The sequence below is a fragment of the Scophthalmus maximus genome, chromosome 6, assembly GCF_022379125.1.
Source record: "Scophthalmus maximus strain ysfricsl-2021 chromosome 6, ASM2237912v1, whole genome shotgun sequence".
Taxonomy (NCBI): domain Eukaryota; kingdom Metazoa; phylum Chordata; class Actinopteri; order Pleuronectiformes; family Scophthalmidae; genus Scophthalmus; species Scophthalmus maximus.
In genome coordinates, this window is record NC_061520.1 from 11,558,634 (window position 1) to 11,616,822 (window position 58,189).

The 58,189-nt window shown below is 41.4% G+C and overlaps 3 protein-coding genes across 10 annotated transcripts; all 3 read right to left on the reverse strand.

Annotated features, from left to right (window-relative positions):
• Positions 1-7,389: 7,389 nt before the first annotated feature.
• Positions 7,390-20,116, reverse strand: LOC118309410 (RNA-binding protein 6). Of its 4 annotated transcripts, XM_035631511.2 has the most exons (24): positions 19,982-20,116; positions 19,294-19,366; positions 18,380-18,561; positions 17,034-18,256; positions 16,834-16,923; positions 16,641-16,710; positions 15,683-15,756; positions 12,621-12,701; positions 11,785-12,076; positions 11,541-11,698; positions 11,349-11,449; positions 11,182-11,251; positions 11,002-11,080; positions 10,842-10,891; positions 10,632-10,752; positions 10,125-10,222; positions 9,329-9,676; positions 9,088-9,237; positions 8,926-8,991; positions 8,545-8,772; positions 8,381-8,455; positions 8,196-8,290; positions 8,036-8,087; positions 7,390-7,955 (listed from the first exon to the last, which is right to left on the reverse strand). In XM_035631511.2, exons 2-24 carry the CDS (start codon positions 19,344-19,346, stop codon positions 7,860-7,862), a joined length of 3,852 nt encoding a protein of 1,283 aa, XP_035487404.2. In that variant the 5' UTR covers positions 19,347-19,366; positions 19,982-20,116; the 3' UTR covers positions 7,390-7,859. The 4 variants fall into 4 exon arrangements, with proteins under 4 accessions (XP_035487404.2, XP_035487401.2, XP_035487402.2 ...); XM_035631508.2 differs by having other exon boundaries at positions 11,002-11,077; positions 17,034-18,561; XM_035631509.2 differs by having other exon boundaries at positions 7,390-7,952; positions 17,034-18,561.
• A 1,356-nt stretch (positions 20,117-21,472) lies between these two features.
• LOC118310024 (caM kinase-like vesicle-associated protein) lies at positions 21,473-34,366 on the reverse strand. 3 transcript variants are annotated; one of them, XM_035632764.2, is made up of 12 exons: positions 33,292-33,504; positions 29,649-29,739; positions 26,166-26,301; positions 25,927-26,058; positions 24,792-24,866; positions 24,502-24,640; positions 24,246-24,366; positions 24,047-24,122; positions 23,805-23,941; positions 23,596-23,674; positions 23,377-23,464; positions 21,473-23,026 (listed from the first exon to the last, which is right to left on the reverse strand). In XM_035632764.2, exons 3-12 carry the CDS (start codon positions 26,258-26,260, stop codon positions 22,715-22,717), a joined length of 1,254 nt encoding a protein of 417 aa, XP_035488657.2. In that variant the 5' UTR covers positions 26,261-26,301; positions 29,649-29,739; positions 33,292-33,504; the 3' UTR covers positions 21,473-22,714. The 3 variants fall into 3 exon arrangements, with proteins under 3 accessions (XP_035488657.2, XP_047188911.1, XP_047188909.1); XM_047332955.1 differs by lacking the exons at positions 29,649-29,739; positions 33,292-33,504 and adding an exon at positions 34,266-34,366; XM_047332953.1 differs by lacking the exon at positions 29,649-29,739 and having other exon boundaries at positions 33,292-33,503.
• Positions 34,367-43,159: 8,793 nt separating this feature from the next.
• On the reverse strand, positions 43,160-56,176 carry LOC118309549 (macrophage-stimulating protein receptor). 3 transcript variants are annotated; one of them, XM_035631804.2, is made up of 21 exons: positions 56,113-56,176; positions 53,931-55,220; positions 52,044-52,220; positions 51,737-51,856; positions 51,466-51,636; positions 50,529-50,689; positions 49,860-49,989; positions 49,611-49,747; positions 49,296-49,475; positions 49,059-49,158; positions 48,695-48,925; positions 48,410-48,556; positions 48,152-48,308; positions 47,941-48,030; positions 47,347-47,556; positions 47,196-47,276; positions 46,926-47,107; positions 46,667-46,776; positions 46,106-46,271; positions 45,635-45,771; positions 43,160-45,488 (listed from the first exon to the last, which is right to left on the reverse strand). In XM_035631804.2, the coding sequence occupies exons 2-21, from the start codon at positions 55,134-55,136 to the stop codon at positions 45,257-45,259; spliced, it is 4,125 nt and encodes a 1,374-aa protein (XP_035487697.1). In that variant the 5' UTR covers positions 55,137-55,220; positions 56,113-56,176; the 3' UTR covers positions 43,160-45,256. The 3 variants fall into 3 exon arrangements, with proteins under 3 accessions (XP_035487697.1, XP_035487698.1, XP_035487696.1); XM_035631805.2 differs by having other exon boundaries at positions 47,347-47,553; positions 55,989-56,143; XM_035631803.2 differs by having other exon boundaries at positions 55,989-56,143.
• Between the last annotated feature and the right edge of the window lie 2,013 nt (positions 56,177-58,189).

Here is a 58,189-nt window from a genome sequence, read left to right on the forward strand (position 1 = left end):
TTATATTTGTGCTCCTGGATCCTGAGCACCATGACGATCGGAAGCTTTTGATGAATGTGAGAGAAACACGAAAATAAATAAAAATCCCTGCTGACATAGTACACCCTGGACAGGTCGCCAGCCCATCACAAGGGCGAAAGAAAATCATAGACAAACTGATTTTGAAATATATTGCATGTGTCAGTGAATCAGAGTACCACTGATACATAATTAAAAGAAGAAAAAACTCATACTCAAATACAGTTTCATGTAATTGAACCAGCCCATTGTACCATATACCGACCATTTGACGTTACACAGACCTGGAGCAACACTACAATCTATCACGGTACAGGCAACGTGCAACCAATACCGGGGCAACGCCAGATGTGGAATATCGAGGGTTCTACAGTGACACAGGCCTTCTGTTAAACAAATGCAAGCTTATAAATCTTTCAGCGTCCCGACATGTGCATAGACGAAGAGTAATCCTGCGTCTAAATCTAACCATAATGCATTATCCAGGCCGTCCAGATTGGAACTTTCATAACAGATTCTCATGCATGGTATGATGGATGCCGCTAGACAGTTTGCTGGCATCTTATTCTCTGAAATCGACATGAAGGCGGTTACATGAGATCAGGCTGAGATGCACCGTGTAGTGCTTTGTACTGCATCAACAGTTTTTACACCTGAAAATCATAAAGTGAAGCAACGCTGATCCTTTCGTAACCCCGTCGTTCTTGACTGAAACACGAGCCTGGACATTAGATCTGTAGTGCAGAAAGAGAGCTGATATGAAAATTTGTCAAACCAACATGACATAATCTTTTAACTAGCCAACCCACATCTGCAACAGCCATCTCTGTCCTCCGGTCATGCTTCCTACAGAGGCCAGAGCAGGAGACAAGGGGATAAAACCACATTAAATAACTAGGTGTCCTGCTTCCGTAATAGTTCAGAGCTGCAGAGGCTCTTTGGCAGAGGCAGAGTTGCCAGGTCTGCGTGACAAAACCTGTACAATGGCCGATGGAAACTCAAAATATACCGCTGCCATACATTGCCATTTACTATGCTTTTAAAGACGAACAACAATCCTGAATTCATGTCTAGAGTAAAGGCACCAGCATCAGTAGAAAAGCCATTAGATGCACAATGAACATGACCCATTCCCCATGAGACAGAGAGAGTAACTGCGGGAGCAGTCAGACACTGCTGTTGGATTCTCTGTGTACAAGGTCAGACACAAACTTACAAATAATGGACAAATGTATAATTCAGGTCTAACTCAAATTGCCTTTAACCCACATAATATTTTGTGTAAAATTACTGATTCGTGACAATCTCGCGGTAGATGAATTCAAAAAAAACCGAAATCATATTTTCAAAAAAAGCCTTTGTGGGAATTTCTTTCTATCACAAACCAAAGCAATTCCCAGGAAACCGGACCTCTGCTTATACGTGCAGATGAGCTGCCACACTTGAGGTGTAACAGGCTCCCATTAAGACGCACATGAAAGCACTTCTCTCTTTGCTCTCAAACCGGCGCAGCATCCAGGCACCGACTCCCCGAAAATGACTGCGTTGTTGTCAGTGCTCTCTCCTGGGAGGCGTTAATGTCTCCAGCGATCGCTTGACGCGCGAGGCACTAACCCCTTGAGGAACAAAGAGAGATGGGAAATAAATAGGATGCAGATCAAGTTGTTCTAAATGTAAAGCTCTTTAGATTTCGTTTAAATGTACTGTACTGTTTAAATGTAAATGACGCAGGCACTGTATCTGATATGATTTGACACTTTACATCCTTGGTATGATGTGCAGTTTATGGTCCATTTCTCTGACAGAGGCAAGTGGTTCATTGCCTCCGTTTGTCACCGACAGGGCCTCGAGCACTTGCTCGAGCTTTTGATGAAGCTGAAGACGAATTCAGGAACTGAAGAAATCAACAGAAAACACAACGACTTCTGTTTCTTTCCTATGCACAATCTGATTTGGGTATAAAAATATTTTTCTTTCAATATTTTCTCATATATTTCACGATAACATTGCAGCCGGCGGCTCCTCAATTCTAATGGTGCAAATTATAGTCCTGATATTTTCATTCAAGCACAGACATAAACATTTAACACGATTTGGTTCTCAAACCAAATTACTCGCAGCAGCTACGCACAAATGGAGACTCAGCCTTTCCCTGTGAAAACCAAGCAGAGTGACTAAAATATCTGCGCTCAGATTGCTTGACACTTATATTTCCCACCAGCTCCATCCATTTTTTACTTGTGTATAAGTGCAGGCAACGTCACAGACAAACTATAATCCCTCACTGCTGACAATTGTGATACGGCTGGTAATGCTAGTCCCTGGTTTGTGCCTTCAGGACAATGAATAATTTGTTCAGTCTTTTTCACTCCGGGAGTTGGCTACGATGCAGACGATTGTGTTACAACAATGCCGTCAAATGAATGTTGCACGGCCAAGAGCTGTAATGAAAATATCCTGCAGCCAGCTCCGAGTGGATCGAGTTGTAATGTCGGGGAGAATGAGGAGAGGCAGCGACACTGTGTCTTCATCTGTTTCCCGACACTGTGCTGATAGGTTTATCAGCTGAGGAAAACGAATGTAAACCTACTGCTGATGAGACTATCCATGTGTTCTCCGGTTCCCTCCACGCACAGGGCAGACGGAGCAGAGAGGAGCTTTTTGTACTGGGTTTAGAAAATGCTGGTGTTGCGAGCACTTTTCAGCACCTCCTGATTCGGTGCACATTTACAGGGCCCCACTGCACAGGAATTGCCCCGTGAGAAGGTTGCAAAGCAGAGCCGCGTTTCTGTCGTCATGGGGTCTCTAACCGGGATCTGTGTTCCAGCTGTTACAATGCATACTTGTGTGTAAAACATTTATGATATCCTGAGAAGTTCAGGTGCAGCAGCAGCAGCAGCAGTGCGTCGGCTGCCAAGATGCAGGTTGGAATGATTGTACAATAGATTGACGCAACTGCTGGAACAAACCCATGAAAAGGAAACGACAGATAGGAAGCAGCTATCACGGGATCAAAATGGACTATTGGAGTTATCATGCACAACATACCGCGGCAGTAATGGCTGATTGCAAGGATGTTTATTTCCACTTCATGTGACTTGCAATAATAAACTGAGGAAAAGGGGAATTGACCTGAAGCAATGTTGCATCCATATGGCCGCATGCATATGTGAAAGTCGTCAAACATATTGTCATGGGTTATCATTACTACTGCAAAACCTTAACAACAATACCGCCAGGTATTTTTCCAACAAAATCATTAAAAATAAAAGCCATATTCTCCGCAACCGAACACACGCTACGTGAGCGTGTTACTGCTGCAGACTGCAGGTCCAACATGCCCTCGTGCTGATTATTGAATCCTTGCTTTATTGTCGTTCCCTCCCTCCACCTTATGGTCCCTCGACCATTTGCTCACTGAACCCCCTATATTACATTAAAAATTAAAAGAGCCATTAATAATATACAAGGGTGAAAATCTTAATATCTGAGTGATTGAACTCCATGACCATGAGCAAACTTTCCACCAGACAGTGGAAAACGTGAACACCTTCTCCAGAATTTCTTTTGTTTTTAATGGGGGTGGAGGTGGGGGTAGTTTTGACAAGCGTTGAATTGAATTGAGAATTCCTTACTTAGATAATTACATTTTAATCAAATACAATTTACATCGGCGACGGGATGTAAAGCTGCCTTCGGGGCGGGCAAATAAGATGCTTCCTTATTGTGCACATGCGACTCCGGCGAAAGAATCTTTCTGGTGCCCAACCCCAAACACAATTAACATTTATACTCTGTGTGTAAAGTATATTTGTGTGCGGTGGGAGGTTCAATATCACAATGACACGTAGCACAACACAGTATAGGTGGACTACGCAGTCCGCACCCATCAACCCCACCATGTTGCATAATAACTATGTTCATAATTATTACTTGAGTATTTTTAAGATTTCACAAATTCCATTGCAGAAATGATGAATGTTTTGTTTATAGATTTGCATGTGGCTTGAGCAGAACATCACTGATTGTCACATTGCAGTAATGTAACTTTTTTTTTTTTACTTCAATAGAACTGTATGCTTCATAAATCTCAGTCAGCTCTCACAGGGAAAGATTTGTTCACAGTGGGTTTACAAGGCGGTGCACGGTCGTAGCAATGTACAAGAGGTCCGTTTAGCTGTGAATCACAATTACACCAAAATCGTCTAATCGAAACCATCTGATGATTGAGCTGTGAATGGATTTTTTTTTCTGTCTCAATCAGAAAAAAGACAGAGGGCATAAAGGGCAAGATTCCAACTCTTTCCTGAATAAATTGAGCGCGATGGCTCCTGCCGTTTCTCCGTCAGTGCTGGAGAGCAGGGCCATGATATCATTTCCAAATGTTTGCAGTGTCTATAATGTTCTCAATGACAGGTCTGCCCACGGAATTGGTTCTGCTACATGTGAGCAACGGTCCAAAAATGTCCTCAACATAAGCTGTGCTCTGAAGTATGTCCTACGCCTGACAATCACGAGGACATTTTCAAGATGATGTTTGCAGATTAGCAATCAATAACAGACATCATTTTTCAACTTACACTCGAAAGTTATGAGCCAGATGGTGAGACTGCACAGGCGAGCATGGTTTCCCTCCGAGCCCGTGATGTTACAGTCCCTCTGTTTGCATGGGGGCGACCACAAACACATGCTACTCCTTAACATGAGTCATCCGACATGGGATGTGTTTTTTGATCATTTGTCACAATGGACAACGGAGAGATTCGGGATAACCACACAATCATCTTGTTGTGTAAGCGTATAGTAAAGTAATCCATTTGATCTTTAATACGACATGGTTTTTATTTCATGCAGAAAGCAGCTTTCTCAGAGGCTTTATAAGAAAAAAAAAGGATACAAATAAACTGGAAAAAACTAGATGGTGTGCCTGTCAATTGAAGTTGATATGGATGTTAAAAAAAGAAGAAAAAAAAATCCAAAATACATAAGCGTGATAAGATTTTGAAATGCGCTTCTTTGTCTGTCTGCAGCAGCTTGGTGTCAAACCTCCATTAGAAGCAATCAAACGATGTTTCTCCCTCCTCTCCTCCTCTGTGGACTGACAGCACATCTCAACATCTGAGCGTCCTGCTGACTGTGTTCGTCCTCTGTCTCGTCCCCAGACTGTTGCACCAGCGTGGTGCATTCGCCTGCTGCTGGGTAATTGCCCCCCGCCCCCGTCCACCATTGCTGCCATCCACTCTGCCTGAAAACTATCCCTCACACATGCAAGGGGAAAGGAACATGGCAGTTCTCTGTTTGACCTCTCATCCTCATGACTGTTACGACTACGCGGTTAACGACGACATCCATCACTGGGAGCTGTCGGTGTCTTTGTGGCAGACTTGAGAAAGAGAAATAATAACAATTTCCTGTCATTCAGGGAAATGCCAGTGAATATATTTAAGATGTCTGCACAAATCAAAATGATAAAGATTCACTCATACTGTTGGCAAACGGTTAGGATGTGGACGATACGGTAATCTCATCACCTACAAAGACTTGTGCCTCACCCAAGACCGCAATCCAATGTCAGTGTACATCAAACCTAAGTCCATGTGAACATCGGTTCTAAATATTCTATTTATATGCAAATACACAGATCCTGGGCCTAAATCTGTTGTGGGGAAAATGTAATCATGTATTGGATGTCATAGGACATACTGACCTACAATGAAATGGGAATTTGTGATCATGTCAACCGACTAGCAGGATAGAGGGAGAGAGAGAAAAAAGGATCGCTGCAGATGCAAAAGTAATTACAAGATCTTTCAATATCTATAGATATGATTAGACCTTGATTTTTCAGACATGCAAGCAGCACATTGTTCTAAGGACACATGGGAATACAGTGACCACTGAAATATGTAAATAGGTTTCCTGTTTTCAGGGCAGTTAAGCTGCTTGATCCTTTCATTGAACTGTAGCAACACATTGTAAGGTTTGGGTTATTGTGTAGACATAGCAACAATTTTACTTTCTTTGTGTTTGGCTCATTTGATATTTACCTGTGAGATGACTGATGACTGAGATTTTGATGACTACTGTTAAAACAGATACCACACAGGCTTGTAATCAGAAGAACAGAACAGAACAAGTTAATCTCAATACAAACACGTTTTCTCCCCCTGAGGGGAAGGGCATCGTGCCGAGTCTGAAAATGTGCTGGTAATCATAAAGAATGTAATACAGGTACAAGTTGAAATAAAGATGGTACGGTTTCTGAATCCTGACAACAGCAAAAGGCCGAGGGTTTCACTTAGTTCGTCTGCTCATCCCTGCTGGCTTTCTAGTTTAGAAACGGTGTTGTAACTTCAGCTACTCCCCGTCGCGTCAGCATTAAAAAACAAAACAATAAAATGTGTTTGTAATACAAATTGGTGTTTCTGAAGTGCAAGTCCTACAACTGGGCAAAATTTATGTTGTCAGGATTTACTGCAGAAACGTCTGAACCTGAGATAATCACCGCGGTTTTGTTTGTTGTGCGTTCCCGTTTTTATTGCCAAACCACAAAATAAGGGCTCCACTGAATTGTGAAGCTTTGTTACCATCTCCTCAGACAGAGAGACTCCATGTGCTGCCAGTCACTCCAAAAAGAAATGATGTTCACCTTTGGCATTTTACCCACTGCTGTTTGGAGAGGGGCCAGGCCACGGGAGGCACGACATGCACGCTACCTGTTTCCTTGTCAACTGTGCAAAAGTAAACAGCAAAGTAGGAAACACGGTTGCCGTTGCTCGTGTTTGTTGGCACCCCTCCACACTGTCTCTGCTGTTTGTCATTGACTGCAGCTCCTCCGGCTCCCCAGTGTTCTTGTTACCGCTCTCTGAGGAGCTAGTGTGTCAGTGCACTAAACCCATGCAATCCCCTACATTCGCCGAGCCACAGGCAAGGGGAGGGTGAGGGATGGTTTTCTTCACATCAGTAAAGGTCAGAGGGAGGCTTCATGTTCTCACTCCTGCAGTGCACGTGTGGGGAACATCGAAGCTGCATCGACTACGAGCTGAAATCACAGCCAAATGTAGAAAATGCATAAAGAAAGTTTAAAAAAGGCCATTTTACTGGTATCTGTGGGACCAAACTCTAATTAACAGCATACATCCACTTCACTTCAACTCAGTTTTTTTCATTGAATTGGTAAATAAATCAAACTGGTACTGATAGTTCCATTCAGCAATCTAACTTGGATATGTCACATCAACTAAGAAGAGGGGGTGAAAAAAAAAAAAGGCATTTTCCTGCCATCTAGTGGTCAAGAGATGGGACGCACTGTAGAATTCAACTGGCACCAAACTAGTAAAACATGGGAAAAAAGACATAACACTTGCAACATAAAGGTGATCCATATTTTTTTTATATACTTAAAAATATGCACATATAAGAGCAACTACGACCCACGGAAATGAAAATGTAAAAATCGCTCAGTTTTTAAAACAAAATGTGACTGTGGCCAGTGTGACGGCTTTGTTAAAAAAAAAAAAACTAGATTCAGGACACATTTCACAAACAGGCCACGGATGACAAATGGGAATAATACTCAAATTAACAACAGGGATCAACAATTTCTGTACAACATCCAACCATCGCCGATGATGTCAAATAGTTCTGGTCTTTCGTGTCATAGTCACTGCACCCGTGTGATGTGGTCGGTCACATCAGTCGTCACTTGGTCTCAGTGTAGGAAACTGTGGCTCTTCCAGCAGGTAAACAGTTGACAGTCGAGGGGGGTTTTCACATGCTGAGGCGGGAGAAGCACGTCATCAACATTTCACACATCAAAGTGAGGAGTTCTACTGGTGAAGTCACTCGAGTTCCTTGAACCGCGCAAACATGGCCTTGCGTACTGCTTGTTTGTAGGTGGCATGGTCCCAAACAACCGGCTCTTTCTTTTTCCTCTGCTGAAAACAGAAGTGCAATTTAATAAACAAACAAGAGACACCACATGTTACTTAGCACTGAAATAAAGATAGACACCTACCGGGACAGGCTCGGCCCCTAAACCAGGCCTCTCGCTGACTTTATTCGTCTCCCTAAGCGGAGAGGAAAAACATGTATTATCCAGGGTAAAATATCTTAATTAGAAAACCACTTTAAAGTTTTTCTAACGTCAATAACACGGTTTGTTAAAGCTCGCCCACCTGGAGCTTCCAGCCCAGGTGTTATGATGCTGCGGCTGTTGGTGGTGTTTTCTTCTCTTCTGCTCCGGTGATCTGGGTACGTCTCTGGCATTCAACTGTGGGGACACATTCTACGTTTAGCGATCAACTGACAACAAGACTTAACCCAGCGTATTTCTTAAACACCCTAATCATTTTTCACTTACTTCTTTCTCCTGGTTTTCTAGTGCCTCCAATTCCTTCTTTGACCTCTTGATCTTCAGGTGGATCTCCATGTTTTGCTGTGGAGACAATGCATCGGGTATTAAAGAGGTTGTTTTTAGCGGGTCACTGTCAGCTGTAGTATATAAAGAGGCAGGTGGGTCAGTACTTTGTGCAGGTCAGAAAGCTGCTGATGGCGGAGCAGAGCATCCTTGTTGGGGAACTGTCTCCTGCACAGCAGGCAGGCCATCTTCTTCCAGTCCGTCAGTTTGTCGTCCTTGTCGTCAGACTGGATGCCTTGACTGCCTTTAGCGAAATCGTCCTTATCCTCTTCTACTTCTTCATCACTTCCAGCTCCATAGTCTGATGCCAGCAAACCCAGGGAGCCCATTGGACGCTGAGAAGTAAACAACCAGACAAATGTTTGGTACAGATTTTGTTTTTGATCGAAATCTATGTTTAGAAGTGCACGCAAAGTGAGCCGAGTATGGTTAAAGGCACGATGTCATCCAGATGGTGTGCAAACTGGATCGCACTGGAGGACTAGTACCTTTGACTTTTCATCTTTCTTAGGGGGAGCGAGGGGCTTTTTAAAAAGATCATCTCCACCAGAGATCTGAGGATGAAGACAAGGAAAATTAAAATAAGCTGGCAGAATACTTCTTGTGTTGTAGTTATACACATGGATGAATATTCAAAGTGGGTCACAAACCTTTCTCTCAAAGACAGCGAAACCAGCATCAGCCGACTTAGACTGCCTCCTATCATCGTCCAGTCCAGTCCTCAACAATGGCGACGGGGCACGCACACTGTCCTTTTGACGATTCTGGATCTTTGCCCAGCGCTCCATATCTTTCATGATCTGCAAACAGCAACCCACTTAAATCAACTTTCTGCCCGTTTAACATTTGTGTGTCACACTTTGTGCCCTGGTGTTATAGATGAAGTGCTACCTTGACAGCGGCGAGGCTCTTCGGCTTCTCGTCTTTGTTATCCTTCTCTTTGTCCTTTTTAGCAGCGTCGTCGTCTTCTTTCTTCTCGGGAGTAGTTGCTGCAGAAGCGAGGACAGACTCCGGAGCGGACAGATGAGCGGCTGCCGGGGCTTCCTCAGTGAGGGGAGTCTCTGATGGCTTCTTCATTTCCAGAGGAGCGTCTGCTGCTGGGTTGGAGAGAATAGCCTGGTCTTCAGCAGTCATGGCCACAGGTTGGGTCTCAGCTGTGTGGCCTCCTGGAACTGGGACGTAGGTCTTTGAAGCTGCATCCCAGTACATGTACTCCTGCGTCTGAGCATTGTAGAAATACTATATGCAAAAAAGTGGTGAAAAGGGAGAAATGACAAACTAATTTACGGTTGCTATAGGACGACTTCTGAGTGCTTTTGTGAGCTTAAACTTATTTGGAAATCATTCAAAAAATCTTGTCTATCATTATCATGTAGCGATTTATTTGGTTATTTGTAAATCTTCACATCACACAACCGACACAGCTGGAAGAAAAACCTTTTAGTACCTTTGTCACTAAAATAAAACTTGGAAAGTTTGTCTCGATTGTGGGAAGAAACTAAAACGGTTTTGCACATCTTTAAATCAACTATCATTAAACATAAACATAAACATATTAAACATAAAATGTTCAATAAATGTGCCTGGAAATAAAGCTCTACAGGAGGTTAATCTACTCCTGGGTAGATGTGTATTAGGTACGTTACTGGCTGCGATGCACAACCACATGTTGTCTTTGTGTTCTCACCCTGGAGTTGGGATCATAATACAGCGTTGTCTCGGGGTCGTAGAAGAAGCCTGACGTGGCATCGTACAAGTAATTGGACACGTCTGGAACCTCAGAGCCTGGACGGAATAGAACAAACAGATATGACAAATAAATAAATAGGAGATATTTAGAGCACTGATCTTTCAAAGTAGATGATGTAAAGGTGTAAACACACATGTTTATGATAGTTGCTTTAGTTTGGTCCGTATGTGGCTTAAAATATTTTATTGTGTGACTATTTATGATTTCAGTTGACATTCCCCTTTTTTTATAAAGGAAAATTCAGAGATCAAACATGACAAACTCCCTTAGACTAGGTTAGAACTAGGATTATACATTCAAGACCTTTCTCTCTCAAAGTTGGCCAAAATGTTTTATGAACCTAAATGCAAGTAAAAATGTCATGTAAACAATGTACTAACAACACTGACAGGTGAAAGGTGATCTAACTCTGTTCAGGATTTAAACGCTTCATTTGTTTCTCACCACAGATATAGGCCTGTGATCCATCGTCGATAGAACTCATACCAGCTGATTCTGGGGGCACAAGCAGTCCAACAGCGTGTAATGAAGGATCCACAGATTGGGTCTCACAGTAGCCAACTCCCTGTGAGGTGTTCAAAAAACAGATCCCCAGTTAAATACCTAACATTGAGACAGGACGTCAATATTTTGGCTTTTTGCGTCACAATTTACCTGACTTATGCTGGGATCTGTCGACAGACTAGTGCCATTCAACAAATCACCTGGTGAGAAGATAGTGAAACCAGGTGAGAACAATTAATGCAGTTCAATAATAACAATAAAGAGTGAATGGGGACTAATAGACGACACGGTGTGTTTGGTGAAGTCTCACCCTGCATTCCAGCGGGGTGAGCAGCAGCAGGCGGCTGCAGAGGTTGCAAGAACGGTGGAGGTTGCGTGAACTGCAGCTGCTGAAAAAAAACAACAACAAAACAACCACGTCATGTTAGAGCTCTGCCCATTGTCTTTGCAGTCATTTTGAAACAGCAATATGATGAAATCCACAACTTACCGCCATCATGCCAGCCTCAGGCGCATACCCAAGGATAGAAGTGTTTGGTTTATCAAAATCTCTTCTAATACTGAAACAACAAGAAAATAATCAGGAGCAAATGAGATGGGTTCTTCTTGACTAGACTAGAAATAACAATAGTAGAACTGTGCAACTTGGTGACTTACTTTTGGTTCTTCAGGGGTTTTGCAACCTCAGCATAAACTCTGACTCCATCAACATAAAGGGGTCTGGGTTTAGTGAGAAGCTCAACCAGACGTGTCACTTGCTGCAAAACAAGACACTTTGATAAGTGAAAACACTTTGGCAAAACTAGACAAAGATAGTCATCACAAACTCTCAGAAACATGTATATATACCTCATGGGAATCCATGTCGACAAAGCAGAAGCACTTTGCTCCAGGTGACTTGGCTTTGACTAGGCGGACATTTCTCTCATCCAGATAAGCAAAGGGATCCAAGGCTTTCAGGATAGCTTCTACTGTGGTGGTGGGCTTCACATTCTTAATTATCATGGCTGCACAGTGACAAAAGAAAAAAAATGCATTAACACAAGTTGAGCAAATGTGTCCAACAAAGACCAGGAGTTTTAAGCAAACATACTTTTACTGTCTTTGAAGACTGATTCAGGTCGCTGTGAACTGTTCTTGGGGAGGGCGCGATTGGCCCACGACTCGGACTGCTGCTCTGTCTCTTGCTGTTGGAGCTGTTGGTCCACCTGCTGCTGCCACGCCTCGGGAGTCAAGTCAGAGTTGCGCTGAAACAGGATGTTGGGCAGCGGTTCCATAGGACCTTTGAGTTTGGTCCCATTCAGGTTTGTCTCCAAATCTTGTGAAGTTTTATCTGGTCTGGGCAACTGGGGCTCCTGGAGTTGAGGAACTTTGTGATCTGATTCCTAATTGACAGAAACAGGAAGGAGGGGACACTCTTTTACTTTTTAACTATGTTGGTGTAAAAGATATTGTACATGGTGACTGTACACCAACACTTCTCAAACAGTGGAAGGTCCCTTTATTTACCTCAGCTCAAGTTTTATAGGTGCAGTCTTCTGTATTTCATTCTATTGAGATGCTTTCCTGCTTCCTGCTCAGCTCCGATTTGATACTACTACTGATTGAAGTTAATAAATTATTACATCAGTGGTTGTAATCCAAGGAATTCAGAATGAATGATCAGATTAACTTGTTCTGTTTGTTCCTTAAAAATCAATGAGAATTAAATCAGTCGTCCACTAATATTTAAGTGGGAATCTCAGAGCAACAGAGTGGTCTGCAGAAATTATGATAAAATCTACTATGAGATCTGTTATAATACAGGTAATTTTGTTTATATAGTGCCCCAACAATTATTTAAATGCTGATTCTTCTTTGGGAATCTCTTGTAAGACATCAAACAAAACAATGAATTATTATTATTATTATTATATTTTTGTCTCTCACTTGGCTCACATGGACTCCTCTTTGCTCATCTGGCTGGAGGAATTTCATGGTAGCTGTTCTAGTGCCAACCTTCAGGGACCCCTGAAAGAAGAACAGAAAAGATCAAATCAGCTTTATATGACACTGGTGACTCATACCTAAACTTGTATCAATGACATGCACTGTGGCAGGTGTAGCCCTCCTCCTCCTCCTCACTGCTGAGGATAACATGCACCAATTCTTACGGTGGTGTTCAAAGCCTAGTTCCAGGGCCATGCTTCACGAAGCCCAATCGTCCCCATACTACATTTAATTGTTTTAAGGGGGCTAAAAGTTAGGCAGCCATGGATTTTTTTCAATATCTATCGTCAATTGTCAATTCCATTGTCAATAAATCAATTAATCCTTTGGTCAATAACATGCCCGAAATTTCTAAAAGAACATCACCATTTTCTAAGCACCCAGGTGAATCCTCAAATTGGCTTGTTTTGTCCAACCAAAAGAAACCATTGATATGCAGATAAATACCACACAATACAAAGAAGAGCAGCTAATCCCATCACTGGAAAAGCTGGTCCGAAAGAATACTAGGCATTTCTGCTTAAAATGACTGAAGCAAGTGATCAAATACTCCAGACTCTCGGACTAGGATGACTCAGACCCACAGAAAAAATGTCCAGAAGATGACAGTAGAACTTCAAAGTGCAAATGGGAATCACACTCTCAGCAGGTTAGGTGAGCAAACCAAACAATGCCATTGCAAACGCCTCATTTCAAACACTAGACTCCATTTACATAGAACCTTTTGCAAAGGAAAGCTTTCAGCACAAATACATGTACTGTTCAGATTGGTGTTCAACAGCCATGATTCCATTGCAGGCTGTGCACATCAATTCCAAAAGAATCATTAGCACAAAATGGAATTAACCATGAAAACCCACACTTATGCTCATTCCGCAAACACACAATATTCCATGTTGGTCCCCAAGCATTTTTAATTAAAAAATAAAAACAAACAAAAAATAAAAACAAATCTAAAGCCATATTTCTCCTCTTCTGATAGGTTCAAAGTGGCCATTAAAATCTTTGATGATACCGAAATCACCAATCACACAACTAACTGCACCCTCTAGTTTTATTATGACATATCAGAAGCTTCAGAACATACACAAACAAGTTGTGGTTAAAATAAAGTTGTATACATTAGACAAGTCCACTAATAGAAATAGCAGAGCCGAACAAACCCCTATACAGCAACAATCCAACTGACCCCAGCAACAAGAAAATAAGATGCTTCTCCTTATTATTTTTTTTGAGATAAAGCTCAGTGATCTGGCCAGTGCTGAAGACTGTTCAGTGACTCAAGATGAGAACTCTTCATAAATCGGTCAGAGAAATCCAACGGAAGTTGGAAGTGAATACTGAAAGAAGAGAATACTGTCAAGAGGACAGGGAAAAGTCACAGATGACTGAAAAGGATTTGAACTAGCAAAACATTTTTGCCACAAGAGGACTACAGCAGAAACTTGAAGATAACAAGACTCACATAACAGACAAGAGTCTGCATCCACGCCAGACGTTTTGTGATGCTGTTATAGTCATTGTAAAGAAAACCAAAAGGTTTGACCAGAAAACCAAAGTATTGGAAAAACCTGAATTTTTACCTCATGATGGTTCAAAAAACCACAAATGTCAAACGCATTCCTAATGATCTATCCTTCAGCTGTCGCAGCATTTCCTCCCTGAACCACAATAGTGAGCCTTATTGTGATGTCAGAAGAAAAAGTCGTTGATCACCAAAATCATTAAGTTATCCTATGGATATCGAGGATATGGCTATAAGGAATATATACCAATCCACACAGTAACAGGTAGAAATATCTCACTGGTTAAGTTAAAATTTTGACCTGCTGGTGCCTCTAGAAGAAAAATCAGGGGGTCATCAAAAGCTTGAGGATTCATCCTCTTGGCACCATAAATATTTGTACAAAATGTAAATGGCACCATGACCTGCCTGTGCAAAGTGTCATGCATCCAATAGATTTTGAAATATTTCAGCCTGCACCAAATTTTTGGCAAAACAACTTCATAAATTGACTGCCATCCATAGTCATGCTGGAAGCATAGCTCACAGAAGATGTGATCACTACGTACTTTACCCGTCTTGTGATTAACAATTTAAAAGATTTACATTTTCAAACATGAAAGACAAACTACGACTTTCTCTTGAAAAGTAAACAAACAATATACTGTGATAACAGTTAAATCTGGACAGCAGGTTTCTCAGCAATAAGGCTACACTCATACTGACTGTAACCCTGCTTCAAGACGACCCGTCATTTATTTGAATGTCACCAGTTCAGCGACACAGTGGGGATGCCACCATAGAGCACGGTCTAGTAAACAATGGAAGGGAAACCTGTTGTATGTCTACATGTGCATATATACAGTTGAATTTTTTTAATAGTTTCTTCCTAATCTTATAAGTCCTTAAAGGGGCAGTAAGCAATTTTGGAGAAAGATTGTTTGTTTTTGATGTTTTGACTGCACTGGTCGGGGCTCAAACCCGCAGCCTTGGGTATGGAAGACCGACTCGCTTACCACGAGTCATATCGTCTGTCGCTAGCACATCTCGGAGTGATGTTTACAGACTGCACACGTCCTTACCATATTTTTGTTTTCAAATTACAAAGCCAGGGCTTAGCTGAAAACATAACAATAATAATTCGGTGCGTACACAGAACCGACAGCTAGCGGACCGTGAGGAAATATTCCCTGAATTTTACAAAAAGTGTATTGGATTAAAATCGCTTACTGCATCTTCAACAAGTATCCCGAGTTAGTGAGTAAGCACTTACTTTAATGTATATAATATTGGGATCAACTGTTGAGGTTAAAGACATTGGTACGTAAATATGTCAAACACCGACACTTTCATCTCCTTAACTAGAGTAAGTGGACCAAAAATAACAGCAACCCCAGGTTCCCAGATGCTCCCCCTCCCCCATCTACAAAATGCCCTCTCAACCCCTCGTAATCCTGATGGGAGAGACGGCCTTCGTAGAGTGACGAGGATAGGCCACCTTGTTGGACTCCATGAAGTGGACTGCATCCTCGAGGTTTAAAAACTCCACATAGGCCGTATCGTAGCTGTAACCTGGGGACAGCATTTGAAATACAGATGGGTTTTTGTTAGTCAATGCCAGTAATGACAGTCACCCACTAAAACAATAAAGACACCAGTTTCGTGAATACATCGAGAAAAGTGTGAGCGAATTTTTACCCCTTTAGTGACACACGTACCTTTCCAGGAAAACTCATTTTATTTATGCTTTTTTTCAACTCAGTCGTCTGATGACTGAAGACGTATCAGACTTTGCCATGAAAGGCTGCCATGATGGATCCAAGCCTTAACAGACAAGATATTCCAGACCAGTGGCAGTGAACAACTGCATGGTGTGCACCGTTGAAAATGTAATATTTATTTATATCAAATATGTCAAAGGGTTTTCACAGTATTACAGTATTTTTGCAAAATGAAAAGCCTTTAACGACATCATCTTCACACAAATAGGCTTGGTATCATATAAAACCACATTTAAAGCAATCCATTGAGGAAAACATTCACTCTAATGCAGATGTTTAAATCAGCAGGATGAACAACAAGGCAGTTTCTATTTCAGGTTTGTTGACGATCTTTTTTTCAATCAAAGAACAGGGATAAACTCTCCCTGAAGGACACATTCAATGAGTCACTTGTCACAGATCTTTTGTGACTGACACTGAATATCACTCTCCAAAGCTCCTAATGTTGAGCCCTTGTTAAATCCTCTAGTTACTACTGACAATGACCCCACATCCTCTGCCTTGAAAAAGGATGGTTTAAGAGCTCATGAGTTCACACAGACCAGCAACAACAGGAACCATGATCGTGAAAACGAAAAGAATGCGGAGTTTCGAATGTCGTAAAAAGCGAAATGTCGAGGAACACGTAAGCGATCGAATGCCCCAAAGGGTTCCAAAAAGAAGCATAATTCTTACCTGGCACAACATTGTTGATTTTCATCCCCTGCATTGGAACACCATCACGGACTGCAAAGGCACCAAGAATCTGCAATAACAAAAATAAAAAATAAAAAATAAAATTGTGAGTACAATTGAATGCAAAACACTACCAACACAGTCTAGCAAACATAATAATTAACACAAAGTTACTTTTTTGTTTGATAATTACCTGCTCCATTGTGGCAGTCTTTGGAATACCAAGTATGGATATTGTATTGGAAACTTTGTCTTCCACTGATGCACTCCTGTAATCCTGATCCTTTCACATTTTAATTAAAATTATGGTTATGAAACAATCAAATATATCATTACAAAAAAAGCAGATATATTTTCAAATCAAATACTAGCTAGGTGGGAAAATACACATACCTTAGAACCGGACTCACTAAACTTTGTAGGTGTGATTGGTTTGGACTCTTTAATGAGTTTCTCTGGTGCTTGAAGCTCCTCACGTTTGAACTCAAACGCTCTCCCGGACCCTGTTCTGTAATCAATGTCCCTGTAGTCTTGATCCCTCGCTTGTGCAGAGCTGCTGCTGCTGCTGCTTTGGAAATCATGGGCCAGTCCCATCTTACCCCTGGCAGGACCTTGATTTTCTTTCATGCCTTTAAAACAATTATCTGCCTCAAGTTTCTCATGTTTGGGCAGGTTCTTCTCTTGATGGTAAGGGAGTCTCTCATCACAATGTGATTTATTCTGATTATGCTTTGGGTTCCTTTCCCCAAGCCAATGCTTACTCTCATTTTCCCTACCAAGAGGGCCAGTAAAGGGACTTATTTCTGGAGGTGGATTGTCTTGTGGCCCTTTGCTGCCAATTGGTGGTAGGTCAATCACAGGAAATTGTTCACCATGAGGAAACATAACATCTTTCCTTGGGAATTCAACTGATGGTCTATCCCTTTTCTGAAATGATGGTGAATCTCTAACATTCACATCTCTTCCAAAACCTACAGGGAAGCTGGGTTTTGATACAGCAGCCACACCTTTACCCATGTTTAAGAATGGGGCTTTGTCCTTCTGGCGGTTCTTCCATTCTTCTGCAAGAGTCATCTCTTCACCACAACGATAATCCATTAGGGGACTGTCACTTGAATCTGGATAATCTCTCTCTCTGAGTGCGCCTTCTGCACCCATAAACCCACATCTTTGAGGGCCAGCAATATCTGACCTCACCCTGTCCACCGGGGGGACATCATTGTTTCCAAATCTTAAGGGTGATCGATCTCTACCTCTAAATTCTGCTGATGGTCCAGGACGATTTCTGAAATCCGTATCAGAATCAAATCCACCTCTTGGATTGAAAGGTGGCCCTCCTCTTCTGTCAGTGTCCATCATTCTCCTTTCACGGGTAGGTAAATCCATTTCATAGCGATCACCGTCGCCAGTGCCCATTGGGGGCCGGTCACGCATGTCCCGAAATCCATCATTTCGCTCCATTCTGTCCACAGGAAACCCTCTCCTTCCATCAATATTGGGATTATTGAACTGTGGCATGTTGTGATGAAATGACTCTCTGTCTCTCATGTCCATAAATTTGCTGTTAGGATCCCGTGGTGACATACCTCTTCCTCCCATCTCTGCCGAGTTCCTGCCTGGTCCAGGTAAACCAGCAGCAGAATTCATCAGTTTTTCTCTGATTGAAATTTCTAAATGCCTTCTATGGTTGAAATCTGGTTCTTCTTCAGGTCTGAAGAAATCCCTATTAGGTTCTCTACCTTGCATGTCACGTGGGTCCATATCACGGCTCCTCATGGGTGGTGCATCCATCCTCCTCATGTCCATAGATGGTTGATCCAGAGGTCTGGGGCCCATATGACCCATATTCATCCCCTCTCTACCTCTAAAATCAGGCATTGGACGATCTCTGCCACCAAACATTTCTCCACGATGATCACCACTGGAACATATATATTAATATATTAGGATCTTGATTTGTTTGACATGCACATGGCAAAAAAACAACAACAAACAAAGCTTACAAATAAAATAATATGGATGGGGAGAACTAATATGATTCAAAATAGCTCAAACAACATCAACAGTGGGGTCCAACAGTCTATGACTTTTGCACACTGAACGGAAGGGATGGGCAGTATGGTGACATAACAGGAATCAGTCTACCCTCAAAGATTTTGCCATGATCAGAAAAAGGAGGGGAGCCTCTCAATGGAGAACGGTGAGACAATTTAGTTAAGCAAAGAATGCCTTAGTTGAATGAAATTGTACCTACTCTTCAGTCAGTCACACCAAGTGCACTCTAGCTGGTTTCCTTATTCACTCAACTTTCAACAAACAAAACGCAATTTTGTTGACATTGACATTATTCTGGAGCCTTCTCTTAGTAAACGTTCAGCGGAAAATTCAAAAAGTTAAGTAAAGGATTAAGTCGGGCGAGAGTTTTCAAAAACCTATGAGAATTTGGACGGGAGCATATCAGCCAACCAACCAGGACACAAGAGCCCTAATAGGCTAACTATAAAAACAAATAGAGCTAAATATAACTGAATATAACTGAATGGCTTGAAACAGCTTCCAGAGAGTGCTCTACCTTACAATAGGAATCATGTCAACGTTGCATGTCTTCCTTAGTATCAAATCTGTGCCTATGACTAGATGATCGCTCGTTTACCGGAAGGAGGGTCCTCCCCGTGGTCCTTGCCTGGGTCCTGGTCCATCCCACATGTTTGCTGTCGGTATCTTATCTGGAAAACAGTCATAATTGAATGAACCGATTTTACCTCTGCAATGGCTGCTGCCTGTTGTTGAACCGGGCAGCGCAGCAGCACGACAGCAGAGCTACGAGTCATCTGTGGAGCGCAGGGACGCACACATCTCAGGGGCTCCTACGGAATACGTCGGCGAGTGTGTGTCATTTGGTTTCATTGATTTTTTTTTTTTAAACCTGGGGACATGTAAGAGTGAGCGGTGCGAGTGCTAACTGGCGCTGGCCCACAGACGAGCGTCTCGCTAATCGCGGTCATCACTAGGCCGGACGAATCTACGCCACAACGTCAACACATCACTTGAGCGGAGTAATCGACCGCACTGCTAAAAACAACAACAACAAAGGGAACTCGAGCGGACAATATGGTAATGCAGGTGATATTGGAGTGGGTAAATTAGCGCGCAGGAGAACAACATCACAACCTGCGAGACCATTCAAAGGGCGAACACATCGGAGCTAACGTGTCTTAGCTACATTAGTGGTAATAGAATCCAGTTTCTTTTAGCTTCGTCTTGCAAACCGGTCTTTTATATACAGAGCGCTACACTTATATATAGTACATTTCACCGTGGATGTTATATGACGGACGCACCTCGGTGTGTTCTTCAAGCTCAGTGTCGATGTCGCAGGCGATTGTCACCCGGGTTGTCGATAGCTTGGACGAACTGATGACGAAAATGGAGTCGGAGCTTCTTCTTCTTCTTCTGTCTTCTGCAGCGGAGGTGAAACTTCTTCTTCTTCTTCTTCTTTGTCCAACAACGCACGAAGCTAAAAAGGCCAGGTGCTGCCACCCAGCGGTTATAAAACACAGCTACCGTCCTAGTCGGGGCCTCGTGCAGTTGTAGGCAAACAGTAGCCCTCCATCCAAAAAATTGGCACCTGATGAAAGGGAAAAGTTTGCATTTAGCTTTTCTATACCGTGTGGTTTTGCCTTACTCTTACTTTTGCACTATTTAGAATGTATTTATTGTATATATTACTTATCTTATTTTTTTGTTTGTTTTTTTGTTTTGTACTATTGCACCGCTGGTCCGAGATAAACAGGTTTTCAATTCCTCTGTATGTCTGGAACAATATTGCAGGAATCAACAATAAAGTTGACTTGACTTGAAACCTTTTGCGTATTTTCCTACAAAACTACTTTAGGTGACCATGCAATCAATGATTAGTGTCATGAGCTCAGTCCAATCAACATGGCATGTTAGTATATATTTTTTTGGAAGGCACCAGTAGCGACTGTATTCTCATTCAACCATGATCGACTACGACTATTCTTTTTTTTTTTTATTACTGTGTAGCAGCAGTCGTTAACTAATGGGGAAAAAATACCTATGTTCACATCAACGGCTTAGAAATCTAAAACCTCATAAAAAGTATATGTACAAAAACAAAGAAAAGGGCTGCAGACCTACCAAAAACCATTGCAAGAACTCAATTTGACATTCATAATACCACTATCTCTTTGATGAACCACAAACCAAAAAAAAGAGAGGTTTCTGTGCTATCTAAGGCACCACTGTGTAATTTGGGTTGTTTGTCTGAAAAACATGGATTATTTGTTGAAGCCATAGCAGAGGGTTCATTTAATTGTTGGTTTTGTGTGATTGTGACGGCCCTGGCACTGTTTTTCAGGCTTGCTGCTCTGTTTTATGTTGTTAGTGCCGTGTTGCCCATTTGCTGTGCTGAAGGTCTGCTGCCCTGTTCTTTTTCTTTGCTTGCCTGACTTCCCGCTTGCTGGCGGGCTCTGCCTGGCCTCGATTGGTGACCTCCTGCACATTTGAGGAAGAGCGTAAAAGCCGGATTTCCTCAGTTTTCGCTCGCTCTCCCTCTCTGGATAGCTGGGCAACACGCAACTCTTCCACCACACACTGACAACTGACTTCACACCTTACAAAGTTGAGTTGCCCTCCTTTAGTTGTTGTAGCACATCATTGCAGTTACTTGACAATAATAACTTATATGTGGTCATTTTATTCATTTCAAATGTCAAAAATCTCTTCTTGAAGCATCTGTGACTAATATTCATTGTGAAAAGTAAAACTTCTCTTTTAAAGTACTAAAAACACAAACAGTGAGGGACAACTTGAGTTTCAGCAACATAAGTATTGCTCAATTTATTCATTCACAAGTGATTCAGCAACCCGTTAGCTCGGCTAAATGTTGCTAAATCCGCATGTAAATAAAAAAATACACATGTATACAATGCAAATATACATAGCGGTACAGTATAAGGACTCAGCTATAAACTCTGAATTTACTAAATACAAGTGACAACACAACAACAGCTAAAACATTACTCCACATAGAAAGCTCTTAACCTAGTTTTCTGGGTTTTAAATGACATGTGAACATGGACAGAACACAAGCATCAATACGTTCGCATAAGACCAGACAGAGGAGCAAAGGAAAACAGCTAAAACATTTAAAAGAAGTCAGAAAAGCAATTATAATCAAGTTGTTTCTTTTAAAACATTTCAGTATGTCACTGCAACAAATATTAAGGCACTTTAACTTAAAAAATATACTTTCTTGCGGCCTTAAAATTCTAAGTTGTCTAAAGTTGTACTTCACTGAACATAAATATACCAGAGGATATTTGTCAGGGTGTTGAGCTGAATCCACAAATTGTGATTCTTATCTAATTGTTTAGTTGTTCACTATAAAAACAATTGTAGGGGCGATCCTCAGAATGGCTTTTCGGGATTGAAAATTTAAAAAAAATTGGATCAAGACAATAAATTATTTTATGATCCATTTAAACCAAATTACCTGTACTAGTATTCCAATTTGAGGCATGGTTTATGAAGAGTTAACTCCGATATACATGCTGAAAGTTTTCCTACAAATTTATTCTATTTCTTGAAATAAACCTCGATATGATCAATTTACTAAACCTTTCAACTCATAATTTTAAGTCACAAGACTCGAACTCAGGATTGAAAGTTCTGCTGCTGAAAACTAGCAATTTGCTTTTCACGGACAAATACATCTACACGGAGCAGATGAGTAAAGACGTAGATTACACTAAATTGCACAGTTTCTACAGTTCTTAAGGAAAAGGGGACGACAGAAAAGCTACTTTGCAACTATCTTTAAAGGGAATGAACATAAAATAACAAGGGAGCATGGAGAACACTATTCAATAGACCAATCAGTACAGAAGGCAAAAAAGATGGAATGTAAGGTATTGTGGAATAATTCTGCAAACTGGGGGTGGTCAAACATCATAGACATGGAATTATCGTGCCAAATTTATTGGCTGTACTGCAGATGTGCTTGTTGACAACGGTCCTCTTCTCTTTTTTTTTAAATTTTTTACTGATGCCTAATCTCCCTTTCCCTGTGGCAACATTTGGGGAACATCGCCATTGCACCGTGTCTGCGGCTGCTCGTCCTGTCCGGCTGCACTGGGCTGGCCGAGCGTGGAGACGGTGGCAGTCTGTGTGTCAGGAGCCTTTTCCCTAAGAGCGGCCTTTATGCTGGCGTCGACAGTGTCGCTGTTGCCCACCGGAAGAGCAGGAGCGCCACCGGGTGCGTTGGGGTCAGCTGCAGCGCCCGCGGCGAGGCCGGACGCTCCGGATTCCCCTTGCTCAGAAGCTCTGAGCCTCTTCATGAGGGTGGTCACTCGAACAGCTTTCTGTGAGTGAGTAAAAAAAAACACAAAGTTTGTTCAAATGATGTAATAAAATACAACAAACTTTACTAGTCAATTCTTACAGAGAAATGCGTTCAATGCAGCCGAAAAGCATACGGCCTCTGGCCAAAAAGGATTTGCAATGACATTTTAATAGAATGTGAAACTCTACATAGACATGGATTGCTTTAATAAAAAGTCATTTGAGCCAGGAAGGTTCCATTGAGATACAATATCTCTTCTGCCAGGGAGTCCTGGTCAAGACGGGTAGCAATTAAAATATAGGTTAATAAATAAAAACAGTCCTGATATCTATACTCATACGATATACAGGTATGTAAATGTAGTAATACCTTCCACTTGGCTTTGGCAAAGTTCTTTTCTATTTGTGCACAAACACCATCCTTGATGTTCTTGTCTGATGCAGCATTTCCAGAAATCCTAAAAGAAGGAACAAGAAGAACTTTATTATATGTCTGGTCCCTATACAAGGTTCATAACTCCAGTTGTGTCAGAGCGACCATTTATCTTTGATAAACTTTCTATTCCTTCTGTTTCTCTTTTCTTTTTACCATTCATGAGCTATAGCTTCCTGCGCCGTCAATCGCTGATCTTGGTCCACTTCCATCAGTGATGCCACCAAGGTTTTGGCTGTAAACCACAGGAAAATGATACCAACAGTGACCTTGTGTTTTCGGTATCTGATCTTGAATGCATTATCTGTATTTACCATTACATCAGCACACAGAACATTTCAATCAGCTGTCTGATTATCTTTTACCAGAATCGGAGATGTCATCCCAGTATGGTGAATCAAATTCATAGTCCCCTGACAAAATCTTGAGGAAAAGGTTCTTATCACGATTGTCAGAGTCGTCCTCTTCAGCATCGTCATAGAAAGGAGGGTTTCCAGACAAACTATTGAATAAGCAAAATAAGAACAGAGTAGGTCATGGTATCTTTTTGTCACATAAATATACCTCATTAAAAAGCTTATCTGTGATCATATTACTCGGCACTTACAGTATATACATGATGACACCGATGGCCCAACAGTCCACGGGTCTTCCATATCTCTGCCTCCCAACCACCTCAGGAGCTGAGAGCAGAGACAGGCGTTATGTATCTTGATGATATGCTGTAGCTTTAGACTTAATAATCAGGATTTGTTCCTAATTCTTCATATTTTTATTGTGCTGCATTCAGGTGGCAAGCCACTTACCAAGATATTCTGGGGTTCCACATGGGTCCTTAATGAGTCCATTTTCCACTTTTGCCAACTGAAAGTCACTGATAACGATCTTGGAGTGCTTCAAACGATTGAAGTACACCAAGTTCTCCAGCTGCGTGAGTAATCAGATGAAGGAGAATGCTATGAATGTGGAAAGCACACGATCCACATGTAAAGAATTTCATGTTTGCGCAGGGCTGTGGTGAAATGCTGCTGGTTTTCACTAGGTGTCAGCATGGGAATATACCTTCAGATTTCTGTGGACAATTTTCAGAGAGTGCAGGTAAGCAACAGCTTCCAACACCTGCCTCATGACATTGCTGGTGTCCCTCTCCGAGTAGTAGCCCTGATCTAAGATCCAGTCAAAGACCTCCCTGCCTGTAGCGCTGAAGAGATGGGACGTCCACATTAAACGCGTGTAAATTGTTGAGGACAGAAATGTAAAGCATTTTCTATGTGTTGAATTAAATGTCGGTTTGGTACGAGTTGAAGAAGTCGGAGCCAACGCGTCTCTCAAATGACCTGGATCATACTTACAGCTCCAGAAAAAGGAAGTACTCTTTCTTTGTTTCAAACGTGTCCACCAGCTGGAGGATGTTGTGATGTTTCACCCTTTGGAGAGCAGGAAGAGGGGGAAAGAGAATAATAGGAGGGGGAGATTGAATGGAAGTAAACAGGTTTCAAATGAGCAATACCTAAATTCAGTGAGTAGTGCATGGCAGCCACACACCCTTCATGCAGGACATTCAGGACAGATGAGAACAACTGATAACTTGTGCTACTAATAACACCAGACATTTTTCTTTACATCCTTCAAAATTGCCCAGTATATCACAGTCCAATTCATCGTAGAGGGAAGATGAACAAAAACAAAATATTCACTGAAACTACAAATTATCATAATTTGAAACCCATAGAGTAGCCACTGTTAAAACACAGTGACTAATGGGGATCTAAATAAATAGATAAATGTCATGATAATATGTACGATTTTCAAGGTTTTTAATTTTTGAATGATCACAATTACCCTAAATGACTTTATGAATTACTTATTCTTTCATCAATGTATGTTGATTATCATTACTATAATGATAATTATCAGAATGAAAGACAAGGTTTTGTCCTTACATTTTCTATTGCTCTATTTATTTGAAGACAATCCCTGATATTAAGCACCAGGCACCTCCGGCTGGTACTTAATCAAAGTTTTAAAAAGATAAGGTCGAGGACATTCTTTACTTTTGTTATTGTAAAAAAAAAAAATCCTGATGAAATAAAACAAAAACTAAAATGTGTTGTGCCATCACTTTATACTTTCTGATTTCAGATTTCCTGATTCACTCAGCCCCAAACCAATATTTTTCCTACTATAAACGAGACATTTAGGAAAACAAACTAACAGCAGTATTTATGTCAGCTGGATAGTTTATGTGGGATGGACTTTAAATAAATTAAGCTCCCAGAGGAAGAACCAGAACTACGTCTAGTATTGCAGTATTATTGTAAGAATGCACAAAGGGAAAACCTCAGGATGTTGGTTTTTGAGCTTCGCTTTGAACTTGTCTTGAGTATGAAAAATGATTTTGCTGATCGTCTGTGATTACGCTTTCAGTGCTGGGACAGGGCCTCACACATGCAGGATCTACAGTGAGGAGATTAAAACTTCACTTACATCTTTAAGATCATTATCTCGTTCTTGGCAGCCTTCCGCACTTTTCTTCCATCCTTCTTGTGGAACTTTTTACAGGTGAACATTTTCAAGGTGTTCCTATCCTTGGCCCGGAATATCTCACAAAACTCCTCTCTGTGAAAGAGACAGACAACGGAGCATGCATCACATTTTGACCATATTTCTCAAGAGTATTCCCCCCCAATTTTTTATAAACAACGTCACAACATAGATGTACTCACGATTTAACAATTTGTCCGAGGTCATATTTGTCGGTCACCTCTGAGGGATTGTTGTAATCCTTCTTCTCCCCAAGTGTCAGACAACCAAATGGCATGGCAGCTCCTCGCCTTTAGGAATGTCCTGCCACAACACAGCCTGTCGACGACATACATCATGTTACATTGACGCAAACAGTACAGGATCATTTCGATTTGATTTGAGTACTCGCATCTCCACAGCACAAACAGGATCTGAATACAACGGAGCACCGGGAGCTGTAGTCTCATTAATGGATGACATGAAACAATGTTGCTGTAAATGTTGCTGTTGCTACAGAGAAATTAACAGTCTCATTTATGACATTAACACAACAGAGTTGGCACTTCACACAAAATGAATGCAGTAAAGCAATGCGATCGTTTGCAGGGATCAGTTACGGCGCATTAAAGCTTTTTGGTCATACTTCTGAGAATAGGTCAGTACAACTGAACTTGTGTGAGCAAATTATTTCAAATTTGCGCAAGGACAACACAATATGCCATTGAGATTTTACATTAACACGATGATTTTCACTGAGCTCTGTCAGACTGACAGACTTGTTTCCCCTCCACTCTGCAGTGAGTCAGCTCTGTACTGCAGCAGCAGCAGCAGCATTATTCATCATCTATCTGCTTTTTTACAGTAAAGAAGGTTCAGATGGACTTGTGACCCTATACTGCAGCTTCAACTTTTGTCTAATCTTTTCAATATATTTTTTAAGCTCTTCAAAATTTGAGAAAGCTATTATCTTGCCATCTCCGGAGGAATCAAACGTAGTAGATTTGATGTTTTAATTTCTGTTAGCAAGTCGGTCAAAGATGTAGCTGTAACTGGCAGCATGAAAACAGTATTCACATCCACTGAAGTAGACCATCACTTCACATTCAAATTATAGCAAGCGATATTGTGGATATGGCAGGGAAATGTTTGAGAATGGAATCAGCATAACAACTAAAAAATATATATGACAACTAACAAATTGTGAACAATTACGGAGTAACATGGAGTATCATTATATACTATATCTATATCACTTGCTATATATAAATTATACTATATCATAAAATGAAGAATAATGTAGATATATAGTAAAACTTTATTCACATTGATGCCAAAATCCTATAATAATCTGTATCTTCTGTACAGTCAGAGATGTTAAAGGAATGGATATTGTGGTGCAAAAAGAAATTGGAAAAGTAAGTAAGTAAGTGAAGTTTATTTAGTATAGCACCTTTCACAGAGGGAAGTCACAAAGTGCTTCACAAAAGAACTATTGTTAACATTAAACAATAAAAGGACCAGACAAAAAAACCTGAACACACACATGGAATAAAACTAGACGAAGAAAACTAGACAAAGAAGAGTTTGAAGAGATGAGTTTTTAGCAGCTTTTTAAAGGCGTATGGACAGACTGCAGATTGAATGTCAATAGGAAGGTTAGTTCCACACATGACTCCAACAACGTAAAACACCAATATATCTATATCTATATATTTATATATCTCATCATATTGTCCAACCTAAATGATCTGACTCGACTAGTCACTCTGCCGACTAAGGTAACACAACTGACAATACATAACGCTGCACACAGCGTAACATTTCTCACAGCACAACAAGCCCAATAAATGAAATCCACGCACATGAAGTCCTTTAACACATTTCTGTGCCAATATCACAGCCTGCATAGCAGCAACCCCCATGCTGCTTTTTTTCACCATGAACATTGAGATCTTGGACGCAGGGTGATCTAACGCTGGGTAATTTGCTATAACATGTTTGTCTGAGCAACAAGTTTGTTTTTTTAAGTCAGTGTTGTTTTGAATTCGACGTCTGCTCTGTTTGATGACTTTTCCGACTCGTCGCTAGTCAGAAACCGTCGACCCATTTATCGCAAGTGACTGCAAATGTGAAATTGCATGCTGACATACATATACACATCATTAAGTCAGCTGCTAAAGACTACATGGGTCCACCAAAGCAGCTAGTGTTTTACCGGTGACATGGGATGCTTGTGTGGAAAACAGACTCAGTTCTTTTTGGCAGGCCTTTCAGTAGAAATGGCAGCCAGCTCAGAAGAGTGGGAGTAAAGAAATTTTGACTGAGGTGCTGTCTGGAGTCTCAGTCAAGGAGACCCTGTCAGAGGAAGAGATTTCTCCCAGATAAGAATCCAGCAAAAATCTGTAGTACAACGAAACTTGTTTTATAAATATATTATGAAAGGAATACGAAGAATGCTTCATTTCCGTTTATTACTTACCAGCAGCGTATTAGTCAAGAGACGGCTGAAGACAGCAGGCCGTACGCTACTGTCCACAAAGGGACTCATTAGTCTATGATCCAGTCTCCACAGATCTGTGTATCTGATATGAAAATATATTACATTATGTAAATTGGTTCATTAAAAAAAATCTGTTTCCACGGACGTTCCTCATTTGCCTCTTTATTGACATTGGTTTCATGGGTCGTGTCTGCCTTTGATCCACTCATTGCAATGAGAGAGAAAAAAGAATCCATGAAGTTTGTGATACATTTGGATGCAGACCTACAGACAGATAAGACAGGGCTCTGAAGTAGCTCTGTGTTGCAGGTCATCTTTAATTCATATTGCACATACAGATTTTGGTTACATGACCTTTTATCAACAAGGGAAGGGGGCATCATGTCAGCGTGAGAGTATATGTGGTGAAGTCATACATTTTAATCATTTAATCTCATTTAATCTTTAATGCTTTGGATTTTAACTTTATTCCTTGTTTTACATACAATGTTTCCGCACTGGGTTGGTGGTTCTCTCAATATCAGACAAATAACATAATATAAAAAGGCTATAATATAAATGTTATAGTAGTCAATTAATTCAGAATGTGTTGTTTTTAATAAGTGTTGTTTTTAACTTATCATGTGCAGGTCAGTCCATGTTTTTCCATACCTTTAAATCTCTAATGTCTGTCAATCATAAAGATCACATCCCTTTTTCAAAAATGGTTTGGATTTTTTTTTTTTTTTTACTTACAAATTGTGGTCAACAATGAATTAACAACAGTGATTTAGTGTATTAAGTACACTGTGACATTGCTTGCACAAATTACCAGTGTTCCTAAGTCATCAAGTCTGTTACTTTTTGTATTAATGGTCCTGCTAACATCACACTAAACCAGACTTGCTTTAATCTCGATAAAGTGCATTTGGAAGTCAACTTCAGTTCGCCAAAGGGATCATCTATTCAACCAGAATTTTATTTTTTTATGTCCATCCCTGATGATGGTTTTACCCAGGGCTGTGTTTTTTTTCCAGAAGTATGCGTAAGGAGGGAAATGTTCCCTCTGGGTGAGTGAAAGGAGACCGAATGTTGCAAAGTAAACAAACACAGGGTCCATCATCTTGCAGCACTGTAGCCCGAACATTTACATATCTCATACCAACACTTTCCTGATCAAAATGGAGCAAACAAAAGCACGAACCTTCTTTGTCTTAAAGAGGGGGACTGTGTGTTCACCATTAGTCTGGAGTACGATGAGCACTGGGCGATATACTTCAGCTAAATCACATCTCCTGCAGGAAAAATACCCAGACTCACCATTAGTGTTTTTCTGGCTCTGACCTGGATTCATGCAACGGCATACGCGCCTCAATCCTTTGCAATGACGCCTCACCCAGTCCATTAAAAGCACAGAGATGATGGACACAAGATGTATCACTTGTCTAAATGTTGTTGTTTTTTTACAAGGTGTATTCAGTCGCAGATTAGTGGTCATTTCTGAAATGACTAGAACAAAATCTTCCATTTGTCTTATTATTTACAAAATTCAGCTTTACATTTACATACTATTTAACAGTCTCAGTTAAATAGTATTTCATGTCGCGTAGAAAGAGACTATTCGAGACACCTTAGTGGCCTCTGTTTCTGTTTCGAGGCCGATGTGAGACCAGTTCAAGCAATCATCTGACATCAAAATGAATAACAGATGCCTAAAACCTGTTTTCGGAAGCCTGACTCGGTGCACCGAACACTAAACCCTAAGTTTGACAAGTAAAACTGAGTTTTTCGCGCACTTGTTTTTCCCCTTTTCAAGGCAGTCTTGGAGATGAAAGGATGTTCTCCTTCACCAGAGGAAGAAAAGATAGTGTGCACTTGACTATTGCTGAATCAGAGTTCTTTTATCTCGGCCTTTTGAAATATCTGAATGAAGTGTTATTCATTAATGGGAAATGTAAATGCTGTTTCAAACTCAGACAGTCGCAGAGCTCGCTGCTGAGAAAACTTAACTGTGGACAACATTGGGGGAGTAATGACAAAGGCAGAGATGTTGCATTCGATAAACAGATTTCAAATCTGTGTCCAATTAATTTTCTAGTATCATGAAGTAGGTAAATGTTAAACCTCTTCAATTTAGAGTCTTTTGTTTTTCAAGTAACAGAAGCCATTGTGCACTAAAGGCCCTTGAGCCTGGAGAAATAATGACGATGAAAAAATATTACAGAAAATAAGGCTTTTGTTATTTTGAGAGCATTCATGGCTGAACAGATCGAGACGGGACTGGGGAAGGGGCATCTGCAGTGGGGACACTTTGCACACTGCTACAGGCACCAGAGTTCAAATCAGTTGTTTAAGGCACCTTGGGGGGTGTTTTTGTGGGAGTTCCGGAATACAGGTCAGGCAGTGACACGGCCAATGTTACCCATTGGAAAATAGCAGCCACTTCTGTAAATCAGGAACAAAAAAATAATACATGAAGTTCTTACATTCATTAATTAATTCAGTCATTCATTCTATCTATTCACCTGTTTGTACTGTACAAGTGTGATATCTCACGCAACCTCTGAGACACCCAGGTCTAAGTTTGAAGAATGACAACAAAGCATGAATGATTGATATCCACACTACGTTCCAGGCTGTAGCAGAACTACACTGACTAACCTGCGAGGGAAAAGGTTTGTATTTAAAGCCAACGGCACTCAGGGGGGCGCACACCTCTGTCAAGGCCAAACAATGCTACACGTCTGTCCAGCTCTTATAATAGAAAAATAAAAAAGTGTTATCTGCACAAAATTATAAAAACTCAAAGAGGTCAACAGCATAGAGACGTCTGATTTTCAACATTTTGTGCATTATTTCTCAGAAATTGAGGAAAAACGTTGGAAAATGCTCCTAATCTCACAGTGTAAAGGAGAGTGGTGAAAAGAAAATTCAGTACTATCTCCTCCGGTTTGCGTGCTGCTTTTTTATTGCCTTTCTAATGCTGCTATTTTGGAACTCAGGTTTGTTGGTCAGAATCGCGTCAGATAGTGGCAGCAGGCCAGAGGGAGCCGTGGTCTGGCCGCAACCGGGTCTCTTCAAAGGAAAAGGGCTTGGACAGGGCAGATGGTGGTGGTGATGTTGGAGCCACATTTTGTGAATCCCCTAAAAAGCCTCATTTAAGATCTAACTGTCCCAAAGACCACATTCACACTTTCACATTTCGAGAACATTCGATCAGAGATGAACAGAGAGAGTTTAAAAAATGTGTCTGTTTTTCTCCAACTCCTCCAGGGAGGGGAAGACAATTTCTGTATTGGTCCTCTTTTGTCCTCGGTTCTGTTATGCATCGTGTCCACCATTCATCTCTTCTGCAGGCACCCCTGGCTCATCTGACCAGTCTCTTCTGATGTTGTTTTGTTGCCATGGTTACCAAGTTCTACAGTAGGCATGATGGTACTGTCTGTGCAGAATAGCCCTCTGCACACTCATCGACATCACTGCCGAAGACCACTGCCCCTTCATGTGGCTGAAACCCTGTTTGCTGATCTTGAATTCTGAGTTTTCGGAACAAAAATCCACCAGAATATCAGTTGCACTAATCATAACAAATAATTAGTATTGTAGCTAAATTGAGAAAATGAAAGGGGATAAGTGGTATGATACTGTAGCACAACAAGGAAACACCGTTGTTTGCGCATTGTAAGTATCCCCACTTATTCTTGCCTTTTCCCCTAATTTTATTCATGTACATTGCATTTCCATTTAATGATTTACTATTACTATTAATTTTTCTATTGTATAGGTGCATTTAAGAGTTGTCACTGCACATCCTCAGCAACGCACCCACCAAGTCAATGAACGGTTGTTAAAAACAAAGAAAGACAAACAAACAATTCTAAGGATTCTTAATTCTAAGGTTTTCTGTGTCAAACCAATTGGCAGTGCAGCAGGTCTTCCCAAACTTTGGGCAGAGTTAACAGAAATGGTTTAGGCTGCTGCCCATGATGCGATGCATGCCCCCATGAGTTGATCAAAATCAATTTCGGGCAACGGTGAAATGAAATACGCCACCGTGCCATCGTCGTGGGCGCACGCGCACACACGCACGCGCGCGCGCACACACACACACACACACACACAGTTGTTTGTGCAATGTGCTCATGTACCCCAGCCTTGGCTCCTTCTGGGGTGTATGAAGTGACGCATGAAGTGATTTTACGCGCCAGTTATTAGGTGGGCATCGCGCTCGCAAAGCTCGTTGGGTGTGAAATGATGACAAACGGTGACAAGGAGACGGGGACACCGCGGGACGGGGAACTCAAGAAGTGCTGCAGTCTGAGTGCAACAAGAGCATGGCTTATGTAAACCCGAGGCGCAGTTTGAGTGGCGTGTGAACGACGGGCCTATGCGTAAAGCTTCATGAAGCCCATATTGTGAATGAGCTTCTCACGAGGAGTGGGAACTGTACCAGACAAACCTCGCATCTCAGGCGGTTGGACAGTTTCCAATATATAGGCTGCACTGTGTTTTTACGCATCACCACCGGTTGGACTGATGTTGCACCTGAATGCATTGCATGGGAAACTATCCTGCAGCTTCTAATTTTTTTCCTGAAATCACGCGAGCATGATTGAATATCGAAAAGAAAAAAGAATGTTGGATTGCCGCAAAAGTTTTAGAAACAAATGGTGGGCTACGTCCGCTGTTTTGGTTTTTTTTTCGGGGGAGGGGGGCAGGTGGTCAAAGCGACACAGTCACTAACACAGTGATACATCTTGGAGAACATCCCTCAAACATTCTTCACTTTCACGCATTTTTTGGGTGTGCGGTAAACGCGAGGTTTACGCAAAACTGCGCTCACTTACCTTCAATCAAGTAAACGGACAGTGATCAGTAATCCAAATCCCGCCGTCTTGGTGTGTGAGTATTTTTCCTCACTTTGAATGGGATGATTCCACAATGCGCTGTCAGAGAGGACTGGGATCCTCGAGCATTTCCAACAAGTCCGCCTGTTCACGGGAGTATTACGTGGACGTGTGATGGCAACAGCGCACTGTGATGCAGGGAGGAGGGGAAGTGCGCGCGCGCGCGCGCGAGACGCACGGTGCGAGCGAGAGATGTACGCGTGTGTGTGCGTGTGCGCATCGGTGCAGCAAATGTTTCAATAATAGTATCATCGATTCAAGGACTCTTAACAGGGATGTTGACAATGATGCCAGCTGTCCTCCACTAACGGCAGGGTGGAAATATGTTGGGGTTTTTTCTTTTTTCATTTTTCAAAGTCTCTCCGGAAGTTGGTGCCAGTCATTCAACAAGAGCCAGGACTGCAGCTAGATCCTCAGCACAAAGGGGATTCTTCTGATAGACAATTTTCAAATTCACAACTGTAAAATATAGCTATATCCTGTCTTGTCCATTCAATCCCATCTGGTCCATTCTATCCTGTCCTGTCAATCCTGTCTTGTCCTGCCTGAAGTGCCCTGTCCTCTCCTCTTCTGTCTTGTCCTGTCCTGTCCACACACTGCGTTTTTCTTAATGATCTTATTTAAGTCCCACATCAGCTTTTAAGTTGAATCACAAAACAATTGAACAGTTAGGAGTTTTATTGTTAACTGCTTACACAACCCTGCAGGGGGCAGGAGGGTAGGAAACACAGCCTGGTTGACCTTACATAATGCACACAAGCAGGCGAGAACATACACCTGCCAGCCCACCAGTCGTATTCAAATGATTCAGGCCCTTTCAAAGTGTGAAACGCCAACCCACAGAGAGGCAACAATCCCACAGTGATCAACTGAGACAAAGCTTTAGTGAACCAAACATTTTCAGAGTCACTCACCTTCTTTACCAATGTTGTTTGTGTGTGGAGGATTTTAACCAAGTTCAAGTTCTCTCCTAGCTTTAGATGAAACCAGGGCCTCTCGGAGGAAATGAAAAAGCATCCATGGAAAATGATTTGCAGTAAATCAAGTCATACCAGATTTATCGTACATGGACTTTATCCCTTCCTTAGAGCACATGACATAAAATTGTACCTATTAACCTAAATCAACTTTTGGAAAAACCCAAGTAGAGATTTTGTCAGTTTGTATCAGGTCATATTAAAGCTCGATGGACGTGTGATGAAGAGAGGAAGAAACAAAATTGACTCATACTCAGTCTAAACTGTTTCTTTAAACTCTTGTTCAATAACAATGTTTTTGTCTCGTCTAAGCTATTCTAACTAATGTCGACTCCCATCAAGGACAGCATTTTGGTGTGATAAAGCAAACATATATTTGGATTAAATAAAAAAACTTTGGTTTCATTTTGCCCAAGTCTGTGTTTAAAAAAACAGAAATGTTTCATTTTTATACAGAATTCTCAGCGCAGTTTCAAGAGAAAAGTGATATGACCAGTGGCACCACTTTGCAATTATGTACAGGTACAGAGAGCCTCTGTGGCGCTTTTATTTGGTAGGCAGTTTCTGAAGCACTGGTTTATGTAACAGAAGTGTCTCTTTCCTAAAATGAGTAATGCCGCTAAAAGGCCATTGGGATAACAGGAAAGCGAGCGGCGGAGCATCTTTAACCTCTTCCCCACCTACCCAGAAAAACCACCTACTCTCTCTCTTTTCTGACTCCTGGTATCACATGGCTCTCCAGCACTCTTGTTGTCTTTGGAGTAGAAAATAGTGCTGCATCACAAATCTGAGACCTGGAATCCCTTTCAATACTGTCATTATAGAGCGGGACATTAAGAATCCTCCTCAAATAATCCCCCCCAAATCCCCCGCCGCAGGAGGTGGTCGATCACCTCAGTGTCAGCTGTTCAGTCAGAATTTTTTTTTTTAAATTTTAATGGGCATAGACAAACGCTCAGTGCTAAAAGTTTTGTAAGTACTAGGAAGTAGCAACAGTAGAACAAAAGAGACAAAAGTAGTGAGGAGCTCGGGCTTGATCTTAAATGTATCCAGATGAAAGGTGAGGTACCATGATGCCATACTCATGTGCTTGTGTCCTAATATGTGTATGTGTGTGTGTGTGGTTGACACAAGAGCTAAATTGTCATTGATATCCACCATTTTAGTGCGCTGTCACCATAGTAACAGTCTCTTAAGGTGACATGGATACTGCAGTGTTTGGTGCCATTGGAAAGACGAAGCTGGAATAGAAAAGTGAATCTAGACTATCTCATCTGTCCCCACGGATCATAACAGCAACCTTGAGGAACCCTGTGTGTGATCAGTTATTAGCAACTGCTCAAGGTTTTCTTCTTTGCCTCATGTCTTCTGATGTGATTTATATCAGTTGTAAATATCCACAAGAAGATATTAAGTCCGTCATAAACTGGAAGCACACACAAAAGTAGAATGTGCGTCACAAAGCTCGCAGGCAGCATCGCACTGTGCTTCTCTGAAACTACTCAATGCTCTGCTCATCCTCATGTTACCATGGCTGCATCTAGTTAATCCAGCATTTGTAAGTCTATGAATGGACTTGAGTGACTCCCCTGCCTCCCGGTTTCTAACGTGTCTGTCTTCTCATCTGTACCAAATCCCTTTGCAGTTTCCTCCCAGATGAATTTCAGACAGGGCGAGCTGTGTTTATATCACATCAGATTTCTTTGCTTATTTACATTGTAAGCATAAAAAAATTAATTGAGAAGCCGTGACAAGAACATCAGCACTCACACAGTAGCTGGCAGGTCTGTTTTGGGTGTAATCACCCTTATCTTTTTCTTAGCAGACAGAAACTCTAATGTGCACTAAACATGTATATACAATCTCAATTGTCAAAATACCCAACAGGCAAACAGCAAAGTTATGTCAAAACAAACAAATAATCCTGGCACTGATACAGGTTCCCTTGTTTTGCAGGATTATTCCACAAGTGCATGATTGTATCTTGAAAGGAGATACTCACAGGTCAAATAATTCTGTTTGATCAGTAGATTCTTTTTTTTATTATTTTTAAGAAAATTGCTTTATTTTTCAGTTGAGGATTGGACACGAAATTATTTTCAGACCATAATATGATTTTCTACACAATCCGGTACTCATGCTTGTAAAAGATGAGTCAACTTATAGTTCGTTTTAGTTGCCATAGAAACCAAAACCAATAGTCATGGGGTCTGTGATAGAAACTTTTGAAGGGCTGAAGGCATGCTCCTCCCAAGCATCAGTGGAGACCTTGACAGCTATTACAGCAGTTATCGGAGAAATTTAAACGATTTACTAAAAGACATTAAATGAATAAAACCGTTGCAATTAGAGAATGGAACATTACTAAAAGAATATCTATGGGTGTAAACGGATATATTAAATCATGGTCTTTAAAAGGAATCGTGTAAAAGTAGGTTTTCAGCTATAGAAAGTTCTACTCAGGAAGATATTTGCCTCAACTAATGAAGTGTTGTGACTGGTTCCGTTTGTCTTTTTGTCTGACTGTTTGTTTGTAAGCAGGATTACTCAAAAGGCTATGGGGGAGATCTGGATCTGGGCCCAGTGATTTTTTTTAAAGGATTCTTCACCATTGCAAGATAGGGATTTGGGTGAAACAGCATTTCGGTGGGGGCTCACATATCCTTGGCTGAAGTCTCAGTCTCTCAGTGCTATTGTTAATAAAATAAAATAAAGATATTTCTATTGAGAGGGCTTTGTGTGATACATATTTATAAAATGTTTGGAAATTAGTTTGGATGAAACATGACTAAACATGTAATGAAATAGGGGTCAGGTCAAAAAGATTACTGTGACATTTCATGTCATGAGGTTGACTCGTTGAACAACATCAGATAAATTTTTAGTTATTCAAAGTGAGAAGAGAAAATAATTTATAAATATATTTGGATGGATGGATGGATGAATTGATATTCATTACTTTTATCATATAATCAAAATTTAGTGCAAATAATCAAAGAAGTTTAATTCATTAAAAATTGGGGCACTTCATTCAAATTGCCAATAGGATTTGGCTCAAAGTGGCATTCAGATCATTTCAAATTCAGAAGTTCATCTTTGTACAAGAATGGAGGTAAACTCTGCTCAGAGAAGAATTGAAAGTTTTTCCGGGGAAAATTACATAAAATTGCAAAATATACAAAGTGTATTTCCAGAGACACAGTTGCACATTAACTTTCTGAGCACAAAGGCCAATAGAGAAAATAAAACCAAGGCTATGTGCATTGTTTTAAAGTGTGAACAAACACTAAATCATTTGGACAGTTGGAGAAGTCCTGTGGATTTTGACTGTTTCTGCCTCCGTTCTGGGAGCGAGGCAAAGTGTCACAAACGTTACCCTCACACTTCAAGTAGAACATTTGGTGCTGTTTGGGGTAACCATAGCTACCACAACAGAGCACAACCGGATGTCCATAATGATGATCTACACGTAGCTGGTGGAGAAACTATGATTTCTGTGTCAAAGCTAATGGTGAAAATCCCTGGAATATTATCAGCCTATGTAAACTACTGTAGTCCCAATTTAAATTTGGAGTCTAAACACTTCAAAGTAAACTTTGGAGCATTTTCTATTCGGCCAAACTCTCGGGAAATAGACCCGACAATAAATCAATTTCTTTTTAAACACTTGATATCCTTATAATTAGGGTTGGTCTCTCTGCTCATGTGGAAAGTCTGTGAGTTATTGTACAAATTTAAGTTTTTGAGAGCTGCCTTTGGGTCGGAACCGAACCACTTTCATGAATTAGGATTATTTTTCATAATAACTGAATGCTACAGCAGCAAAAAAAGAAGAAATAATGATATGTGATTTAAAATCAGATTTATGCCAAATGGTGACAGTCACAAAAACAACAATGTGGTTTACCTTTAAATGACAGAATGTTAACACTCAATGTAGATGCTGCTCATCTGTGAATTGTATGAATTTTTCTTATTGATGAATTTGATATTCATTTATAGACCTATTTATTTAATGTGATGATTAACAGGACTACTTTTGACCAGATAATGTAATTTTATTGACATGGTTTAATGGTCGCTACTCGCTATTCTGTAAAACAAAACCTCATCGTTAATCAATGAATAATTTCCCCTGAAATGGAATGTCCCTCTTATCAAAGGTATTTTACATACCCAAACAAAAAACATATATTTAAAGGGGGTACTGATGCTCACAAGATATAAGGGGTCACTACCTATACCCATTGAAGGAGGGTGAGCATAAGATGTAAATCAGTGAGTTAGTGAAGAAAAATGTATGCATTCAGTGTACTCACAGTCAAGTATTCACTTTGAGGCATATACAGTATTTTATTTCTTGAATTAATCATGGGAGGGAATATGAGCCAGTGTTGCTAAACACTTGAATGAATGTAATTTTTTCCAGTGTGTGTATTTGCTCTTCTTTTTATTTAATCCCCTGTCACAAACGCACACATACGTGAAAAAAAAATAAATGAATAGATTATAAAACATGCATAAAGCAGTTTGCTAATTTTCAACCATATCTCTCTGCCTTCCTACACAACACTGGTATCAAATGGTGGTTGTCATAGCAACAGGCTCACAAGCCACAACAGGGCTTTTGGAAGACAAACACAGATCAGCATTACAGAAAATCATTCTTAACCACATTTTCTTTCTACAAACCAATCTAAACCCCAGTAATGACAGCTAATATGGTGGGGTTACAACAACATACATGACTGTTAATGCAGTCAACTTATTTGTAAGATAGTTTGGTTCAAATGTCAAAGGAAGGTGGTAGGCAGGCAGACTCACCCGACATGTTGACTCTTCAAGGTGAATGTTTATTTACAGTGCTCTCCATTACACGTGTAACTTAGTCAAAATCAAAGAAAATAAATCTGAAAATGAACTCATGAAAACTCAAACAAGAGGCACATGTTCACTGCAGCATGGCCTCACCTGTTTTGTTTTTTTTGTTGTTTTTTTCTCCTTGAGAAGAAAGCATGCAACTGAATATATAGGGTGTTCAATTAACACCTACACTCCTTCAGCCCATACCAGTATTTACTGAGGGATGAAACATTCAGTGACCGTAACACCAGGAAATATAAATTAGCATTTTGCTCCTTTCCCAAGCTCATTACATTTCTAAATCACCATCTGGGAGGTACACATCTCAACAAATTTTACTGACAAACAATAAACTATCAAACTAAGCATTTTGACTTAAGATAAACCCCCACCAGTTGGTTTAACCCATGATGTCAGCGGTGACATCACCGACACCATACAAACCAGGAAATTCTGGGCGGGGCCTCTCTCAAACAACGGACCTGCATGGTGGCCCCGAACAAAGGAACAAACAATTGTAAGTATGGACAGAGAAACAAAGAATTCACCAATTTCCAAACCTGCAACTGAACATAACTGAAAGAAACTTCTGACTGTGTTTGCTTTAACTTACATATGCTTTGATGTGAACTGTAACATAATTGTAACACAAACAAAGTGAGTGAAGCAATGTTACCTTAGTAATGCTAAATTTAGGCAAAATGAACACATTTAGAAAATAAATGCAAGGATGCATGGCCTGGTGGATCAGTGACTTGCGATGCAGCAACATGGGCCTGTGTTTGAATGTGATCTGGACAGCTGCGGTCTTTCTGCGAGGAGTTTACAATTTATTTCATTTATTTATTCATTTTTACTGTGCATGTCCATGTTAATAAGTTTAATGTAGTAGAGTTCAAAATGTATTAAACTCTTCCTGATTGAAATCAAAAGAAAACAGCAGTTGTCTACTCAAGACAGAGGTTGACGTAAAAGAGACAGGCATCAAAATGTTCACCCAATATGCACGACTGCAAATGATATGACACTGATATTGTCACTTGTGTCTTTGTCCACTTCAGTACACACCACGCATCCCATCACATACGGCTGAGCTGCTTCCAAAGCCGGGGTCTGGTGAGAAACGAATAACTTGAGACGGTATTAGCAAAGCTTGTGTGACATTCTTACACAACCATTGTCAGAGCAAACTGTTAGCGAGAACACACGGTAAAGAGGGACCTATTTTTTACAATTAATTTACCTGTCTACTTATTAGCAGCCATGACTGTGTGAGCTTGTCAATGAGGTACACCTCTTGTCCCCATTGCAAATTCTTATTCGTTCCCATGTTTCTGTGTCTGTTAAGTGCTGTAGTCTGTTTGCAGCGCTTTAGTATGTTTTTTTTGTGTCATCTGTATTTATATATATATATATATATAGAACTTTTTGATTTCATTTGATGCCCATCTTTAACAAGACATACTGACAGAAGAAATATTGTACTGTATCTCAATGGGACCATCCTGCTTAAATAAAGGATGAATTAAAAAAAGAACAAGAATAACTTGAATAGACTTTTGATTAACACTGCGGAATGCTTTACAAGAACTTCTGAGATAATTTTGCAGGCAGACAGTGATGCAGTCCTGGAGATAAATTGAAGAAATTTTTACCAAGTGAGCAACACCTAGTCTTGACCTACCCCATTTGCAATGAAATAAAGATGGGTGTTGATAAAAAACTGTTTCATTATTAACGCTGAAATAACTGCAACACAGCAGTGATGACATGAGGGAGTCAAACTTTTGTATATAGTCTGAAGATATCTGCATCGCCTTTAGTTACATTTGTGCAGGTATCTTAATAACATATTCAATCTGCTGTGTTCAAAACATGAATCTTCACAGAGCGTGGACTTTAAAGATAATATACCCTGACACATTGATAACAAAATGGATGACGAAAAAAAACACCCTTATCAAGTACAGTTAGCTATGTGCGTGGTGTGGCCTTGCACTTTAATTGCTCTGTAAATTTGTGTTTGCCTCAATATAATCCCGTCTGTGGAGACATTCACTCAGAGAGCAGCGATGGGAACAAACATAACACTTCTCTCCATCTGTGACCTCCCAGCTCTGAATGCAATGCAACAATGGAGAAGAGCAAGGGAGAGGGAGGAAGATTGCCTCGCTATTCAGGTATTTACTGTCGGTACACAAGCTCAAGGATAGCAGATTCAGTTCCGAGAACAAAAGTGTGAGAAGCTGCAAACTCCCTTGCAAGAGACTTGCACATGAAGTTATAGGATTTTAAGATGGGAAGGAGTCGGTCCGTGACTTAAGAACATGGGCGATAGAAAATGATAAACGTGATATAAAGATGCTAAATTGAAACCAATGTTACAGGCTTGAAATTACAAAACAAGAAGTCCTTTTGTCTATATATTATATCAAAATGCAAAAAAATACTTAAATACCAACAGATTTGGCAAAGGTTTTAGACTTTGATACAAAGATACACAAGCAAAACAAGACTGTGTTTGTGGCTAATCAAATAACACATCTTCAGGTTGCATTTTCATATTTTCTTTCCCCGGCTCCCTTAACAGACTTGCTCTCACCATCATCTTGAAAAAACTGAAACCTTGAGCAATGCTGAAAAACTTCAGACTGCACACAGAGCCCAGTTCAAAACACCTGCAATGAAAGGTTTGACAACAGTGAATCAAGCAAGTGTGGGGAGGTTTTCTTACTCCTCTGGCCATTTTATACCAAGTGGTGCTCTGCAGAAAATCTGATGGCTTGTAATACAACAAAGGCTAAAGGATCGGAGTTACAGGTGAATGCCAGACAAATAGTATGGGTGGACATGTTGGCACCATGGGAGAGCCACAGAACATGTTTCATTATTTGTTATTGACTGTGAGGGCCAGTTAACTCTCCGTCTCTGAACCATCAATTACAAGGAACAGAGATTATACCCTAAAGCAAATGTTGAATTGATTTGGTCACATACATTTTTAACATCAGAACAAATCGTGCACTTAAAACATGCTCGAGTTCCCAATGAGCTCACCCATTTCGCTAGAGGCAAAACAAGACATAGTACGCATAAGTTGCTTGAGTTTTAAACTTTGGCGATTACATTGCTGGTGCAACATTTTCTTGCGTTCTCCCATCTGCGTGTGCCGGGGCAAATGTGCGTACGTCTTGGCAGGGAGCAGCTAGCCAAGACTAGCTCCCTCATCCCAGTTGGTCATGGATCACACAACAGCTGCTGCATGATATTTGCAGTTTCGCAGATTTCGTCCAAACCACGCTTCCAAACCAGGGCAGTGTGAAAATGAAAGTGTAAAATATTCATAAATATATACACTTGAAGACAACAAAAGGAATTTTAGACCAGACACTTTAGGGGTCCACTCACAGTGCAGCTATTTCCCTTCACTGCACCACTGGCTTATGATGGGGGTGTCGCTCTCTTTCTCTATTATGTGTGTCTGTGCGGGCACGCGTGTGTCCAATAGAAACAAACTTCTTTAAATTGAAATTCTACGAATAAAAAATTCAATTTTCGTGGGAAGTGCTAGTCCCGCCCAAGTCCCCCACCTTGATAACAGGGCAATGCTTAATGAATTGCAGGCTCCCCTATAACCTGTTCAGTCATTTGACAAGATTATTAAATATTTTTGGTTAATCTTTTTTGTTTCAAAAAGGAGCCACACTGTTAACCGAGCACGCCGAATTTCTCCATTAGCAATATCCTTACTATTTACAGTATTGTAGTGTTACCGTTTACAGGGCCAGACTCGGATATTGTTCTTAATTCAAAGCCACCTGAACATAGAAAAGAACACAAAACAATTAAAATCGTATGAGAGACAGATATGGTCAATAAATTAAAAAAATAATAATACTTCAAAACTCCCAAAGCTGATCACAATTTTTTTCTTTGCTCATTTAAGTTTTGGTTTCAGTACCAGTGTCTTTGTTTGATGCCAAGTTTTAATTTAAATACCAACAGGGTTCATACAATCCCAGAGATGACACTATGAAGAGTAGAAAAAAATATAGTCAGTCATCAGATTATTTCATTGCAACTGGCAGCGGTAAACTGAGGACTTTTTTTAGGCCCAGTATACAAACGTGTTGTATCTTTTCCCCACTATGAGTTCATGTACACCTCATAATGCTTATTTCTTTCTCACACTTTCACCTCCTCTTCATCATGTGTGTACACTATTAATACTCTTTAAAGTTCTGTATTTAATCAGTGTTAACCAGATCTTAAATGAATCAATAACCATTTAGACACTTTGTATCCTTGCTTCTGTATGCCTTGAGTAAATCCCTCATATGACGACTGTGCACAGCAAAAAATAACCATCACTTTGGCTGTTTGCTCCGTCTTTAGCTTTGAAACATCACCTCTTTTTCAAATCCCGGAGAACTATTTGAACACAACCATATCGTGTCATTATTACCACCTTTTCAGAACCTGAAGGCGATGAATAATAAAATCTTTTTTTAGATCCATAAATTATTCATAGAGACTATTGGGGGCAAAAAAGAGCGAGATATACAGATTAGGCAGAAACACGCCGTTTTCACTCTAGTTGAATTGACATAATTCAGACCTGTAAAAGTGTTTTTTCCCTCTTTTTCACCTGGAAAAAAACAAGAGCGGTGCTGCCTCAGACCTGTGTCGTTGCACTCAGCATCTTTTTTTCTTCAGTGGCTTTGATGAACTGCTTTGATGAAGAACTCCCGTGCCTTCTCTTCCTGTAGGCACCTGCACTTTCTTTTTCTTTAGCTGAATGCTCGATAACAAAAAGTTGAGAATAAAATTTTAGGGTCAATTATTTAGGTGGAACTTTGCCTGCCGTCTACAGCAGGATATTTTTTAACTTAGTATTTATTCAGGACGTTATAAAAAAAAAATCCAAGGCAATATTGCTTTTGTACTATGTGCAATAAACCATATTTTTTTGTACAAAAAGACAGTGCAACCCAGAGCACAGTTCAATTTTTAAAAGGAAGGAAAAAATACACAGTGACAAGACTCAAGTATACCGGAACCACATTCAACGCCCCTGGTAGAAAGATCACGGGTTAACATAAACAAGTTCTTTGGCTTGAACCATAGGGCCTTGTCAGTCTGAATTAAAAAAAGAATCATTGCATTAATTCTATAATGATTTTGATTTTCTAATCTTCTGTGGAGATTTAATTACATGCGATAAAAATAAAGAAACCCCCCCAATTGCGCCACACGTTGTGGTGTAGTGATTTGTTGAAGGAGCGGATTTGTCACATTTGCTCGACAGATTCATAAGAGTCGTACTGTTTGTGTAACACCTTTGTGTTGAGCTGTCTGCTGTAGTGCAGAGCACCACTGCAGCAGCAGCCCGAGTATGCTTTAGAGGGAGGCGTCGGTTGCCCTCTAGTGATAATGACAGGTACAGTGGATGTCAGTTGATATCACACGAAGCTCACTGTATAATTCAGTAGGTGCAGAGCTACTGAATATCAATGCAGCCATTCTACATCCAGTATGATGATTTCACAGGCAATCATCTTCTTGTAGTTTACATTCTATAGTCCATATGAAGGGACATAAGCCCATATAGCGAGAAAGATGTTGAACCCTGAGCACAAGCATTCATAGACCCCATGTCTAACAGTATAATACACTGACGCAAGAAACAAACATGAAATATCCTTACATAAGTCGAACTGATCGTTTTTCTGTAAATCTGAGAGCGAAAGCACGTTACATTCACTTTGTCTCATTCACACCTGTGCACAGATGTTGAATACGGAATAAAAACACTGACTTCAATCTACATGTTTCTATTTTTTGCCACATATAAAATGTCGTAACAAAGATGGGGAACTCCCAGCGTGATCTTGTCACCGGTAAGAGTTCGTAGTACCTACAATGTCTTGAATCAGTAGCCAAACCCCCCGCAAGCTCGGGTTTGTGGCCTATGTGACGAGGCAAGCGGCCCGTCAACCTTTGAATGCTTTCCAGCTTTGATCCGTGTCCCGTTCCTATCAGGGAGTCTTAAGGCTCTGAGGCGCTCAGCTGGCAGCATGAGCATCCGCGTCCAAGTCTGAGGCCTCGGCCTCGTCAGCAGATCCATTCATGGAGGGGTAAGGCCTTGGCTGGTCCAAGTTTACATAGTTAACCTTCAGACTGATGTAGTGCTCTCCTTCCAGGCAGGACAGGATGTGTTGTACTTCTGTGACCAGGCTGTGGAAGCTGGGTCTGCACTCAGGCTCTGGGTCCCAACATATCAGCATGATCGAAAACCTGTGGAATGAATAAATGTCTAAATGAGGGAATGAGTCGGTGCATGAGTATCTAAGCACGTGAGTCAACCACTGTATACTATACTATATACTATACATATAATAACAGCGAGTCTCCTGAAAAAAAGTTGTAGGGATGATTCTTACAGAGTATCAGGGCAAAACTGTGGCTGTGGAAGCCGACGTCCCTTCAACAAGAAGTGTGTGATGTCATAGGGGTCCACCTCTGGATACGGGCTCGCACCTCTGGTCAACAACTCCCACATTAAGATGCCATACGACCACTAGGAAACGGATAAGCAGTGTCTTGTAAATAGATGGTAAATGGACTGTATTTATACAGCGCTATTCTAGTCTTATTGACCGCTCAAAGCGCTTTACAGCACAAGTCACATTCACCCATTCACACACATTCACACAGTGCTGCTATTTCTGTCACATTCATAAACTGCCGGAAAAGCTGTCAAGAGGCAATTAATGGTTAAGTGGCGGACTGGGGGAAGCGGGATCAAACCGCCTACCTTCCGTTTAGCGGACTACCGTCTCACCCTGTGTACCAGTAGATACAAATATCATAGATTTCAACATATTTCTGTGGCCTTGATTACGTGAACTCACCACATCCGACTTGATCGTGAACTTCTGTGTTTGCAGGCTTTCGATTGCCATCCACTTCACCGGCAGCTTTACCCGTTTGTGATCTTGAATGCTGTAGTATTCCTTGTCGTAGATGTCCCTCGCCATGCCGAAATCGGCCACCTTCACCGTGAAGGTTTCATCCAGCCTGAAAAGAGGTTGGAGAGTGGATCATCTCCACAAACAGATATCATATCTGTGTTGATCACCTCCGATTATCCCATTAGTGATTTGTCACGCAAAGGTGGGATGTATGACTCTCGAATTGTCTCAGGGAAAGCAGAGCGCTTATCAAACTATTCCTTTAATATGTAGAGAAAATAAACAACATTTTTTTAATTATACCATTTGTCACCTTTGTGCTATATCATGCAAAATGTAATTTGCTGCTTACATTAAATAGATGGGAGTATTCCATAGCTTACACCTTTACAGTACAGCATGTAGGTGACACATGAACTGAAATGGGCCCCCTGTAGTCAAGACAAAGCTTTTTCCACTGACATGTCAGTGGCCAGTAATCAGAGTATGATTCACACTCACATGCAGTTACGTGCAGCTAGGTCTCTGTGGACAAATTTTTTCTTAGCTAAATATTCCATCCCCTTGGCAACCTGAAGCCCAAATCCAATCAGGTCTTTCACTGTTGGGTTCTGTGGAGGACAGAGAAATAATTAAAAGAGCTGACTAAGCCAGAGCGCATCGTGTGCAGTTGCAAAAAAGAGAAATCTAGCCAGGTTGACGGAGCAAATATTCACGGTCATGACCCTTATGTTCCAGAATGTTTCATTGCGTAATTTACCCTTTTCTCCGAACGGATGAAATGACGCACATCCCCATGCTTCATGTACGGAAGCACCACCAGAGGGAGTCCTTCTTTAGGCAGCATGATGCCCAGCAGGGACAATATGTTCGGGTGGTCGAAACCTTTCATGATGATGCCTTCTCTGAGGAACTGGTCCACCTCCCCCAAATCTGAGATCCCTGTTTGTGAAACATACACTGTTACATAGTCCACCAGCTAAGAGCTCATGCAATGATGATTTCCTTTGTGAGATAGGTGGTCACATACTGTTCAGTGATTTAACAGCACAGTGGATCTCCTGCTTTTTGCTGTCTATCAGGTATCCATGATAAACTGTCCCAAAGTGGCCTGCAGACAAAGAAATGGTGGCTGAAAGTTGCTCTGTGCTGAAGTGTGAGAAAGAAAGAGAGATGCATACCTTTGCCAATTATCTGGCTATCTTCAATCCTGAGCATCTCAGCAGGGATGAGCACGTCTTTAACCTCTTCGAGGAGATCAGAGCTCAGGCTGACCATTGAGATATTGTCCCGTGGCACCAAAGGGAGGGACAAATGATCATAGCTGGCAGCATATAATAAACCCTGGAAGGCTATTCCTCCTGAACCCGATGTTTGATGGGACAGATCTACTATAACACACAAGAGGAAACACACAAAATAGTGATATAGAATTGTAAAAAAGGCTGTTGTACGTTTTGGTACGACTCGTGCCCTATACACTTTGTCCAATGTATTTCTTTATTTGACTTAAGTTGGTTGTTGAATGTATATATTCTTCACCAAAACACACATTTGTTTTTAGAGGTGCAAAGTCATCAAAGCATTCGATTGAATGAATATAATATGAATATTTTACTTATCATTTGTCCGATTAATTTGTGCCTGTTTATCATCAGTTTCTGTACACCACAATGATTTATAAAACACATCTATACATCTAAAAGGTTGCGCGTCACAGGGCTGATGCAGGATTAAAACTAGGTTTTCCGTGAATGTGGGTTCAGAATACACACCTCGTCTGTAATCACCTGTTGGTGAGAAATCAGAGTTGCTGCCCACGCGGCTCCGTGAAAGCCTCGTTGATAAACGATTCTCAATGTTGGCTGGAAGGACACATTGGGTGTAATTTGAAAATGACTTAGCAGGAAACGATGAAAACATACACATCATATTCACAGTTATGTTTTAGCAGCTTGTGTCAAGAGGTAGCAGAATTATTCTCACCTCTCTTTTTCTTCTTGACATGGATCATCACAATTAATGCGAGGCCAGCACCTACTACCAATGCAGCAATGATGCCCAGCACGATGCCCGCAATCACAGTGTTGTTGTCGCCATTTACTACAGTACCCACATCGTATGCTTCCCCGTTCACGAACACCTGCGGTAGTGAAACAGATGGTTACTCTTTGTTAAGTGTATTGATTTATTATCAGTTGATTTAGGTTCAAGATTATGATTTCAAAAAAAGGATTCTCTCACCCTGACGGGAGATCCCTCACTGGGAATATCCAGGCCTTTAGGAATCCTACACGTCAGTTCATTTAACAGAACCTGAGCGTGGCAGTCCGCACCGCCTATGGTCATTGTGATCTTCATGCATTTGCTCACTGTGTTCAGTTTGCTATGCTGTTACACGTGGCAAAAAAAAACAACAGTTTAGGAGTTTAAAGACAGTGGTAATTTGTATAATACACTGAGGAGTGCAGATGATGCAGCGCAATCATTGCTCACAAATTAGCAGTGCGTGTGTGTGTGTAAACATACATGCAGCGAAACTTCCGTATCTCCTGGTTTTAGAAGTAATCTCCTGTCATCGTTTTCAAAGGGGATGACTTTGGGATCCGGGTGGTAGTCAAAGCGTCTCTTCCAGAGGTTATCCTTTCCATCCATGTGAATTGAAATCTCTCCCGTCTCAGACTTGTCCTCCAGTAGTTCCTCTTGGAAAGCGGGGGCCCAGCACTCCATATGCGTGGCATTTTTTGTACCCTTGCAGACCTCAAGTGAAGGCAACAAATACAATATTGTTTGAAAATCACAACAGAAAAAGTCAGGCATAATAGGAAAACATTATTCAGAAAGAATGTGGCCAGGATCACAAACTGCAGCGCATGTTAATGAGTCAACTTACTTGTTGCAGGAATTGCATGTGGGGATCTTTGGGAGTGTACTGAACCACGGTTTTGTGAGCAGAGTCAAGATTTTCACCTTCTATCACCAGCTTGGAGCCGCTGTATGTATAAATGTACAGCACAAATGAGCATTTAAATAAATTCATGTCATTGAGTTCTTTTATGCAAAAACATGGTTTGAATTATTATGAATTTGAAGCACGCGTCACCAGAGCAGACTAGGATGAGTGTCCTACCTCTGCAAACTGCAGCGAGGATACACAGAGGTTATGACAGGGTTCGTCTCGTAGAAGAACATTTTAGGGGTCGTCACGTGGAAGCTGTCGATAACAACCTTCACAGGCACCTTCCCGATACCTGCTGCGGCTGCTGTTTGGCAGACGATCGAAGACAAATCCCCACCTCCTTCAGGGGCACTGAAAGCAATACCGATCACAGAAACCAAAATAAGTAAAGTACTCGAATCCTTCATTAAAACAGACATCTGAACACAGTGAAAGGAATGTGGTGTAGACTGCACACATGAAGATATAGCCATCTATTTTGCTCACCTCTGAATGTCACACTTGTTGTTAGCAAAGAATACGTCTCTCTGTATCCCTGAATCAAGATATCTGCCTGTCAGTGTCACCACTGTTCCTCCAAACACGGGCCCATGGTCAGGTCGGATTTCTGTTATGCTTGGTTCCTTATCGGACAGAGGTGAAATGTATCCCGTTACAATCCGCAAAATGTAATACATCGTCCAATAGAAGAAGAAAAAAGAAGTTTCAACTGCATTAACTATGTTATATTCTCACCACGAAGGAGAAGCCAAGCCTCTGAGCTATGCCTTCGATTGAGTAGCGACCCTCCACTTCCCCTTCGTGCACTTCCAGAGTGATGTTAATGTTCCGGTTTGGTCTTTTTTCCTGAATCTTGCACACAAGCCTGTATTAAGGACACACGAAGTAATGTTTCTTTGTGAGTGAGGAGCTTGTGAGTCAAAAATGAATAGCAGAAAATGTGGCCAGTTATCATTTACACAGTATTCCAAAAATGTTCCAATGCCAGGAGAACACAGAAATATTTGCCGATTGATTTCAAAGCATCAAGCGTGTCTTCCAAGGATAAAATGTTCTGAGAAAGTTCTCCTCTTTCTCAAGTTACATAATAGATTTTCTTTAAATGTTCTTGTTTGGAATGAAATTCAAATGAGTACAGTATTAGCTTGTTAATCCATTGTATGTGCTGCTAAAACGAAATGTTGGAAATTGTCGTACTTTTGCTGTTGTGTTTGGGAAAGAACATCAATTTGAACAAGAATGGTGCTATGATTTATAAAAGTTTCTACATGAAGTTGAAGTTGTGGAAGTGCCAGTTAACTGGCTGACTTGTGTTAAATGGTGCACAGAACTTCCAACATCATGCTGAGATGATCGACTGTGTGTGAGATGGTAAATGCCGTATTTCGTATCGGAGCTGCTCACACTTCACTGCTGCTCTTCTCCGGCAGGACGGTGCACACGTTTCCAGAGCCCACCGTGACGATGTGGGTTTTGTCGCTGATGATGGCGTGTCGCGACTGAAACTCCCAACCGCACAAGGTCACTTCTGTCTCACCTCCAACAGGTGCCATTTTAGGGAAAAACTGCAGACAGAAGGAATTACCATCGAGAAATATCCATCAACATTTCAGTCCAGAAGTGTTTGAAGAGGTAAGAGACAACTTTCGGGCCCTTAGTGGTTCCAGGTGGTATTATTGATTTGTCTCTAGTCTTGTCTCTAGTCCTAAAGACGCTGCAGTAGCAAGACGCCGGTAAAGGACGCAGGTACTTTCCCTCAGAGCTCCTGAGGAAGTTGCCGACGCCTCTTTCTCTTTTGGAGATTACGGAGTAGAAGAATGAAGTACGTTCACTGAAGCTCCTACTTTCGTGCTCCTAGCGTTAAGCAATTTGTACAAATAACCTGGAGTTAGTGTTAGGTAGGCTGGTTGTGTTTACTGATCTAGCAGAAGGAAACAGGCCAACCATGTCGTTTCTGAAGACTGTCAAGTCCCGGCGCTCTCTGCACGGAGTGAATGCCCGACCGCAAGGTTCACTCGATTCATCTCTTTTTCTATAAATCTCCTTCTTCGCCCGCTTTTCTTCCTATGTCAATTATTTTTCTCTCACGAGGTGGAGTTGTTTTTGTCAATTCGGCTGTTCCGTCATCGGACAATTCCATAACTGGGCATAGATAGGCTACTGGGAGAACTCTATTTTCTCCCTTGTTTTGATTACGCAATGGGTTATGCAAGGCCGCATCCCGGTGGCCAAGAGAATAACATGGCGAAAGGCTTATAGGGAGACAAATGTTGTTGTTTTCTCTTTCATTTGAACATCATAGTGTCAAGTTTAAGCCAAAGAGTTGTAAAAAGAGATCTACCTCTGTTATGATGGGTGCACAAGTGTCTGTGTTCCACTGCGAGGTGCACTCGTGCTGCCTCGAGCAGACTCCTGAGCACCAGCCACAGTCCATGAAGCGCGGAGCCGTCAGACACATGAGGCATGTCACTAAATGTGCACACCCTGGTCCTGCAGATGGCACCCTGAACATCTTGATGAAGGAGAGAGGAAGTTGAGGGTGGACTAATCCAGATTCACAAGAGTTAAAAAAAAAAAAAAAGGCAAAAGATAAGCAGTACTTTTTTTTTTACCTTATTTCCAACTACAAAGAGAAGTGAATCCTCTTGGTACACGGCTGCTGTCCTGGATACTGCAGTTTCTCCCAGAGAATAATTGGCATAAACAGTCGGCTTGTAAAGGGTGAGGATCACCTGAATCAGTGAGACCGAGAGGCGATGTCAGAAAGATTTTTGTTTTTTGGGAAATCGTAACTGTTACCTGCGGCTGATGGTCAGACAGAACAATGTACAAATGTCTTATTGAAGCATGAGACTGCGAAAAAATGTTTGCGAGCAAGAAAAGCTAACAAATAAGGCAATAACACAATAATGGTGATACCTGCAGTATCCTGCCATCGGAGGTACCAAAGTGGCCCAGTGTGTGAGTTTCAATAGTGGTGACCAGGACAGCGGTGAACAGGACATCTCTCATCTGCCTGTCGAAGAGGTCTACTCTGTAGTAGGGACTTGACACCAGAGTGGGCTTGGCGCTGCATGTGTCATTTCCTTCAGAGCTCTGGGCAAGTGGATGAAACGCACACAGAGAAAAACGTGTTGGCACTTAGTCAGCGACAGGAATTCAGATACTAAAGATTTCATTGTCGGCCTTCTCGGCCCTGTATCTGCCCCATTTTTCGGGCACGGGTCTCTCCTCCTGAGCAGATACGGCATGTTTACATGCGGAACCCCTCGGTTTGAGTGGACGTGGGGTAGAAAGAGTAAGCAGAGAGGATCACTGTTCATTGGTTTCAGAGAGGAAGTGCTCTGGCCTCACTGTAACGAGCTGTGAGAGACACGGGGTCATAAAACAGCAGCTCGGTCATTATTTCTCAGACAGAGACGGTCAGATATACTGAGACTGGACTTTCCATTCCTTCACACATAAAAACAGTGGATGACATGTGTGTGTGTGCGAACTGTTGGCAGAGCATCATGAGTCCCACTGGTTCATTAAAAGTAGTTCTTTAAAAACTACAAAAAAGAAAAGATTTGTTAAACTAATGGTAAACACTTCCACTCTATTACTCACTTTAGCTGACTTGCCCCAGTCTGCCCATGTTTGCTTCCCACTACTATGCACTAAGTTTTTTTTTAATCACACACATCCCATCCTAGAACTTGAACGCAGGGAGTAGACACTAAACAGTTTGAAGAGTTTATGTTCATGAAGACTGCGTCATCCAGCGTTTGAATGAAAAATGTTGATTGTTTCCTCCGTGCCCCTCGCGTTTTTTTCCCCCTATTTGCTCCTCAAATAAAATGCGTAACAGCCAGGCACAGTATTACACTGTCCCACTGCCACTACTTTTATCAGCAGGATTTATAACTTGTGTGTGTTGGCACACATTGCCGTAGGTGTGCACATGGCCGCAAGAGCTCAAAGGACACAGTCTGAACTCCGTGGAAGGAAACGACCACACCTTTAGTATTTTGTCAAAGAGCCACAGAGCAATGCTCTGCTCAGTGTAGGTGTTTTGAGAGGGGGAGGATTGAGATTCAACCTTTTGTGTTTTCTTTACATTCCTCCTACAAAGAACAATGACCAGGATCAAATCAAAAAACAAGAGGTAAACCCAGCAAGTGGAAGATTCTATCTAAGTGCTGTGAATATATCAATGTGTGCTTTATCGTGAAATGCATATCTGACAAATAACAATGTTCATATCAAATCCATGGTTGGGGTTAGGTTACTGTAAGCAAAAGACAGTTGCCTCCCGTTTACTAGGAAATACTGAAACTTAACAGAGAGGGAGAGCAGAGAAATGGCGTGGCAAATGTGCAGGTCACACGTCTGACTCATCCACCTCTCCCAGTTTTCCAAACTGGCCTTTTCTCCCTCTATCACACACACACACATGCACTCACACACACACACACACACACACACACACACACACACACACACACACACACACACACACACACACACACACACACACACACACACACACACACACACACACACACACAGGTATACAACATTACAGTAGTTAAGATTTACATTATGTGCTAACCATAGTGTCATTTATTGAATACCATCCCTCATTGCTCAAGACGAGAAGACTTTGAGTTTAATGATAAACCACATTGTCCCGATCAGAGGTGACTTAATAACACTGTGTTTGACTATGTTTGTCACTTCCCCTCTGGGCATAGGGGACCTTTGTACTCCTTCTCCCCTCTGAAGACAGCCTGTCATAAAAAATAGAAGAAAAAAAATACTCACTTCATGTGGGCAGCTCTCGCACGGCTGGAAGTGGCAGAGGCCTCTGGACAGCTGCTCTTTGCCCGAATTGCAGCAGGCCTCCACACCCAGATCTATCGCTTGGTTTACTTTAGTCAAAGGAAAGACACACAGGGCTGAGTTTTTTTGAGGCTCACCATGCTCATCCACCTCTGCAAACACCCCATACAGAATATCTTCCGTCAGCTCTACCCCCAGCTCATCGGCCAGGTCCTTCCCTGCTCGCCCCAAGTGGGCCGCCTGAAGTCCATTATACACAATGTCCTTGAAAGCCTCTCTCCGCCTCCTCCTGCGCTTGGGTTCGTACCGGCACTCAAGGACCACCTCTCTGTACATCCACACCTCCGGAATCCCTATCGGCAGGCGCCCCAGACGAGTCTGAAACGCTGAATTGCTCTTTAAAGGATCTTCTCTCTGCAGCGACAGAAAGTACACGTAGTCCTTGGTATAGAAGCTGTAGATGTAATTAATCCTGTACGAGTCCTGCAGCGTGGGGAGCACTGTCAGGCCATCCATGACCATATGGAAGCCATCTTCAGTTGAAAGTGGCCTCACCGCTGATATCGACCTCCTCGGATACCTCTGCGCCACTTTGTCATCGACAGACGCTGCAACAAAGAAAAGCGTCGTGGCCACCTGTTCAACGATGGCGACGGTGGTGCCAAACGGGCTTGCCAGACAGTCGGGACAGTTAGTCGGAGAGTTCCGCTCTCTTTTGTATAAGCACCGAGGCTCCGGCTTTGGGGCGCTAATGTCAATGAAGTGACAGATGCCGTTCTGGGTACTCCCACAAATGTACAGGTATGGCAAGATAAATTCGGCGGGATCCAAAAGCAGGACCTCATTGTCTGTATTCACTGGATCCCCAGGATCTGCTTCCATGTCACACGCCTGACAGGTTTCACATTCTGGGCTGCCAACAGGTCCAGTTCTCACCTCCCATATTTTTTCCATGGTATAGTTGACCGCCTCTATTACGTTCTGGCATCCAACATACACCTGTGGCTGATGCACATCCCAGTGCACTGCGATGTTCTGTATGGGTTTGTCTGACTGAAAGTGGGGGAGGGCGTATTTTACAGTGAAATCCACCAGCCTGCGTGGGGCAGTAGGACACGTGTGCTGTCCTGAGGCGATGTGTGTTTGTATCCATATGCATACTGTCAGCAAAGCGGCCCAAGTGACCATCTCCACGTCACAGTCCACTGTGATCGATTGCTACCTGTGAGATACTTTCCTAGATGAGAACATTCTGGGTCACTGGCAGGATCACTGTGCGGGAAGACAGACAAGGAATTTGGAGGGTTAACAGGCAGAGCAGTAACATGTGATTCTCCCACTCAACAGAGTTTCTCTGCTTTTGACGTGGATGTGGATACTGTAAACATTTTCCGCTCGTTTAAACTGAGGAATACGGCATGAGGAACTGAGGAGTAGTATCGGCCGCTGCTAAGTGTTGAAATAGTTGCCGCTTTTGAATTGAAGCATTTACAACCAAAGATAAATCGGACTTAATATGCAGCACACATGTGGCAAAGCTGTGAGACTGTAAAGGTGATGAAGCCAGTGGAAAAAGAAGTTGGAGCAGTCTCCATAAAATCCACTGTGGGCAAGACATGACATGCTGCAACATGTGGAGCAATTATGGAAATGTTCAGGACCCTAGAGAGTCAAACAACTGAATAAACACAGAGAAATACAACTAAGCCTAATATTGTAAACATTTAAAAAATATATATAAAAAATGAATGGGTGCTAATATATGTATATACTGTATTTCATCAGTTACCCAGTATGTCTAATTTTAATACACCACTGGACATTGGACAACTATTTTCAACACAGAGAGGAGCATATGATGCCTAATTAAAGTGAGAATTTTAATCTTAAGATTACTGTTAGAATTAAATCCCATATTCAGGAAACGAGGGCTGGCGAGTTGCGCATCACGACCAAAGTGTGTTGACTCATTCATTAACGTGGACCACTCACAGCTCCAGACATCCTCCCTCCCTAAATGAAATAATAAACAACTCTTACCTTGCTTTGAAAAGGTGTGGAAATTTGCTGAAATATGTCCTAAAAGTCCCAACGTGTGATATGTTTTTTTCAATTATTTTTTTGATTAGTGAGGCTCCTCACTGACCCGCCTCCGTGCACTCACCTGACAGCGCTGGACAACCACTGGCACGGAGTTCGCCCCGACACCGAACTGCATCGAGCTACTGAGAACCTGCGGTGTGCGGATTGGAAACAGGATGTCTCAGCCGGCTTCAAAATAAAAGCAGACCGGGACACACGGTGGTAAGTGTGGGCCTGAAATGGAGGCAAAACTCCAGCGAGGAGAAATTCACATCAAAGCAGAACATCAAATATTCTAATGAGAATGAAACAGAGGAGAACAGCCACGTTCGCCAAACGGGTGTGGAATCAGGAGCAGCCAGACTTGGTTGCAGATTCTTGAGGACATTACTTTAATTTTTTCTGACGCATTTGTCCAAAGCAATTACCAATCATCGAGGCAGCATTAAGGGATAGCACACTGGAATGATTTGGAATCAAAACCCCAACCTTCTAAACCAAAGTCAGCACTTTTACAGTTAAAAAAAAAAAAGGACGCCTTTGAGCATCTCGCAAAAGAAAAAATGAAATCACAAGCCAATACAACAATTAGCCTACACATATCATACCAATATTTTTGGTTGTTTTGAATCATTTTTATTCAGTTTCCCATCTCATTGGACGACCTAACATGTAGATTCAGTCCAAATTAGGATACTTTTCTTTCCTGTTGTTTTCTTCTTTTTTTGTGTGTCTGTTTTGTTGTTGTTGTTGTTGTTGTTGTTGTTGTTGTTGTTGTTACTGTCCCAGCACCACCCGTGATACCACGTCCTGCAGCGTATTCAACAATGTCACCCCGCTGGCAATGAACCCACGCAGTGATTTCAGATTTATTGTGAAGGTCGACGACCGGAAGTGCCGTCGTCACTCCGACTCGCTTGACTGCGCCGCTGCTCCTGCGGGTGCAGTCACGTCACGTCAAGCCGCGCCCGCGACAAGGAAGCACGGACACAGTTGCGAAATCTGACAAGCTCCAAAAAAAAAAAGAAAAAGAAAAAAAAGGTCCTCGTCGTTTTTTACCTCCCGAGGGATCGTGTCCTATCGCCGACTGTGACCCATTTCCACTCTCAGACATCACTGTGTCAAAGACAGTGGGGGGAACTTTTCGAAAACAGTCTGTTCCATCTACGCCTGTGGGATATTTGCCAAGAACGCATTGCTTTCGGATGAGAAATGAAGTTACCCTTCAAATATAGACAACTCCATCCAGGAAACTATGAGAGGAATGTTTTTTTCACTCTCCAGTTACACCACCTCTTTTTAAAGCTACATTGTGTGACTTTAGGTATATTAATTACTAATATAAAATAACAGATCAAATACTTACATTACAGGTAACCGTGCTGAAACCTACTTTAAATGAAGCTATCCATCACAATGCAGTAACTTATTAGAAAGTTATCACCGACTGAATGGAGCATTATAGATCCAGAAGTTTAACATCCACCACTGAATCCAAAGTTAAGTATAGCCTCATCAAAAGTCTGGTGAAGAGTGTGTCACTTCCACCGCTCCAAACCTCAGGTCATGAGGATCAAGTGGCTTTTCATGTCACTGAGAAGATGCTTGAAAAGAACTGCAAGAAGGACTTGTTTGACTGAGTCTGCATGACTGAACAAACAAAGTGTGTTAAGGACATGACATCCAGTCATCATGTTTCCATCTGTCCCTGCGTAAATCACATACCTGACTCGGAAGGCGGGGACCGAACAAACATACTCGCAGGACACTGGAACTTCAACTGCATCCGTACCATTACTGTTATTAAGCAAGAGAATCTGCAGAGATCAAATTCCCAGAGGAGATTTTGAAATATATAATATATGATGTTACGATATAGATTTTGGATGGACTGCCATTCTATCCTACAACTAAATGAAATAAATGTTGACAATTATTCATAGCTATTGTTATATTGGTTATAGTTGTTGCTGCAATGAAAACAAATGATCATAGTTTTCATATGGAGGAGTTGTCATGTTTCAGGCCTAATGGTGTGTTTATATGTTGTTTGTATATTCATGTATATACAATATATACAGTATGGTGCTCATCCTCTCCAAACCATAGTTGTTGCCAGGGTAATTATCTCTGCCAATGATTGGTAAGACAAACTTGTC

Coding starts and splice junctions, on each gene's coding strand:
- LOC118309410 (XM_035631507.2), bottom strand. CDS start 19,346: ATGTGGGATGGACCAGGACCCAGGCAAGGACCACGGGGAGGACCCTCC. Junction 11,252..11,348: donor AAACCCCTGAAGAACCAAAA/GTAAGTCACCAA, acceptor TTGTTGTTTCAG/TATTAGAAGAGATTTTGATA. Junction 8,291..8,380: donor TAGAAAACCAGGAGAAAGAA/GTAAGTGAAAAA, acceptor GTGTCCCCACAG/TTGAATGCCAGAGACGTACC.
- LOC118310024 (XM_047332955.1), bottom strand. CDS start 26,260: ATGCCATTTGGTTGTCTGACACTTGGGGAGAAGAAGGATTACAACAAT. Junction 26,059..26,165: donor CTCGGACAAATTGTTAAATC/GTGAGTACATCT, acceptor TCTCTTTCACAG/AGAGGAGTTTTGTGAGATAT. Junction 23,465..23,595: donor GAAGCTATAGCTCATGAATG/GTAAAAAGAAAA, acceptor TCCTTCTTTTAG/GATTTCTGGAAATGCTGCAT.
- LOC118309549 (XM_035631804.2), bottom strand. CDS start 55,136: ATGGTCACTTGGGCCGCTTTGCTGACAGTATGCATATGGATACAAACA. Junction 50,690..51,465: donor GTGCACCCATCATAACAGAG/GTAGATCTCTTT, acceptor TTCTGTCTGCAG/TTTTTCCCTAAAATGGCACC. Junction 46,777..46,925: donor TCATCCGTTCGGAGAAAAGG/GTAAATTACGCA, acceptor TGTCCTCCACAG/AACCCAACAGTGAAAGACCT.